The sequence below is a fragment of the Netta rufina genome, assembly GCF_964035555.1.
Source record: "Netta rufina genome assembly, chromosome: 16".
Classification (NCBI taxonomy): domain Eukaryota; kingdom Metazoa; phylum Chordata; class Aves; order Anseriformes; family Anatidae; genus Netta; species Netta rufina.
The window spans coordinates 6,750,397-6,809,212 of record NC_140140.1 but is presented as its reverse complement, the minus strand read 5'-3'; the positions used below and the strand labels follow the sequence as shown (position 1 = coordinate 6,809,212).

Genomic DNA, 58,816 nt, shown 5'->3' with positions numbered 1-58,816 from the left:
CTTCGGGGCTTTCTGGAGAGAAGAGCTGCCTTTTGTGGAAGCAGCGCAGAGCCACTGCAGCCTTGCTCCCAGGGCAGCCGACCCCAGGGAGGCTGGAGCAGCCCTGCTCCTACCTCAAGGTCTGCATCAGTCAAACAGAGCTGGCTTCAAACTTGGTCAGGCGAGGCTCCGTGCACCTTGCTCTACACCTGCGGGCATGGGCACGTCCTGCTGTCACCAGGGGACAGGCCCAAGCCTGCCTTCACCTCCCTCTGGCCCTTCTGGCTACAGCCCTCCAAGTCCCATCACAGAAATGGGACAGCAGAGGGGACGGACTCACCTCCCCGTGCCATGCTAGGTGTGCTTTGCCTGCCTGGAAGAGCTTCAGTACCAGGGAGCTCCACAAAGCCAAACATGCTGGTCCTACAGGAGTCCCTCGGGGGTCAGATGCTGCAGAGGGTGTGGGGGCAGCTGACAAAGCCCCTGGGAGCTGCAGGCCACCCCCGGGCCAGCTCCCCGCATGCCCTCCCTTTGGTAAACCAAGGAGTTACACAAACATGAGGTCCCAGCTACCCAGTTCCCAAAAGCAATCCTAGATCAGAAACAGTCCAAAAAGCCAGTTTTATAAAGTACCAGTTTATTTAAGGGGAAAAAAAATAATAAAATGTAACAGTGGAAAATCCAAGAGCAATTAGACAAGAGAATCCAAGTACCCAGCGGAGCAGACACCTCTCCTGCCTTCCGCGTAGTGCTGCCCATAGGCACCGCACGTCCTCCCCCTCCTTCCCAGTAAACACAGAACTGTGCCTGGCTCTTAGAGCACCCCAGAGCCTGCAGTTTTCAAGAACACACACGTACTGGGACCAGGGGAGCCAGCCTGGAGGAGAAGCCTCGGGGAAGTCCTCTCGACCTCACATCTCAGTGCATCACCCCCTCTGCGCTGCTGCACCAGCCCTGCACTGAGAAGCAGCTGCCACCAGCTGAAGCCAAATTTCTTTGTGCTATTGCCTCTACAGATTTGGCCTCAGGCCTACAACAAAGTCCCCGTAAGGAGGCTTGAGAAGCTGGTGAGATTCCTAAAGAATATTCACAACAGTCTGCTTCTGGGCTGCCAACCCTGTTGCTCAGTTTGAGGACCCCACAGTGAAGGGGCCTCGAGCCAGAGCAGGTTCAGGGAGCTGCAACGGGTCAGGACCTGCACGGGGTGCTCCTGCACCACCCTCCTCCATCGGAGGCCTGGGACCTGCAGCCACCCGTTGCTCTAGGGGGACTGGTGTGACTCAGAAGAGGTAGGAGCTATGTACACAACACCTTACAGAGGACCACCACAGGAGGTCAGAGCGAGCCACCTGTGGCTCTGTGGCGACCACAGGCAGCCTTCTGCAGGAGGTCAGTGCTTGGCCCAGGACTGCCTGGGCTCCGCAGCACAGACATGCACCAAAAATCAGATTATTTTCCCTGTACTGTGAGCTCTCAATGCCTGCATCAAAGAGCAACCCCAGAACGGAGACTGGGACCTCAGCTGCACCTTAGAGGATCCAGCCTGACATCCCCTAACACTGCCAGCCCCCAGGCACAGCAGGGATGGGGTGGCACAGCCCTGGGCACGGCTACTAGCCCCCCAGCTGCCTTCACCAGCCCACCTGCACTCCAGAGCAGACACTGGACAAAGAGCAGTACAAACTAGACCCAGCCGCACAGCGAGGCTGCTGAAGAATTAACTCCAGCCTTTTCACTCTCAACTGTGTATTTCTCAGTAAAATATAATATATAGCTCTATAGGACTGATTATAATATATTACAGACTAGAAGTACTCTCATCTTTTCCCTACTTCAATCATATATAATGAATCCAATTTTGCATACAGATTAATTCTAGAAGTTATTGCCTTGAATTTATAATTAAAATTCACAGAATAAAGCTTAAATAGTTTTCACAGAGACTCATTATATTAGCGTTTTACATAAAAAGGATAAAAGTTACCAGAAGAGAAGAGCAGCCATTTCAGAAACTATAAATAATTCTATTTTAAAAAGTTTTTTTTTTTAAATCAAAACCTAAGTTACAAGAAAACCATAAATATCTTTACCCTCTCCAGTAGCTGCTATAGAACTAAAAAGAAATCTGTAACACACTGTAGCTAACTCTGCTGCAGTTCAGAATATGAATCATACAAAACATCTCTAGAGAAATGCCCAGCCAAAGGAAACACAAAGGGATTGAAAAAATAAATCTGAGGAAATTAAAAAAGTAGATTTTTTTTATTTCAAAAACAATTTCTACAAACTTTATATAAACATTAGTCTATTTTCTTTAAAATTTTGTTATAAAAACCCTACAGGCAATCCTAAAAAAAAAAAAAAAAAAAGGTAAGAGAGTAAAGGCAAGGAAAGGGTGTCACCATAGCCAAGAGAAACAGGGCTGTCCTGATTTCATGGACTAACGACCCTTGCCTGGGGCCAGCAGGAAGAGACAGAAGTCTCCAGGGGAAGACATTCCCAGAGGCCCGTTATGGCATTCATGGATTTTGAGCCCTATGGGCCTTTTACTCCCCGATAAGGCAACATTATCTGTAGTGTAAGAGATTCATAAATAGTTCTCCACAAAAATGCTTCACATCAACAGCCTGCTGCAAGACGTCTGTTAGCAAGGTTAATAAAAAAGTCATCTTCTGTAGAAGCCGCCAATCTGAACACCACACACTGGATGCAAACACATAGTGTTTACTTCCATACAGTCTGTTTTGTGTTTACATACCCTCTATAAAAACAAGCAGAAAGTTTGGCTTTTTTTTTTCTTTTTTTTTTTTTTTTATACTAGCTTTAGATAAAGTACACTGAGGTTTGTTGTTTTGTTTTTTCAGACTCTTTGTATTTCATTGGGCCCTTGTTAGCTGAGTGGGGTGGAAAGGGTCATATAGAAATTTTTTCCCCCTCAAAGTCACTTTGAAATTCAATCCAAAAAGAACGTTTGTTCAGCACGTCTCATTGGAGGGCACAGTGTTTCCATACAGTCCATTTGTCCCTTGATGGGCACAAAGTGCTGCTGAGCTTTAGGCGTAGAACTCGTTTGTAGGGGCTTTCTTGTAGATCGGTTTCTTTCCAAGGTCGTAACTGCCTTCGTCCTTTTTCTTCATGCGATAGACTAAGAGAAGGATCAGGAAGACAGCAAACAGGAGGCCAACTGCCCCTCCTGCAATGAGGGCTGGGGAAAGAAAATAAACACAAAATTAAGTCTAAACTCCTGGCCAAACTGTCAGCTAAATTTTGAGATCTGCTTCATCAGTACAAGTTCCCAGAACTGCCTCCGGAATCAGTTCTGCCCATGTGCCTATCACCATATGTACTGACATTTTCAGCAACAGCAGATGTTACTGGAAAAAGCCACAAACTGATTTTCATCCAACCATAGAATAATCACATGTTCCACATTAACCAGTTGTGCTAATCTTCCAGCTAAGTGCAAGAAGGAACTTTTATCAAAAGGACAGCCTCCCTGCTTTGGTATGGTTCCCTTTTTTCTTAGTCTCCAAGAGAGCCCTCCCACAACCCACAGTATCAACTCCAGGAAAATGGTACAGCTTTGATTGAATGCTTTATTGTTTATATATACTCACATTTATGTGTGAGCACACATAATTGAGTATTTCAATTAAACAGCAACAACTCCCCACACACACCCAAAAGATTTTTCCCTCTCCTCACGCCAAGGGTGGCCATAAGACTTAAATCAAGTTTATCTTTTGCTGTGACACCTTCTCACTGCACTAATTCAGCTTCTTTGTTAGGTGGCTTTGCAATCCAGTCTCCAGTCCCTCCTCCAGGTGGAAGGATGGCTGCACATGGGCACAACTCGCTGAGGTCTGCACTCGGACATCAGGCTAAGTGCTGGATGAAGTTTGCCTTAATATAGATCTGTCCCACAAGCTGAGGGGAAGCCAGCTGCTTGGTTCTGCTCTAGACAGAGCCACTTAGATTTGTAACAGCTGAGTAGGTGCTCAAACCCCTTAGAGGAGTTGTTGGACTCCTGGCAAGGCTCAGAAAAAGCAGGTCTTGGGCAGAGGTTAGAAGGAAAATGCCTGCATTTGATTTAGAAGTTTATGACATTGCTGATTTATGGCTAGATATGCCTCTGGCTGAGAAGGCAGGTGCAGAGCAGCTGCCACATGACTTGTTTAAGCCAGCAGTCAGGTGACACGCTCAAAAACAAGCAATTTACCCCCAGCAAGGCAAGCCCTAGGCTCTTCTGCCATGTAAGGACTAGAAAGCAGAAGAGATCCTGGTAGAGGCAGGCACAAAGGTAATGCAATTCAGTTCCCTTGTCAGAAGGGAACTACTCCTCAGAGAACAATACAAGCCATTTTGATGTACAATGTTAATAATTTGTCATTAAACTTTAAGAACAATGTGGACTACTACCTGTAAGAACTTCTGTTCTTTCAAAGATGCTGCTGTTGGCTGTGCTTGCCATGGAGATCTTGTTGGACAGGTTCTCTTCAACAGGTAAAGCTTTGTCTGGAATGATTTCATTGTCCAGCATCGTGTTTTTCTTCTCACCTTCAATCTTTCTCTCCATATCTCCAGGGATATAGTTGTCAGGTATCTACAGAGAATAGACAAACCACACCCGTCAGTAAGCAGCACCCAGCCTACCTACGATTGAAAGTAGGAGGGTGTGCAGGGAAAGGAAAGTTTGCTTAGTGCACTGCAAGCATGCTGTTCCTGCTCATGCAGGTAGATTCCTCTCAATACCACGTCTTGCAGGTGGAAGGGTATTCAGAAAGTTTCAGAGATGGGCCAGAGTAGCTACATGTTGTTTAAAAAAATATATATGCAAAGGCAATACCTACCAGAGGAGTATCCATGGTGGTCAGATATATAGCATCTTCAGAATCTGGGTAGTCTGCAGGGGGGAAAGAAGAGGACGCTAAGTTTTCCTCTAATTACAGGCTGGTTTTCCACAATTCGGACACTTCAGCAACTACAGTCTAAATAGCACTCTTGCTCTCTCCTGAATACAGTTCCCTCTTATCTACTCATACATTCACCACTTGGTGGCTTTGATTGCACAAGACCATGAGATGTAATCTCCAGACCAACACCTCTTGCTTGGGAGGGATCTTCAGCTGCATCTATTGGCCCCTGCTGCAGATTATCAGGAGCTGCTCTGCAAAGCAGGTCTGCCATAGCTTGCTAAACTAATGCCAAGGGAGGGCAAAGCTCTCACCACCCATCCCTAAAGGATAGTTTGCTAACCCTCTAGTCACCAGATCTGCCCAAACATGTCAGGTACTGATTTCAGTACTTGTTCTTTTCCATTTAGAGAACAAGTGTTCACATAAAGGGGACAAGGAGCTGCTGAAACTGGTTTGGGCAGGGAGCTTTGCATGTCACTGAGAGTTCACTTCAACATCAGTTAGTCCATTACCTTGTTTGGCCTCGGCTAAGACACCAAACTTTAAGCCCTTTAACACTACCTCAAGATTAGAATTTAAAAAAAATCTGCCAGAAGTTCTTTGGAGTTCAGTGGGACAGAGACCCAGCTAGCACAATGCCTTTTTGCTGGCAGTAAGGCAAGTTAGGGAGGACAGATGGAGTCCAGCCAGAGTGATTCAGCATCACGGTACAACCACTTTCACTGTTCTCATCTCCGAGTGCCTACAGTCCACACGGCTTTCTCATCTTCACCTGACACTCTGTAGTTCCCTCTGGAGCTCAAGCTGTACCCTTAGCCCATCATTCATGACTGCTGGCACTAGGAAGAATTTCAGTATCAGCCAAGAGAGATCCATTCACCCCCTTCCCTGCTTACCTCCAGAACCAGACGTCTCATCTGTATCCAACCCATCAGAAGGTGAGGGAGGTTTGAATTTGCCAATGTCTTCATCATCTGGCAGGTCTCCAGAACCAGGGTAGTCGAGCCATCGTGCATCCATGGTCTCGGTTTCTCTCACCTTAAGACAGGGGAAGAGAAGTGTTAAGTCTCAGGCAACTACTCTGAAGGGTTTTACAAAAGGTCAGCAGTTCAGGGCTGAGCACATCGATTCCATCACAAGAACATTAAATGCTGAACTTCCTCTCCACCAAGAGCATTATCTTCATTGGCCTGGAAACAGCTGAATTCCCCTAGAATTTCTCAGAACAGAAGTGAGAGCCAGTCTGGGATGGGAATTTCCTGAGGGCTGCACATTCAGGCGGTTCACCAAACAACCACACGGTGCAAATAACACAACACGATCTTGGTCAGGAGTTCAGAGCAAGAGCACGTGGGGAAAGACAATGCCTTCAGTTTGTCAGAAAGGGGCGTATGGAGGAACGTGCTATTCTCAGAGAAAGCCTGGCACCTATACGTCGGTCTTTTTTTTTTTTTTTTGCATGGCACAGAAGCTTCACATCAAGGCAGCTCATTGCTTCTTGCATTGAGAACAAATCTAGTTTATCACCCAAGGGTTAAAAACAGATCTGCCAGTTCAGCTGATTTGCCGTGCAATGCTGCGATGTTCAGGAGCATTCGCTATCAGCAATGACTCGCCTGAAGGAAGAGCTTCCCCTGCCTCACCTATTAAATCACACGTAAACAAACAAGTTATAAAATCAAGCCCAGGATCCCAAGGTTTGGCAACTGCAGCTGCAGACGCTTGGGAGCGGAGCAGCAGCGCAGAAGGGCAGGCTGCCCAGCCTGCAGAGCAGCTAGGCCAGGAGAGCCTCGCAGGGGATCAGCTGCGTGGCCACAGTGGCAATTCCTACACCAGAGCTCATTTGCACTTGGCCGGAGCCGGAGCCACAGGCACAAACCTCCTGCCCTCACCGAGGTTGTGCAATTCCCCCAGGAGCTCTCCCAGCAGCCTGGGGCCGGGTGAGGGTGCCGCGCAGGCAGCTCGCAGTTGCCCCACAGCAGCCCGCAGATTCCAGCGCTCCCTGCCTCTGATTCCACAGCCATGAAGTCATCGGCGTGGTGGGGGGACTTCACCCCTTCCCCCAGGGCAAGGAGCGCAATGCAGACAGATGGATCTCATAGCTAGGCTGTCACGTTTCTCCATGCTGTCCCCTCACAAATACTGGATGCACACTTCCTGGGCATCACCGTGGTTTGAGCCCTGAAGGCTTACCTACCCAGGAGTGTCTTTGTAAATAGCTGCAGCAGAACACAGGCTTTTAGTCCACAGCCCTGCACATCTGAGGGCTCTTCTATCATGCAAGTTTATCATGAGTGTAACTATGGCATTACTGGAGGTGGAAGAGCAGAGACCCATGGGGCAATTAGCCCTGGGTCTCACCACCCAAGCCCGGCTGCTTTATCAGGATAGCAGCGAGCACAGGGCAGGGGGCTCTGCGCCTCCTGTGGCCCCCATTAGCCCCCCCGGTAGCCCAGGTGTGACCCTTCCCAAAGCCCTGCAGTGCCACAGCCTGACGAGTTATCCCCACCTCTGCCCCTCCAGGTGAACGCTAACAACCCCTCATAAGCCATGTGTCAGCTTCCTCTCGGCCCTGCTCGCCGCCCGGATTGCCCTACCATTAGAGTACTGGTTTCGCCACAAACAATACCTTGTGGTCAGAGCAGGATGCTTCTCATTTTGCATGAGGAGCGGTGGCTACTTGATGTGCTTTTCATTAGCTTATTGAGGCATCTTTGGTTTCCCCTGCAGCTCCGCTGGAGGATAAGCAAATGAATAGCCACGGGGCACGGAGCACTGAGGCCAGCTCCCCTCCCAGACCCATCTCTCTGCCCGAGCTGGCACAGAGCAATGGGAAGGGGGCTGGGGAGGAAGGACAGCTGGGAAGAAATCCCCTCGCCTCCTGGAACCCAGCGTTCCTAACATTACGGATCACTCACTCCAGGGCAAATTCATTTTGAGATATGTGAAACCAAGCCAAAGCCAGACCCGCGATGGGAACTGCTGCCAGCAGGCAGTCGCTGCTCCCACCCCAGCTCACACAGATTCCACTGAGGCGCAGGAAGGGTCGATTCCAGTTTGCCCACACCAGGACAGCGGGGCCGGGCCGCGCACTTGCTGCCATCCCTACAAGCGGGCTGCCAAGCCGGGGCAGACCGATGCTGGCAGGAGCGCCATGCCGAGCCGCACCCCTGTGCCAGCTCATGCTGCACGCTGTTATGACTCACGGCCAGCAAATGTCCCAGCGAGGGAGGCTGAAGGAAAGCCGCCTTTGGGCCACCGAGTGGCTGGACAGCGAGCTGGCCTTATCAGATCAGCCCAGGCATGAGCAGAGCCATGGCAGGCAGCCACGGCGATTAGTACACGCTGTGGAACGCACCAGGTTCAGCTATCAGAAAGCCCTATTTAAATCAGGACAGACAGTGTTTACAAGCCAGAGGACATAACAAGGAAATTACTGACTCACAAGCGTAAATAAGATTATATGGGAGCGTTCCCTGAACTCACTCTTCATCATCATCTTGAGCAAGGACAAGGAAATTCCTGGAAGCCAGGAGAGCTCCTCGAGCCTTGCAGAAAGCTTTTCTTGTGGGCAGCAAGGATCATTTCTTAACAGATTCATCTGCCAGCTTCTCCCCGAAGCACAGGGAAGTTAGAGGGCTGCTGGGCATCTCCATGTCTGCCCTCTAGGTCCCAGGACACGCTCTCCCAGGGAGCAGGCTCCTTCCAAGGGCAGCCAGGAGTGCTCTGGCCGGGAAGAGTTAACAGCCGAGTGCCCTGCTCTCAGGGCAGGTCTGCAGCAGGCACATTCCTAGCATGCACACCTGTGAGAGGGCACTTTCCCAGGCTGAAAAGCAAAGGCTCAAGGCTTCCTGAGTGCCACGGAGAGCTCCCTGCAGAACTGCTCGTCCCAAGGAAGGCTCAGTCCTTGCCACAGCCGTGACAGCAGGCTGAGAGACACCGCAGGCAGGTGCCGCTGCTTCCTCTGGGCTGGCAGGCCACGGCCAAGAGGAAAAAGCTATGAGACAGCAGCACAGCACCAGGCAGCCCTTGCCAAGTCGTCTCTGGCCACGTCCAGCTTAACACCCTCCACAACTGCCAGCTGGAGAAGGGCACCCGCTGCTCAGAGCCTGCTTTCTGCCACCTGTTCTCCCGCGCTGGAGCCGGGCCAGGGACTCGCTGGGAGAGGCAGACCGGACGGCTGCGCCGCCCCACCTTGCCCCGGCAGCTGAAGTCGAGCCCTGCTATTAATATGCTCCTTTCCTGGAGAGGTCTGCACAGAAAACTACCATTTCTGCTGCTTCCAGGGTTTCCTCCTCACGCTAAGCAGCTTTGATCCCCAGCAAGCACCGAGGAGGATTAACCAGTGTGCCGGGGATGGAGCAGAAGCTTTCCCTGCCTGCCAGTGGCAAAAATTAAGAGCTTACTCCCTGCTAGACGAGCAGCACGTCAGGCACGTGAACTATGAGCGCCATTCCTGGAAAAGCTGGGCACAGAGGTCCCATGTGAGCCCTGGACAGGCTGTGGGTGAGGCTGGACACGGCTTGCCCTGCTCCTGCCCTACAGCACAAGAGTCGCAGCCAGCACCCCGAGCAGGGTGCAGGCTCACCCCACTCCATCCCACGCTCCTGGGCCCGGTGTACCACCAGGCTCTTCTGAAAGCAGGAGCATCTGTTCACCACGGCAGCGAGCAAAGGGTCTGGCCGACGTGCGAGTTTCCCCAGCTGCTGGCTAGTGCCGGGAAATACCAGACCCAGGCAGCTCACCTACCCCAGCCCACACATCCTCACCGCAGCTTTTGCAAACCCCATCAGAAAGAAAAACAAATTACGTTCTGGGGAAGGGACAAAGCTTTTCAGATGTGGGATTTGCTTTTGTGGCCACTGCTTCTGATCAGCCAGGCCAAAGTTCTCTAAAGGCTTCTTTCAAGGGCTGCAGCCAGCGAGCAGCAGAGGAGTCAGACCTGCAGCGACTCCGGCACCTGAGTGCAGGGCGCTCTTTATCTCGTTTTACGACTCCGTAATGGGGAGCTGAGCTCTGTGCGTCTCCCTTCCCAGCACTGTGTACACAGGTCTAGGAGTAAACAGGAGCAAGGTGAAAGTCAACCCTTCCTAGACAAAAGCAGGTGGACCTGGGCCAGCCAGGGAGGTGGCAGAAGTGGCAGAGGTGCAGATCTGTTAACTCCTTATAGCCCGCGGGGACAGATAACATAAATAGCTCCTGCAGCTTTTGTTCGGTGCTGTGTACTAGAGGACGGCTGTATAGATCACCTCGTTTCACTGCAGTGACCAGGGTTGAAGGATGGGGTCTCAGACCCCGGAATAAATCCATGACGTGAGCCCAGGTGTGCTGAGGAATGTGCCACAGACAGGACTGGGGCTCCAGTCAAGCAGATCCATGGAAAATTCCTGTGCTGAGGGGAGAGAGCCACAGCAGGAGGGGCACTGGAGTACGTATGTGCTCTTGGGAAGTCTCTAGGCAAAGCTTTGCCCATTCCCTGTCACCTAGGAGCTCACTGGGCACCACAGCGTGACTTGCTGTCTGGTGCTCGGGTGACGTTGTCAGGACTCTCCTGGGTGCCAATTTGGGTGTTTGTTCAGATTGTCCCCTGCCCCATCCAGAGACCCCAGCTGAGCAGCATCACACAGCCACCTCTCCCAGCCCCGTGCTGCTGCCCACCCGGCTTTTCCGCAGTGCTGCTCACATTTTTGGCCAAAGAGCAACAAATCTGGTGGGGCCTTCCCAGTGCAGGGAGACGAAAACTCTGCAAACCACCAGGCCTGAGTCGGGGGATTTCCATACAGCTCACTTCCACCACACTCTTGCAGTAGCTCAGAGACAGAACCAGGAAGGTTTTAAGCCCATGCAAAGCACGCAGAGGAGCAGAGCTCACCCCACAGCCCCAGCACAGCCAAGACAGCCCTCCAAAACCAAGGGGGCTGAGGAGCTGCACGAGTCAGCTCAGCAAACCTGCACCCCGTGGGAGGGAGGCATATAGAGAGGTAACAGGCAAAGACAGCTCTATCCTCCCACCTTGCAGCCCTTCCAAGTAAAGCTACTAGAAGTGACAGGAGCTTCCCGCAGAGCCAGCTCCTGCTGCAGCAGAAAGAGAAGGGGCTACGCTTTCCCCTCAAGCCACCCTTGACTCCCTCCCCACTTCAGTGCAGGGAAAACATAAGCTTCAATCACTTCTGTACTGAGAGCAGAACAAATACCATTATTTCAGCCTGGGTCGCACCTAACTCCTTCAGCACTTGTGCTAACTCCTTGTGCCCGTGCCTGGAGGGTACCCAGTTACCTCTGGTCACGCTGTCCCATGTAGCACAGCACACAGGGCCCACAGTGCCCTCTCTGCCAAGGGACAGAAGTTAAGGCAGAGGCACACATGTGTGGTTTGTTTCACGACAGGCTCACCCCCAGGCTTACAGACACAGTTAAGTACCACTCTGCCTATGCCTCAACTCTTTTGAAGCAGTCCTGGAGCAGGCCCATGGGCTCAGCCCATCTTCCCACTAAGTAACCCTACCCGTGCATGGCGGCAAGCTGTAAAGATAAGCCCACAACACCTCTGAGGAAATCAGAGACATGCATAGGCCAATGCATTCAGAAAAGGCCTTATATTTTACATATATTTTGTATGTATATACATAATTGTGCTTGGTAATAGAGGCCGGGAGCAGCGCCTCGCTCAGTAAGACAGAACAACAGGAACGCAGGGGCTGACGGAGCGCCACTCGCTCAAGGTCATTACGGGAAGCATCCCCAGTCCCTGTCCAAGCAGGTATCCGTCTCCCTGCAGCCACAAAACCAGCCCTGTGCGCTCGAACGCAGCGGGCCACGTGCTCTGTGGGGGCAGGTACAGCGGCACGTGGCCAGCGCTAAGCACAGCCCCGGCGCGGGTCACCCCCCGCCTGCAGGTCCCCCTGGGATCCTGTAAGCCGTGTCGCAGTGAGCAGCTCTGCTGGGGGCTCACGCGGCCGCGGAGTCATAATCCCTGTGACAATGACGCCGTAATCCCAGGCTCGGCGGTGTGACCCGCTCCCACGGGGCGATCCCTCTCCTGCAGCGAGGCTGAATCCTCCCAGGCTCTGCAGGCACTGGGAAGCTTGCTCAAAATAGGCTTCCCTGCACAGCCAAACCTCGTTACCTCTTAACTTACCTCCTAACCCTGTGCCTTTGCCGACACACAGCCTGCTCTCTTCAGGCCGTGCTGGAGCAGCAAACAGGAGGAGGGTGGATAGATTGCAAAGGAATGGATTCTTGTTTAACTGCTCTTGCCTGATTATCAACCGAGAGCGAAGCCGTCAAGATCCCTGTCCTCTGCCAGACAGGCACATGCTGGCATCTGTTTACTGCAAGGGTGGCAAAATAGGTGCTCTAAATAAATACTCAGTGCCCGGCTCCATGCAGCTGAGTGGGGAGGAGATGACTGCTTGCCCCTCCAGCTAGACTAGATAACGCTCAGCAGGCGGTTGCAGATCGCTGTGTGTCAATCACTTGCCCTGGAGCAAATAGAGATAAGGAGGAGAACTGCAGGAGGGGAAAGCAGGAGCTCTCATGTGACTTGAGGAGGAAAACAACCACAGCAGAGCCATGGCAAACCCCTGAAAGGTTCTCCAGGTCAGGGACAGGAATTCAGGGTTCAAAGTTTGTTGTGTTTTGTTTGTTTGTTTTTTAATGCTAGCTACAAATCTTATCATAAGTAGTTCAGATACTTCACTACCAAGGGCTTAGCTCAGAAGTAGGAGAAATCTATTCAAGGTCAGAAGGGGGATTCGGTGTTGAGGGTTAAGACTCACTCTGAGTTGTCCACTCTAACCCCGGAAGCTCCTCTTGTATCTCTGCCTGGGGATGGGGGAATAAATACATTTATTTGTATTCCTTGTAAGGATACAAAGGCCACAGCAAGGCAGCTTGTCCACCAAGGTGACTTCTCATGCTGCTACTTCACGCTTGGGATACTTCATGTATTGCCTTTCTCCCTCACCCAAGGGCAGTGAGGGCACGTCTTGCCCTTCCTAGAAGACGGCGATACCCCGATATTTCCCAACACACACACTAGCAGAATTTCCACTTGGCAAGAAACGCACAACGTGCATTTTCAGGATCTTTATTCTGCCTCATGCCAGAGCGTTAGTGAGATTAAGCCTGGCAGACACCAACTTCAAAGGCTCAGAGGCACGGTGCCTTTTCTAGCCGGCTCGCCGGGCAGCTAATCGCAGCTGATTTGCGCGATCAAGATTCCCAGTGCTGCGCCCTATAAAAGCCTCCCTTCCCACAAACCCTTTTAATCTAATCAGGAGTAGTAGCCCCGCGATTTAGGCTTAGCCCAGGCTGCTGAGCGCTGCCAGCAGTTACACTATGGAGAGCTTTGCTTTTGGCAAAGCTACCAGTGAAAGCTATCAGCATGGAAGCACTCAAGATGAAGTACTTGTGCCACTAACTGTCAGACTATACCCATGTAAGAATTTATATAAACAATAGATTCAACAGAAGGGATTTTCCCCTTAGCTAGCTACCACTGTAAAGAAAGAATTTCTAGTACATGGGATTTTTTTTTAATTATTATTATTATTATTATTTTTTTTTTTTTTTAAGTATTCTTGAATGTGCAGAGCTTGCCCTGGTTTGGGAGCGTCAAGCAGCCCCAGTGTGTGCTATTGCTGTGATCCTGTGATGTTCTGTGATTGCAGACCACGCAGCAGCATTACAGAGTCCTGTCCTTCTCCCAGAGCTCCGGACTCCAGCCCAGATCTCCTCCCCTCTCCGAGCAGAGGGCAGGAAGCTGGCAGCAGTTTTCCAGCACTCCCTGACCCCTTCTCTGCACCCTCGCTGTTGCAGCCAGGAGCAGAGGGACCGAGTTATTGTTTTGCTCTCTCCTTCCTTGGCTCCGCAGAGCCTGCGCTGGGCCAGACTAGCGAGTCATTTAGTAACCACGGCATGGTACCAGCCTCCCGTACTCAGCCTCAGGAAACTCGGAATTAGCGCCAAGAACAGCTCACACATAAACAGACTCCTGCTCCAGTCGGCCCCGCCGCGCGCCGTGGACTTGCAATAAATATTTATCTGGCCGGGAACACAGCCTTCCAAGCAAGAGCTCCTGACATCAGTAAGGACTACATCTATTTCCAGCTGAGGGCAGGATAGCTAGAAGCTGCTCTGTTCTTAGAGGGGGACACCAGCCTCCAAAAGCTCAGCAGCCCTCCTTGTGCCACATGGGTCAGGAGCCATCCGTGCCCCCTGGGAGCCCAGGGCAGCACCCATCACACCAGGCGTGCTCACCTTCAGGAGCAAAGCCAGACCCCAGATCATCGAGACTCCTGGCCTCTGCGCAACTGGGACTGTTTTGCTGCAAGTCCAAGGCAGGCACTTTCCCAGTGCGGCCATTAATGTGCATTAACAGCTCTTTTTATTGCTACAGTTTGACTGTAACTGCAGCTAAAGGGCAGGAGGCAGGGTTAGCCTCCCAGCAAGGTAAACAAGGTACGGCCGTGGTGCTGTCTTCGGGGTTTTAGAAGAGACAGGTAGCACAGTTTTAGTTGCACTGGGACGGAGACACCTTTTCCCCCTCAGCAGCTAAGGCACAGCAACATGAAAAGAAAGAAATCCTTCCCAAGGCACGACTTGCTTCGACCGACAGATTGCAATTTGTTTAAGCAAGAAGAAACCTTGTTTTTGCTACACAACGTGAGCTGCTTGGGTAACAGGACTACGTGCCTAGCAGTCTCCTTCCCACCCCAAGGAGTGTCTCACCAAGGTTTTAATTAACTGCTTTGATTTTTAAGTTATCCCAGTAATTTGTCTAACAAGCGCCACTTGGTGTTTTGTGAGCAGTCTCAGCCTCAAAGGACTCAAGGATAAAACTGACAAGAGCAGATATTTCCAGCAAAACAAAATAAGACTTTTACAAGAAGGGTATTTTTGAAGTCAGCCAACCTTTAGAAATTGAGAGGGACTTCGCTGTGTCTTGCGTGTTTCCCCCTCCTACGCTGACATTTTCTCCAATTTCAGGATTAAGCATTTAGCCTCCTCTTTATGACTTTCCACTCCTTTGCCCTGCTACGCACACTTTCAATTGCTCCAGATAACGCTGCTCTTTTCCCCTGTCCCCATGCAATTCTCATTTCCAGCTGTATCTGTCTGAAGAGGCAGCACCCACAGAGCTGCCAGAGCAAGTTAGCTGCTGCTCGAGACGAGGCAGTTTTCTCACAAACCTCTGCCAACACCACCTCAGCGCAAGGCAGTGGCAGCTACCAACAGCTTTTTACCCACCATGGACACAAACCGGGACGGACGAGACCAGCGGCAGCAACTAAGGCACAGCCTGCTGAGGAGCAGCACTGGCTCCGCAGTCGCCCCTTTCTTTCCCCCGGTAAGGAGGAACCCGGTGCTGCAGCTGTGCCAAGCACATCTGAGTCACTGAGTCCGGGGGCAGAGCCGTTACTCAGACGGTGACAGCAGTCCCGGGGAGCTGCTACGCCAGGCGAGTGCCAGGAACCCTGAGTCAGAGTGCTGCTGCGGGGCTGACGGCCACGCACTGCAGGGCTGGTCGGACTGAAGCCTTGCCTGGACAACCAAGTGCTTGCTCAGAGACAAGAAGTCCCACGTAACCCAAAAGCACACCCCTAACAGCTCATTAACGCAGGATTTCCTACAGCCCCTCAGTGCAGTAGCTTGTTACAACCCTTTAAGCAGGCTGCCCTGTCTGTTTGGAGCCAGCAAGCCGAGTCTCATCGCAAGAGTCTCACTCCAGTGCAAATCATTTGAATCCTTAATCTGAAGCGTTTGCATTCCACCCAGTCTCAACAAACAGCCACACACGCTCCACAACAGGTGCCCAGAGGTCAAACATGCGCCGGGTTCATCCAGTTTTGTAGTGCTGCAGCTACACCAGCTTCGGCTTGAGGCTGCGAAAGCAGCAGGACCCCTCCTGTTGTTATAGGGCATAGAGGAACAAGCTGTGCCGAGCAGGGAATGCGGCTGCGAGGATTTAAGAGCAAGCTGAAGAGGCTAAATGTTAACTTAAGAGCAAAGAAGTGTTTTGGAGGATGGATGCTCCATGTTGCCTAGCTGAAGCGGTGACCGGGGCGCTGGGATGAGCGAGCCGGCACGTTTTCAGAGGATTTACCAGCAACAGCCTGAAGGGAAGGGAAAAATAGCTGCGGGAACTGTGCTGAAGTTTGCATGCTGAGCAACCAGCCAGACTCCCTCCTTCCTCTCCATAATCGCCCAAAGGCAGGCGAGCAGCCTCCAGCCTCGTGGTGGAAGCAGGACAAGTGTGCCAGGAAGGCAACAGCCACCCAGGAGCACCAAGGCAAAGGGGACGTCAGGCTCCACTTCAGGCATGTTGAGGAGAGCAGGGGCTGGTCTGCTGAGCCCAAACATCCAGGCAGCACAAGGCAACAGCAAAGTGCTTAACACGGGCTTAGAGAGGAGGGGAGAGGTGAAGACATATAGGAAAAAACATTTCCACTGTTGTTGGACTGCATACAGGCATTTGCAGGACCTTGAAGTGCCAAGGCCTTGGAGACAACAGCAGGAGGGGCAGGAAAGAGAGCAATCACGTTGGCTAACAGCCTTAACTTCCTAGAACGAACGAGCCTCTGGTATCATCACGCCTCTGAGAGTCCCAAGTTCAGCCCTAAGCTGCCTCTTGGGAAAACTGTTTGGAAACCAGAACCCTAAGGAAGATCTCCCCGGCATGGGAGCCAGCAGGCACTTGGGGCAGGGGCAGCAGCACCCCACATTCTGCGGGGTCACTGCTCCCACCCACATGCACCCCTCCTGCCTGCTTTGCTCAGCGGGGTATGAGGTGCTGGAGAGGCCACTGCTTCCCCTGCGTTACAGGCATTGCACCGTGACAGCCAGCTCCGGGGTCAGGTACCAAAAGCCTCTTCAGGAGCACGGGCCATCTCCTCAGCCTTGCTGCTTGGTGTTTTAGGGAGGCTGGGATCTCTCGCAGACGTTCAGCTGCCCCCTGGGTTTGCCAAGTCGGGAGGCAGAGGAAGATGCAGATCGCCGCGTCTTGATTTGATTGGGAGGGACAGCTGAGAAACTGGGCAAAGAGCAGAAAGAACAGGCCTCGGGGATCGATGGCAGCAGGACGAGCCCGACCGGTTCTGGCATTAATAATGCTGCACTACTTTCCTCACACGGGCTATCATCGGCCAGACACCGGCTTTGCCAATCAGGCAGCCTCCAAGCGTGATTGCTGCTAACGAGCCGGCAGAGCCCACGGAGCTCAGGGCCTCCCCCCTCTCCCCGGCTTTGGGGGTGGATTACTGCTTGCCTGCACTGCTGGGGATGCACAAACACAATGCGGTGCTGGGGAGGAACCTTCTGCTTACTGCAGGGCAGCAAAGCAGGACTGCTGCACCCAGCTCGCAGCCCATTAGCGCTGCTGGGGACCTGCTGAGCTCGGGGCAGTCACAGCCAGGAGCAGCCCAAGCCCCCAGCAGGCAGAGACATCCCCCGAGGAATACCTGCTGCCTACCTCCTGTGCTGCCAGAGGCCAGCGAGATGCTAGAAGTGCAGGCAGAGCTCTACAGCCCCACACTGCCCCTCCTCAACTCCACTGATCCCACATTTTAGCCATACTGGGGGCTTTCTGTGCATCCCCAGCCCCTACAGCACCTCCTGTGGGACCCCCTTCCTGGCCCCACACAACCTTTGCTTCCTGCAGCACTGGATGGAGAGGGCTGGGGACCACCGGGGGACAGCAGGCTCCAGACCCAGCCGTCCCCAGGGCATGGGGACGAGGCGGTGCCCTCGCACCCAGCCACGCCACGGGTGTAACGCCAGCCACCCCCAGCCCAGGCGCAGACGTCACGCATCGGCACCCCGCTGCTAGCCCCCACCCTCCTACACACCCCGGATTGCTTCACGCGGAGAAATCCCGTCCACGCCGACGAGGGGAAAGAAGCCAAGGCGTTTCTGTTTGTACAGGCTCGGGGAAATATTCGAGCACCGAATCGCTCCCCAAAGCCACGCTCTTACATAAGCACAAGCAACACAATCCCCGTCTTGTGAAGAAACAGCTACCTGTCTTCACCCTGCCCGCACGGAGGAGCTGGGAGCCGCGTGCTGTGCAGCCCTGCACGTTTTGGCAGGGCTATAAAAAATAAAGAAAAAAAAAATAAGGGGAGGAGCACGCACAGAGCGCTCCCAGATACTGTGTCATCCCATCTCCTCCTCGGCAGTCCGTAGCCTGATTTGTTTGGATACGGCTCTGCGGTAGGTTCGTATGACCGCTCGGGCACACGGCTCGCCTTGCGTAGCAGGGAGGACACCGCCAAACACTCCGCATGGGCTGCGTGTGGGGATTTACAGAATCCATCTGTTGCAAAGCCGTTGTCTTTGCCGAAATCCGATGCTTGCAGTCCACTCGGCTCCCCAGGGACACCAAGTCGCGTTTCATACCAAACATGGTCAGCGCAACTTCCAGATGCTGGCTGCCCCAAAGGTCTGCCCCGCCAGCCCCGCCACTTCTCGGACGAGCAAGTCACAAATTTAACAGCGGGGAGAGGGACGCTGGGCTAGAGAGGATCTGGGCTTGCTGGTGTGGGCAGAGGGGGGCAGACGAGCTCTACAGACGCCCTCTGCGGGAGTTTCCCACCCCACAGCCCCCTGCCCCTGTTGGGGAGCGGTGCCCGGTGCTGAGCACAGCAGCAGCAGCACTGCCCTGCCCACACGGACAGCCTGCTGCCCGAAACATCCGATGTGGATAACCCGACCTAGCTTTGGGATCCTCGCAGCCATCTCACGCTCAGCAGCTCCCTCAGACCAGCAGAGGAACCTGCCCTGACCGCGCTACCAGCGAGACGTCCCCAACACCCAAACCCAAACGCCGGGGAGGCAGAACCCCAAAACCACCGCCTCACCGGGGAGATCACACACGTGCCTGACTCGAAGCATCCCGATTCCTTCACCTCGTTGCATTTAAACGAGTCCTAAATCAGTCGGGCACCCTTTTTCCTCTCCGGTTGGAGGCGAGGAGGGTTTGACACCCAGGCGAGGCAGGAAAGCGCGCCCAGGCACCGCAACGCGCTGCGTGCCTCCAACCCACCACCAAAACCCGGCGATAAAAGAGGGCTCCGAGGGCTCGGCCCCGCAGCCAGCAGCCCACCGCTGCCCTGAGCGTGCCGGAGGGCAGAGAGAGAGAGAGAAAGAAGCGGCTGAACGGAGCGGGGAGGGCAGGCAGAAGGCACCGGGCTGCGCCCCGGGGCCGGCACTCACCGACTCGGCGGCGGCGGAGGCCAGGAGGAGGGCGAGCAGGAGGAGGGCGACGCGGAGCTGCGGCATGGCGAGGCTGGGATGGGATGAAATGGGGCTGAATCGGAGCTGGGATGACGCTGACGTTGACGCTGGGCTGAGCAGCGAGGCTCTGGGCGATCCCCGGCGCCGCGCCGCTTATAGCGGCCGGCAGCGGGGCGGAGCGCACCCGGGGACAGCCCCCGGCCATGAGCCACCGAGGGGAACGGGGAAGGGAAAGGGAAAAGGGGGGAAGGGAAAGAGAAAAGGGAAAAGGAAAAAGAAAAGGGAATGAAGGGAAAAGGGGGGAGAAATGGAAAGGGAAAGGGGGGAGAAATGGAAAGGGAAAAGGAAAAGGGGGAAGGAAAAAAGAAAAGGGGGAAAAGGGAAAAAGAAAAGGGGGAAGGGAAAAGGGGGGAGAAATGGAAAGGGAAAAGGAAAAGGGGGGAGAAATGGAAATGAAGTGGAGAGTGAAAAAAGGAGGGGAGAAAAAGGAAAGAAGGGGGAGGGGAAAAAACGGGGAAGGGAAAAGGAAAAGGGGGAGGGGAGAAAGGGGAAAAGAAAATGGGGGGAGTGAAAGGGAAAAGGAGGGGGAAGCAAACACACGGTATTTGTTCTCGTTTTCACAGCATTCCACAAGTGACAGTGTTACGTTTCCAGAAAGCCGAGCGGGACTTTCTGTTTGAGTCTCTGCCACCGCTGCGGTTACGGGGCGGCGCGTTACATCACGCAGTTCTTTTTGGAGACAGAAAATGAAACCGCTCCATCTGTTTTCTGTGCAAGCAGCGTGTGCAAAAAAAACCCCAGGTAGTCAAAAAAAAAAAAAAAAAAAAAAAACACCACGACAGCAGAGTTTAACTATTTCAGGTTTTTCTTGCCATTGATTACTTTGCCTGATCGTGGGTATTTGGTTGTGTTTGTTGACAGCGTCAGTTCCTGCCCTGAAATAGCCTGGGGTGCACCTGAACTAGCACACTGGCATGCCCTGTGTCCCTTGTTCACACTGCAGGCCACACTGGATTGCACTTCTTTTTTTTTTTTTTTATTTTATTATTTTATAGAGAGTACAATATATTCTTAATGAGGAAGCAATGCCCGGACTACAAAGCGCGTGCGTGTGCCATGCCCTCATTGGCCCGTTATGGATCCAGACTCTGCTAGAGCTGGTTCTCAGCCCGCTCCACCACTCCTGTGCTGCGCCACGAGACCTCGCAGCCTCCCTGCCCCACCTTTACGTGCTGACCCTCAAAGCAAAGACGTCTCTCGGGTGAAGCAGCCTTCCCAACTGTATATTTGGGATGATACATGGGGGTGTGAGCTGAGGCCACGAGGTCTCGTTGTGTTGTGTTAGGACTGTACCTGCGTGGGGACTCTGCTGGCAGGAGACCCTCCTTGCAGCACTGTCCCGAGCTGGCTGTGGAGCTGGTCCCGTATGACCTGACAAGGGGCGCTGCTCTGAGCTTGCAAACATAAAATCTGAAGACGGCACACAGCCAGGTGGGGGTAGGAACCGGCCTGGAGGCTGGGATGGAGTTTCCTGTAGTAACTGCCCCCCTGTGCTCAGGACAGCGATTTATCAGTAAACCTCTGGTTCACCTCAGCATCCAAGGCCGTTGAGGACGTCAGGGAGGGCTCTGCGCTGTGGGCTGGATCACTCCCCTTCCTTATTGCCCTCGTTTCATCACGCAGGGTAGCTGATCAAAGAGGCACTTCTGGCGCGGCAGGGCAGCCCAGCTCTCATCAGTCTCCAGCTCTGGACACCCCACCGAGGTGGGCAGCAGCAGGCAGGAAGGAACAAGAGCAGATGGGATGGGGTGAACGTGCAAAGGCTGGCCCCTGTCAGGCAGGGACAGCCTCAGCAGCATGAGGTGGACAGAAGCAGTGTGCTCCTCCCTAACCCTCTGCATGAGGCCCACGTTTGTGCGCTGTGATCCCTCTACACCTCTTTCCAGGTAAAGCAGCAACCACAAAAGTGCTTTCGAAGACGGCTGCCTGTATTGTGGCTACAAACCGTGCTGACTTTCCTGTTAACTTCCTCTTGCAACAAGCACAATACACCTCCGGGCTTTTATACCCCTCAACTCACATCCGTCCACTACAAAATCCCTCTGCGTGGCACCGGACCTCATTTTCCCTCTTAGGGAAGTTCTGATCACGGTGAGTGTTCCTGCTCTGACAGAGTGGACAGGAGCCAGACTGCCTCCCTGGCCCTGGGACCACGCCATCGTCTGTCACAGCCACATCTGTGTGCACAGTCCTGCAAATAACCTGAAAGAAATCTTGGGCTTCTGGAAAACAGAAGAGAAAATTAAACATGTATTTTCCAACCTCGAGAACAAATTGATATAACTCTACCGACGACATTTTTCAAAGTTCATCCTGTAGTTCCACCTCCCTACCACACACACACAACTTGCAGTGTCTCAAAAACAATCATATGAGAGGAAACGCAGCCACAAAAATTGTAACACGGTTCTTTAAAACCATGGCATAAAGTAGCCTGCTTCATTTTGCCCTTCATATGTCTCTTCTTAAAACACTGCCGTTCTCCTCTCTCTGGAACAATGCAGAAAAATCGTGGGTATATGACATTCACCGAGAGTGACAGGACAAATGGACCCTGATAGAAAAATGCTCAGCTGAACTGTACTCTCCTGAAGCCTCACTAAAAGTGAGGGAAGCAGAAGGAAAAAAGAAAAAAAAAGAAAAAAAAAAAAAAGAAATAAAAAACCACACACGCCAAGTCTCATATTTGTTCCAGTCAGTGAATGCTCACATTCAAGGTGTATCAGTTCCCTTCTCCATTTAAAATTAGTTGGCAGAGAAATAACGTAGGCGGGCCACGATTGTTCCTAACCCCGTGTTCCTCAGTGAGCAGTTAACTAACTCTTACATTGAAAATAAACATAAATGCCTGCCAGTTCCCAATACATGACACAAACACTCTGGAAGTAGAATGCAGTGTCTGACTGCATTTGGAGAGAGGGGAATTGCATTTTTATATGGCATATGAAGAAATGTCTAGATAATCCTGAGGCCATATGCTGAGCCATCTTAGACAATTCTAGATCACAAATGCTACTGCATTGGGCAGGAAAAAGATATTTTCTCAAGCACTGAGAAACCTTAGGTAGAGTTTTAAAAACATCTGACCTTCCAAGGGGTAAATGAACCCCAACAAGGATCAGTTCAGATAGCAGCACTGCCCTTTGTCCGTCAGTTAGTAAAATGTAGATGATCTAAACAAATAACTTCCTGTTTTAGGAAATGATTCCTGAGGAGGCAAAACAATACTGTCCTACACAGCCGTTTCTTATGGAAAGAATCCCTGGCTAAATAGGGCATTCTTATTCCATCCCCCCGATAGAGAAGTTACATGTGATCTGGGTACACTCTCAGGGCATCTGCTGTGTCCTGGGCATATCGCCATTTCTTCTTCCACCTGCTGCTCTCCGTGACACGCAGGTGTCACGCAGAAAACAGTCAGCTGGTTAGCAAAGGGCATCCTAATCAGAAGCCAGACAAGCAACATGTGCTGTGGTAAGCTAGAAAGCATAACGTCTGTGCTTCGACATCCCTTTCCCCCTTAACACATCTTTCCTCCACAGCTGTGTATGACTTTCGTTTCATCTAAGAAGAAGAAAATGAAAATTGAAAACGCACTTATTTCCCCAAAACTTTTCCTTTCCACGTCCACTTTAACCCTTCCCGCAGAGAAGAGGCATGAAGCGAGGCTCCCCTTGGTGAGATCTCCTCTTCCAGGCAGAGGACATGGCCCTGTAAGCAGGGGCAGCTTGGGGAGGAGGAAGAGCTGGACTCGGGAGATGAGCAAACACAACCTCGTAGCGTGTCATCCAGGATCTTGTGAGATGGGCTGCAGCTGACCCCCAGGACAGAGCACAGAGCTTTGTGCCGTGGGACTGTTCCCGCTGCAGGGCAGGAGGAAATCTGAACGCACGGGTCTGACGTGCCTGCTGCCACACTGACAGCTTCAATTATGGGGCAGCAACCAAGCAGGGAGGACACTCAAATCTGGAAGGAATTCAAGCAGGTACCTCCCAAAACACTATCTCGTATCGTGTGCTCCCAGGGGCTATCGTATAAAGCTGAAATATTTTTGCTGATGACTGAGGCTGTGGAAAGATACCCAGCAATTACACCAACAGCCCTGCCAGGACTTCTATTACACAAGCATGAAGTTTTAGTCAGCTCTGACTAAACAACCAGAATTTTTGCTGGCAAAGGAAATTTAGTTCTAAAAAGCTTAAAAAGGAACCAGGGAAGTGAAAGTTAGTATCTATGTGACGGCTTGCACATCTCAGAGAGGCCAGCGCAGCAGACTTCAGGAAAGGAAACCAATTTCTACCAAGAAGTACCAGAGGATGTGTTGAGTCTCACAATTCATGCTCAGCAATGTGCTGCCAGCAGGCAGCTTTGATAAGGCCTGGGATTTTCCCGTGTTCACTTTTACACTCACTAAGGTTGGCACGTTTCAGCAGAGACAAATTCTCTGAAGGCCCCTGTGAAAACTCAGCAGTCACAGCCCACGTCCATGGCGTGCAGCCTTGCACAATCCTTCCTAGGAGCAACAGGTCCGGGAACAGGGAGGGAAGCATGTCAAACGTGCATCGGCACAGCGACATCCACAGAACAAGGAGAAACACGCGGCAAAGCAGCGTGTGGAACTTCCCTTACTGGGAAGTGGAAAAAACGTCACAAGAGAATACCAGAGATCGTAATCTGAGTTCCCATAGCCAGAAATATTCCACGCCCATGACTGATGCTCGCCCACCGCCTCCCATGAAGCTGCCTTCCTCCTTCAGCCTCCTCCTCGCGTTTGCAGCCACCGGGAGCTCTGCAGCTGCCTCTCGCCTTTCTCCACCGAAATCTTACCCCTGGACGGCTCTGCTGTCCCGAAGCCTTGGGGACAAGGGCGTGCGGGCAGCGATGGCTCTCACGCCAGGAGCCATGTGGGCAGGGCAGCGCCCTTCAGACCCCCAAAATGAGCTTTGGCAGCCAGAAGCGGGTGACAGAGCGGGCACAGCAGAGCAGGAGGGACTCCTTGTGTGAGGCATACAAAGAAGAAAACACCGATTAAGGGTGGAAACCCTCCCAAAAAACAAGCCTACACGAGCAGCCTTGAGACACAAAGGTGTTGCCAGCGCACGCATCTACTGCTCCAGGGCCACATGCTGACATAGGGACGGGCGGGCAGCGGGCTGGGGGAAAGAGACGGCAACGCTCGCTGCTGGGCAGCTCCTCCCGTGCCTCAGAGCCCCTCGAGCAGACCCCACGAGGCGTAGCAGACCCCATGAAGGCCGGGCAAGGAGCAGCCCCCCCCTGAGCCCCCACCCCGGGTCCTCCCGCCCGCTGCGGGGCGCTGCCGGCCGCCGCCCCGCGGCCCCATCCGCCGTGAGATGGCGGCGCAGTTCCGCAGCTACGTGTGGGACCCGGCGCTGATCGTGGCGCAGATGGTGCTGCTGCAGGCCGCCTACTACAGCTCGCTCGGCCTCTGGCTCGCCCTCCTCGGCGCCCTGGGCAGCACCCGGCCCTCCCTGCACCAGGTCTTCAGCGACGAGGTGAGGAAGGGGCTGCCCCGTCCCGTCCCCCCCCACCTCCTCGGGGGACACCGAGCTCCGTGCGGGGGTCCCGGTCCCGGGGGTGCTTCGTGGGAGCCCCCCGAGGGGATCCGGAGCCGCCGGGGCTGTGGGAGGCATCGGGTCCCTGTGGGGTACCCCCGGCAGGGCTGCTGCAGCCCCGGCCCCTCGTATGGGGTGTAGCGGGCGCAGGGCAGTGCCCGTGGGGTGAGGCTGGCAGCGATGGGCACTGTGGTCTCTTACTAACGATGCTGTGCAGATTTTAGGCTTCTCAACCCCACCCGGGAGGCTCTCCATGATGGCTTTCATCCTCAACGCACTCACCTGGTAAGTCAGCGAGTCGCTGGGACAGGCGTAGCGCTCCTGTTACGCCAGCGGTCCCGGTGTCTTGTGCTTACTCCTTTATAACATTGAACTCTGTGAGAATTCAGCGTGACCACCGCCGCTCTCACACCTCCTGGAAGCCCAGTGCACATCCCTTGAGGTCAGGTTATTCCCCGTGCCTCTGGTCTGGAGAGGAGGCCAGCTGGGAGCTGCTGGCTCTGAAGGTGACTTATCCTGATCCCCAATAAGTCATCTCACTTTACTGCCTCAGTTTCCCAGTCCAAAAATGAGTCTTGCCTCCCATGAGAGATTTTACTGAACGTTAAAATTAATGAGTCTCAGCAAACACTGATCTGTAAGCTGTACTGTACTTTGTGCCTGCCACTAGGCAGAGATTACTGGGGGAGATAGCACAGAGAGCCAGGCAGGAATCTTTAAACTAAAAGCTCATTTGCCTGCTGTCATATAATTAAAATGCTGTAAGCCATTTAAATCTTGCTATAGCATCCGTGAGCAATGTGAAGAACAACCTATCCTTAAAACAGTTAAGAAGTCCTAAACCATCTTGATAACTAGCACCAACAATTCCTACTAGATCTTGCCATATCCCCTTTTCCACGGGCACAGTGCAGCATGATGTTTATTCATCTGTCTTTACTTTGCAGTGCTCTGGGGTTGCTGTACTTCATCCGAAGAGGAAAGCAGTGCCTGGATTTCACGGTCACAGTTCACTTCTTCCATCTTCTGGGCTGCTGGATTTATAACTCGCACTTTCCCTCAACTCTGACGTGGTGGCTGGTGCACATTGTGTGCACAGCGCTCATGGCTGCAATTGGGGAGTACCTCTGCATGAGGATAGAACTCAGAGAAATCCCACTGAATTCTGCTCCCAAATCCAACGTATAAACTTGCTCTGGCAACAACGTGCCGCATTGCATCATTGTTTCCAGCACAAGTACATCTAATGCCTGAAAGTCATCACTGAAGAAGCACAGCAGGTCTGTTTAGACTTTTTTTTTTTTTTTTTTTAAGATCTTGGTGACTGCGTGAGTGTGAGCATCTCCTCTGTCATCATCAGACAACAGGGAGGAGCAGATGTTTATTTTATTAACACAAAGCATTAATGACTGTATGGCAAGTGTGCTCTTAAGCTCTTCGTTCATGAGACTGTTAAAAAGCAAGTAGCAAATCTTCGTGCGTGAGGAGCACCTGGAATTAAGCAAATGTGAGAGGTCCCTGTATGGGTATTACAGTGGTGAGCTCATCTTGCAGGAGCTGGCACAGTGAGAGCGGGGCCAGGAGCTGCTGCTACCAGGTTGTAATTCGCATGTGCTTTCCTTGGAAAGAAGTGAATGGATGGGGGAAAGAGAACATAATTGTACTTAATGTGAATCACCAGCTGAGACCCTAAATAACCTATAATCTTAGATGGGTTTGTTTGCTGTTTCCATGTTTAATACATAGAGATGTCAGACAGCAGTTTGCTGAAGAAATCTTTTGTAATAATAAAGGTATTATGTTGCTGCGAGCGTGTTACTGGGAAGCTAAGCACTTCAAGAAATACCATGAACGTCTGTATTGTGGCAACAGAAGTATCTGGGCAAATCAGGCAGCATAATAATGCTTGCTTCAGAAAGCGTGTCAGCAGCCCAGGGCCTCCACATGCGTAGTCCTGAGCTGGGGCTGTTTTGGGGGAAATCTGCAGAAGTTTCTATAGCCACACTACCCTTCCTGGTTGCCTGGGTCTTTCTGTCAGGCCTCAAAAATCTAGCAGCTTAGGCAGTCTGGTTGAGGTACCATGTATTCAGGTAAGAAACCTCTACTTGGTTCTCAAAGTGTTAGGATGCACGGTCAGTTAGAGATGCTTCCAAAAATCTCACCTGTTGGGCTACCACAAACAAAAACCTCACAGCCAAAGGGCAGACCCGCATCTTGTGTGCTGCCTGCTAAGGGCTGTTTTGCTTGTGAGATCCCAAAGAGGGCAAAGCAAGTCCTAAAGAAAGATTGTTCTCCTGTGCAGCTTCTTGCTGCAGTAACTTTCCTTTGTATGTCCATGTTTGTAAATGCCAATTTGTGTAAATTATTTGCTAATTTAGTTTGTTGAGAGTTGATGGGATGATTTGAGGTTGATAAACTCTCTTCGAAGTTGCTCTTTTGACTTTTATTACTGGTGAGAAACTGTTTCTATTTGTGCTCTATCCAGATACTATGGATTCAGGCAGGGTAAAATTCTGACATTTTAACTATTTTGGGGGGTTGCAGCAGAGAAGGAAGGATTGATGGCTGCATGTGTTTAGACAGAACTTTTTGTAGTCTGCGATTTCACCAGTACCTATTGCTAACTAAACCCCATTTAAGCTCAGTCTTAGTCCCCCTGTTGCTAACCAAACCCCCTTTAAGCCCAGTTTTAGTCCCATCATGAGTATAGCAGCAGTTTTTCAGAGGAAAAAGTTTACAGAAGTTTTTCTGTACAGGAGCCAAAACTTTCTGGAGGGCCCCCCTGAGGTAGTTTCCTATTACTTCCCCTCTAACTCTGCCGTGAGCCCAGCAAGACACTTTATCCCTTCTTAAAACCTGCTGGGTTCTCCCGTATGAGGATCCTTGCCTTCCTTCCAGTCCCATTCAGCCCAGACATGAACAAACTGGTGCTTGGTCTTCCAGTAGGTGCCAGTATCTCCTTCAGAAACGAGATCCATGCGAACGGTCACGGCACACAGCACAGAGCATGTTCTGCCTTGGGGCTGCCAAACACTGGCTCGCTACCATCAGTTGTATTTTCAGACTCTTTCAGGGTCATTTTGTCCTCTCCTGCTTTTTGTTGTTAGTATTGAGAAGGAACGTCCCAGCCCTGTGCAGGGAAGGTTTGCAGGTTGAATTCAAGGCTGAATACCACACCAAATCCCAGTGCTCCTTAGGAATGATCTCCAGGTGACTGTGGAGCAGAGGACTGGGTGAGTGAATATAAGTGAGCATACATGAAGGAGAGAAGTCACACTAGTCCCATTCCTTAAAGGAGAACAGACAGCAGATCCCAGGGTTGCTGTGAGATCGCGTTAAAGAGGTGCTAGCTTTGTTCCCCTGGAGGAACAGGGATGAAGACTCTGGACCAAGGAACACTTACCTCCTTACTTTCTGTGTGCATAAGATATACTTCAACTGCTCTTCACAGACATCCTTGCAGGGGGATCCAAAGTTTCAGTGCAGCTTTGTGTCTGGGGACACTTGGGCAGAGCAAGGACACAAGATGACTTGACAAACCTGGGTCCAACACCAAGGCCGTGGGACATCCAAGCACGCTGCACGAGCATGAAGCATGCTGCAGGGTTAGAGGTGCTTGCTTTAAGCAGGCTCCCTTTGAGGGAACAATCTGTACAGTGCTTTTTATTTTTATAAAGGAAATACACCATAGCTGTCCTAATCATAGGGGAAGTTCTGCAAAAAATTATGTACTAATTAAGGAGAAAACCTCTGAAATTAGTCACTCCCATATTGTGAAACCTAATTATCACTTGTGTGCATTGTCAGGTCTCCACAGCACCTTCGGCTTTAAAAAATTCTGCTGCTCCATACCTGAATGGTGGCAGATGGTCTTTGTTTCTTAATGATTTTTTTTTGTGTGTGCGCAATGGAGTTGATTTTGCTTTCAGGGAAGATTTTCCCCAACACCTGCTCTTCTTAGAGACAGTGGTAGTATCAGCTAGCTATCTGCACCCAAGGTTTGCAAAAAGCTCTCTGGGTTCTTGGAGATCTCTGCTGCAACTTCTACATTTTTCCCCCTCCAAAGCCATTTAAAAGTACAAAATTTTAAGAGAAGATGCCAAAATCAAAGAGAAGTTAAGGAAGGGTAATTCTGACGGGCTTATTTGTTTCCCTAAAGGCATTTAACACCTACCCTAAAGATGAATAAGGTGCAGTTTCTGGATTCAAAAGACTCCAGCCTTGGCTGCACACAATACTCACCACCTCAGCTTTCCCCCGATGCAAACAACAGGCTGGAAAAAAGGTGATGAGGGAAAGGGAGAGCAGATCAAGCAACACACACTGTTGGAGCAGAATAGAAAGGAAACCGAAACAGCCAAGTGGTTCAGTCCAGGCTCTGCAGTGCTCTGGTTTAGCCTTTCTCCCCTGTGTATCATCAGGCTCTGTGCCAGTGATGCTGAGTCCATAAGTGGTGGCTGCAGACAGCCTGTTTAACCTTGCGCTGAAGTGCTGTCTGAACACCAGCTGCTCCTCACCAACTTACTGCTTGGAATGTGCCTCCATCCATTCCTTCCCTCCTGGAGGGGAAGGAGGGGTGATAGAGCAGGTAAGAGAGCCCAGGAGTGCCCGGAGAGGAATGTGAGCTGTCGTTAAGGAGCCCTGAACCACTGTTCCCTTACAGAAAACACCACAACACCACAAGTGCCTTGGTAAGTGGCCAGTCCGTGCAAACAGCCAAAGTGATGTGCTTAGGGGAGTCAGACCAAAACATCCTCTTAGTCAAACATGGACAATTCAGGTCTGATGAAAGACGCAGCTGGGTCCCTTAATTAGGGCATGTAGTTCACAGCCACATCCAGCTGTTGAGCCCTAATTTAGGGCATGATGAAACCAGCCCTTTCCCCATTCAGGAGCAGCAGCACCACATGGGGAGCACAATGGAGCAGCAGGAAGACCCAGCAAGGCTCACGGTGCTCTTCTTAGCGAGGGGCTGGCCCCAGACCTCCACAGGGACAGGTAACAGCCCCGTGCTGTGCCTCCAGCTCCCATGGCCCTGTGCAGTAGGGCAGGGCAGAGCTTCATCAGCATCCTTAAAGCACAGCTGCCTCACACTGCCCCATATCTGAGCTTTCACAGCACACCCAGGAGTCACACGCAAGCACCCCTCTGTCGAAAACACTTTTTATGCTTGTAGCACAGTTGCAAAGGAAGCTGGAAGGGACTGCTTTCAAACAAGACACAGGACAAATAGCCTCAGCCTGTACAAGAAGATTTAATTCTCTGGAATTACACACAGTTACCCACAGAGCTGCTTACAGGTACCATTGGGAAAAGCTGTAAAGCAAGAATTGCCATATTTTTTTTTTTAAAGGTAGTTTCTCCTCACAAGTATTTTTGCCTTTCCATTTCCTTAGAAAAGGGATTTACACATAACACAGGAATTACTCAGGAGTCCAGATGTGTGCTAGTGAAGAAGTCATGCACCTGTGGTTATTCTTTAGTGGGTGTTCAAAGTGTCCTCAGAGACAGACGGCCAGTACCTCTATGCTGTTGGCAGGACATACACCATCCCCAGCACCTCACAAATACCGGTGTGAAAATTCCCGATCTAATTTTCAGTGCCTAAGTCAAAAATCTGAGGAGTTGATCTGGTGGAAACAGGCAGCTACACAAACAGGTTTCCATCCAATAACCATAGAAGAGTGCAAAAAGAATTCAGCGTTCACAAGTGATTTGCCATTTTCCCCAAATCCTCCATCCCACGTGTACAGTCCACAATTTCTGCAGGCAGCCAGAGCCACACCTGTGCCTTGAGGCAAAAGGGGGACAAGCATTATCCCAAATTACAGAGGAACAAAAACCCACAAGACACTGCCGAGCTCTTCCATGTCTCGGATATGGAACAGTGCTGAGCGTTCACTGAGCACCCCACATCGCAGTCCTCAAGGATTTGGAGAAGAAAATGATCAGAAAGGTGCCACGACACGCTGCCCCCACCTCTGCTGCGGTACTTACAGAGCTGCGGGTCCTGAGTTCAGCCAAGTGACGATGAGGGGGATGCCGAGGACAGAAAGTTTGGGAACCTGGGTCCAGGCAGAGCTCTGGGTCATGCTGGGGCTGCAGAGGTCAAACAAGCTGCCTCGAAACTTGACCTTCTGGGACTCCCTCCTCAGCATCTCCCAGACAGCCACTGCTTCCTTCTGGCACTCCCAGAGCACCGTCAGGGCACAGATGTGAAATTCATCCCAGTACCTGCAGCCCGGAGACATCACCGTCAGTCCCTCTGTGTGGTGAGGCCAAGGAGCCAGGCAGAGCCTCGCTGCCCTGTGCCGGCCCTGCAAGCTGCAGCCTCAGATCTCTGACCAAGTTGTGGAGCTGTTCTCACCCCACAGCTGGGCAGGAGCCACGTGAGGAGCCTGGCCCTACAGCCCTTCACTGCTCTTTCTCCTTCCCCACACCATCACCCATCCCCTCCGCAGTCCCTCAGAGCATCCTGGCTAAAATTCCAAACATCACTGATGTTATTTTTTTCTCTTGCAAGTCAGTAAAACACGTTATTTTTCATCAACGTGTTTCCTTTCAGCACTGAGCACCCTGAACATCTGAAACTGCGGTCAAAGGCCCAGCACACTTCATTTATGGCTTTCTTCAGGCTGACGCGGGGCAAAACACAGGCACGGAGAGGAGAACAACGGCTCCTGCAGCCTCTCGCAGATTTATAAATAACATATCAGCAGAGGCTGGGGAATCGTGTTCTCATTAGAAACCTCTATTTATCTCAGTATTGTCCTGCACAAACAGAAGCCGTTCAATGGCAAGAGACTTCTGAGGAGCTCCAGAAACACAAAATAGGCACGGGTCTAGAAAAGGTGCAGCGGGTGCCAGCAGCCTGCAGGCCCGACCCCGCTGCTTCTGCCCAGACCTCTCCGGGCTTTCTCCTTTCCCAGATCTCCTTCTTATCTTCTCCTTCTGAATCAGGTTTGTTAGCGAAGGCGATCGCAGCCCCCAGGGACCCACAGCACCTGCAATCAAGACCCCAGTGCTGCCGACCTGGCACAGGTCACCCAGCGTGGTTTGAAGTCGCAGCTTCCCTCCTAAACAAGGATTTTGCCAAGGGACAGACAAGGCTCTGAGCCTGCTTGCTGCTAACCTTCCCCCGGGACTTCTTCCAATGAGGAGAGCAATTGCTCTGCCCCCACGGGGCCACCAGCTCGCTGCGGGGTCCCTCGGGATGGACAGGAGCCAAACGCACCCTGCACGGGAAGGGGCAGCTTGTTTCGGTCTCAGCACCCCGTGCTGGAGATGACAGCTTTGTCCAGGCAGGCAGGAGCACTTCCTTTATTTAGTTTTCTTACCAGGCTTACGTCAAAATGCCAGCTGTGATCGAGTTCATTAAACAGAGTCACTGTGGCAGAATAAATATCCTGAGATAATGAGAGCCCGGTGCCAACCCAGGCAACCCCTCGCGTTCACCCCCAAGCTGCTGCCGCTGCCCCAGGCAGCTCTGCCAGGAGCGGGTTTAGCCTGGCTGAAATATTTGGGCAAAACGTGGCTGGGGGAAGCAGCTCCAGCCAGCTTCTGCTTTCAGCAGGGATCACAGTCCCTGGTCCTTCACCCTTCACAGCCTCCATCTGTTCAGGCTGCAGTTGGGCACAGAAGCACCGTGCACGCAGAGGAAGGTGCCATCCCGAGCCCCGATTCCCAGGTCCTGTTCTTTCCTATTTAGTGCCCCAGAGCCTCTTGAAAGCCTCCTCTTACACTTCATTTCAGCGGGAGCTGGGAGTTTCAGCAGAGAGCGATCATGCCTCCGGCAGCCCCCCAAGCACGTGCTGAGCCACACACGGCTGTTTTCTGATACCAAGGAGCCACTCACACCACAGCCTAGGAAAAGCAGTTCCCATTTCAGCCCCCGCTCCCACTGCATCCCAGGGAGGCATTTCATCCTAAGCTAGGTGGTCTGGTGGAGAGGGAGGCAAGGAGGAGCAGGACACAGCCAGCTCCCCATCAGCAGGGTTTCTGTCTGGGGAACGCATTCCCAAAGCGAATAATTAGAAATGAAAGCACTGAGGGTAGCTAATTCTCGGTTCTTTTACCTCTTTCATCACTATTCTGGATCTCCTACAGTTAACATCCTCCCAGCACTGCAGTCATGCAAAATACCAGGGGCAGGTGGCAATTCCAGCCCAAAAGATGATGGGTTGGGAAGGGAGGGAGGCAGCGAGCCCGCCGGGGGCTGCAGCACCTAGCTGGAGGCAGCCTGCCTCCCGCAGCCAGGTCCTGGCGCCTCCATCCCAACACTTGGGGGTCCAGGTCGAGCCCTGCCAGCCCCACACCTGCAGGGGGTCACGGTGCAAGTCCTGGGGGCTGGAGCTATTTGTAAGGGCTGGGGATGCAGACTCTGCCCGGAGGTGGGTGGATGCAGGGAGCTCTCCCCGTGTTTGGGGTCGGAGGGAGGCAGGGTGCATGCACGGAGGGATCCAGGCCCACAGCAGCACGGAGGGGTGCTGGATGTGTGCCCCCAGTCACCCAGCCCCTGCACTCCCAGCGCTGCTGGGGAGCCCGTGAGGGTCCAGGGCCCCATCCCACCCCCCCAGAGACCATCCCCACAGGGTGGGACACACAGGGGGTCCTGGCACGGGGCCGTACTCACCCACAGACCCGGTGCAGCCCTTGGGGCTCGATGTTCTCCTCCTCCTTGTACGTGGCCATGTTCTCCCCCAGCTTCAGGACGCAGTCCGAGAAGCCTCGGTAGACATCCGTGCACGCCGTGCCCAGCGCCCGGTGCCCTGCCAGCACCCGAGGGGACAGAGCAAGCTCAGAGACCTTTGGGAACGGTGCCCACCTCCCTCCTGGGGCCACCAGGGCAGAGCAGGCTCCCCTTTCTGAGCAGGGCGCATGCAAACCATGCACCCATCGCTTGTTTCCCAGCCCTGCCTGTTTTGGGGGTGCTCAGAGAGATGATGTGGGGGGCAGCCTAGGTGCCTCCCTCCCTGCCTGCCCTGCTCAAACTGAGGACAGGAACAGGGGGGTGCAGGCAGCAAGGAACCCCCAGAGAAAAGCCACAGGGCAACGACACGGAGAAGAAGCAGAGGACCCCAACCAGCATCCCCCCGCACACCAGCACGGGACCCTGCCCCTGCCCAGAGTCCCCAAACCCAGCCCGGGCAGCACCCCCCCGGCTCCAGCACCCACACCCCAGCCGGGGCAGCCCCCACCACCCGCCGGGGGTCGCAGCCTTACCCAGGGCGCCGAGCAGGACGAGCAGGACGAGCAGCACGGCCGTGCCCCGCCGCTGCCCCATCCCGCAACCCCAATCCTAATCCTAATCTTAATCCCGTGCCGGTGCCCCCCATGGCCGCCAGCGCTCCCCGCCCCAGCTCCGGCCGCAGCTAATTAGCGGCTTTGACCACGGTTAATTAATGAGGGGGCCGGACCGCCGCTAATGAGCACCTGGGGGGGGGGCAGCCCGGCTCCTCGGAGCACCCCTGGGGCAGCGCCCCCCGGATCTGCGCGGCTGCCGGGGCAGAGCCTGGGGAGGGGGCGAAGGCATCCCCCAGCCCCCAGCCCGGCCCTTTCGGACCTCCCCCCTCCGGTTTCGCACAGCCCCCGGCTGGGGTCGCCCTGCCCCTTTCCTGGATCCCGAAACCCGTCCCCTCCTTCTCTCCATCCCTCCCTCCATCCTTCTCTCCTCCCTCCTCCCCTCTCTCCATCCCTCCCCAGCCGCACTCCGCGCCCCCGCCCCGTGCGCTCCGGGTGCCCCCTGCTGGGCTCGCTCCCCTCGCTGCCGAGGCAGCCCCCAAAATCCCCCCCAGCCCCGTGCCCCCCGGGGGCTGCAGCTCCCGGTTCTCGGCCCCAGGGCATGAGGAGGACGCCGCCGCCCTGCAGCAGCCGCAATCCGGGCAGCCCCCTGTAATTTCGCAGGGCAAACCAAGGCCAAACGTTAAACAGAGACCTGAGTGCGTGTGGGTTCAAAGCCCGAAATTTCGGCACCTGCAGCTATAAAGTTTTCTCTGCTGATCCTGGCACCGGCAGTTCCCGTCGTGGCAATGTCCTGGAGGGGATCGTGCTGCTGTTTGCATCCTTACAGCCCGGCCCTGGCTCCTGGCCAGTGAGTGGCTTTTCTTTACCCCAGCCGTACTGGGAGCAGTTTCCTGGCTGCTTTGGATCCCCCATCGCTCTGGGGGCCGGGCACGTCCCAGCTCACAGCCCGGTGGCAGCTCTGCCCCTCCATTAATCCTGCCGGAGGATCAGCCCACCACCTCCTCGCACAGGAGATGGGTGACGATTTTCTCTCCTTTTCCAGGCTGGAGAGATGGGGATAGCTGGGCTTTGAGCTGCGAGGCTGGTGGGAAAATGCTGCCGTGCTCCCCAGAAGGAAACCCAGGGGAGCAGAGCCCTGCAGCTGGTACCTCTGACTGTGTGAGGCTCCTGACCCCAGCCAGGCATCCTGGGGACTGCTGGTTCCTGAGCCCAGCAGGGGCATTGCTTTTCCAGGTGCCTGGTGATGGGGTGCACGGAGGGAAGATTTCCAGCCCCTCTGTACGCAGGCATCACCCCCGATGTCTCCATCCCCTCGAATCCAAAGTGGAACCCACCAAGCTGCAAACACAGTGGGATGCCAAACCAAACACAACTCCCAGGCAGAAAGTCTGGGTCAGGGAGACGCAGCTCACTCCCTTTATTCACAGCACAAGGGCTCGCTGCGTCGCCCCACAGATCTCCTCTTGGGAGCTCACCTCCTGCTCCTCCCAGCCCCGAACCTCCGGCAGCCCTGGAAGGAAAGCCAGCAGCACGGCCACCTCGCTAACGAGCTGGGCCTTAACGGGGGTCCCCGAGGCGGAAAGACCCCCGCCCAGCCAGCAGGGCATGCTGCACCCTGGGGTTCGTACCGATGGCAGCGGCGCCTCGCCCTCACTGCGGGTAGCGGATGGTGAGCGCGTGCTCCAGGCTCTCGCTGCAGGAGCGGGTGCAGCAGGGTTTGACCCAGCGCTGGGCCGACGGCCGGCAGAGCACTTTGGGGGCCGGCAAGTGGAAGCGCTGGGGCAGGGTCCCCAGCACGTCCTTCTTGGCCTCGCCAGCCCCCTGGTTCTTGGCGAGTGGCTGGGGGTCTCCCGGTGGGGTCCCCGTCTCGGGGTCCATGGGCACATCCTTGCTGCTGGTGCTGTTGGTCGCCGGGCTGCCGACGGCCTCCTCCGTGACCTCCTGTGGCTTTGGTGTGAGGTGGCACATCCTGCGCCCAAATCCCAGAAGAAGAAGGGCGCGTTTGTCCTGCCCTGGGCAGCCCAGACAGCCCCAGGGCATGGCTCAGCACGGCCCCATCAAACAGCCCACAGGGAGGGAGCACAGAGGGAGAGGCTCTGGAGCACAGGGAAATGCCTGTGCCAGGCCACTATGGCCTGCAGTGCCCATGGGGTGCAGGGAACGGGGTGGTTTGGTGCACCCCAGGCTGGCCCTGAGCCCAGACCTCCAGTACAGCTGAACCTGGCACCCTCCCAGCCCACCCCAAACCCACCTCTGATTCACATCCCCGCAGTTCATCCCCCTTTAGCTCTTCCTCACCCCTCCAAATCTGTGCCTTCGCATGGCAGCCAAGCAGGGCTGGGGGCGCGGGGCCCCCTCTGCCCCCCCGACCTACCTGGGAGGGAGCGGCAGGAGGCCGGGCAGCCCCTGCGCCGCCAGCGAGTGCCAGCACTGCACGGCCACGGCGTGCAGCCGCAGGATCCTGCGGTTCGTGCGCTTCAGCAGCCTGAGCAGCGACAGCTCCTTCAGCACCTGCGGAGCGGGGCGGGCAGGGTGAGCACCCCCCCCCGAGCACCCCAGCCCCCCGCGCAGCCCCGCCGCGGGGACCCTCACCTTGCGGAGGTGGCTTTTTGGATCCCTGCTGCCCAGGGGACGGGGCTGGTCCCCCATGTCTCCAGCCTGGGGGAGGGAAAGACGAGGACAAGACAAGGTTAGGGTTAAGGCTAGGGGTTAGGGTTAGGACTGGGGTTAGGGTTAGGGTGGTATCGAGCTCGTCCCGGCAAGCAGCACCGCAGGCTTGGACTCCCTGGGGACGCGGGGACGTGTCCCCACAAGGCAGAGGTGTGTAATTTGGGTAACCCAGCAGGGGCTTCTCCCAGCCCATGACATTGCCCAGGAATGTCCCCATGATGGTGGCCGGGGGGGCACAGTGCCATGCCATGGGGCTGTACCTCCTGAGGGGCAGCTGGCTCCTTTTTGGGGGCCTCGGATGGCAGTGTAGGGCCGCAGGGTGAGGGGCTGGGGCAGTGGCAGTGGGGGACGAGGGCTGGGTTGTGCTTGGAGCTGGTGGTGGCGGCGAGGACAAGGGCTGTGACCTCACGCTTCTGTGACACCAGAGCCCCGGTCTCAGCGCCCAGCTGCACAAAGGGGACCGGGGACAATCCTGTAATGGGGGACACAGCTTAATGGGGAGTCAGCTCGGGTGACACAGCTCAAGACGTGGCTGGGAGTGGGGCTCCCCTTCCCTTCACGGGGTATGGGAAAGCTGCAGGACCCCCCTGCTCCAGCTGGGCCCAGGGAATTGGGCAGGGACAGCCCGGGACACCGGGGTGGGGACAGGGGAGCTGCCAACCTGCCCGTGGATGTCCTCGAGCAGATCCAGGGGACAGCGTGGGTGCACGGAGCGGCTCCAAAGGGCAGAAGGGACAGGGCACAGGGCCGGGTCTGCAGGTCGAGGGTCATCCCGGTCCTTCTCCCGTCATCCCACAAGCAAGAGAACCCGAGTAGGGCCAATGCCAGCAGTCCGGGTACAGCGCTGGGGGGGATTTGCCCACATTTACCTGTGCCCCACTGCTGGGTGTGGGCAGCAGCAGGACACGGCTGCACCGCCACGGGCTTCATCCAGCTGGGGGGAGACCAGGCGGGGAGCTGAGCCCAGTGCACCCAGGGACCTGCCGAGGAGAGCACAACACCGCTGCCACCAGCAGCTCTGGAGGGCTGCCTTGTGGGGGGGTGAGCTATAAAACCTTGCTGTGGCTGAACTGAGGCCTCATCGCATTTGTGTCCATACGTGAGCACGCGTGCACGCTTCACGCACTTCAATCCCCGATGGCATCTTCCCATTTGAAGCTCTCCCTTCCTCCCCTCCTGCCTAGAGAGGGGGAAACCAAGCCGTGCAGGGACCAAGAGGCTGGTGAGAAGCAGCAGGGCAGAAGCAAGCAGCCGTCCCTACCTCGCACAGCGGGCAGGCAGCTCCTCTCCTCTGCAGTCCCGGCTGCGAGCATCCCTCCCAGCCCCACGGTGCTCTCAGCACCGCGCTGAGCACCCCTCAGCTCCTTGGGGCCGGGGCTGCCTGACCCCACTGCGGTGACAGGGCAGGCACCCACGGTGAGCCCCGCTTCCCCCCGGCCCTGCCGCCCGCCCAAAATCAGCATCTCTGCGTGCTTCCCCGCCGCCGTCCCCGGCTCTCGGTACCCAGATGAGTGTGAGCAGCGCCTTGCCAGGCCGGGGAAGGTGTTTTCACCCAGCCGTGTGTAACCACAACACAGCGACAGAGAAGGTGGCTTAAATGTCACTGCTGGAGGAGGCTGTTTCGGCTGCTCCTCCTCCCACTTTCCCTGCCGGCTGAGCAGGGCCCGGGTGGGTGTCGGGACCCCAAGCTGCCGGGATGGTTTTGGGAACGAGGACGCACCCCAGGATGCCCAGCCCTCATGCAGCACCAGCTCCACGGGCTGTGTGCAAGAGTCCCCAGGGCCACCTCCTCTCCCCAAGGGTCCCCACGTGGCAGCACCCACGGGGTCACCATACCACAGGTGCAGCCCACCAGCGTCCCCATCCGCCTCCATCCCTGGCCCCTTTCCCACCCTGAGGGCTCAGCTCGGGGGGGCCACGGCCCCGCAGCCCATACCTGGAGGGTCCCACGTCCCCTCCTGTGGCTGCCTCGGGAGGAGGCGCTGAGAGCAGGAGCGCTGCACGAGGCAGCCTCCCACGCGGCCCGCGGTGACCTTCTCCGCCGCACGCAGTGCGCCCCGGTGCCCCGGCAGACAGGGCGGCTCGTGCACCCTCTGGCTCCCACTGGGCTCCCCCCAGCAGGTAACGGCTGCTCCGGCTCCTGGCCAAGGCGGGGGGCTCTGGTTTGGGGCAGGGAATGGGGAGCGGGGGGCTCCAGGCAGGAGGTGATGGGTTGTCGGAGCTGTTTGGGGGAGCAAAGTGCTTTGGGGGAGAGCCTGGAGCTCAGCAGTGCCGTGCTGGGGTGAGCAGGAGGGTGAGGGAGCATCGCCTGGTTTGGGGGGGTGGTTTTGCACCCATGTGAGCACCCGGGGTGGCTGTCCCTGCCAAGCTCCTGTCCTCCCCCAGCCCCACAGACAGCAGGGAGGTTGCAGACCCCTTCCCATTTTGCCCACCCTTCATGGTGCTATGGCACAGCTCTGCTCCGAGGGATAAGGGGACTGGTCCCAGGCACCAGGGCAGAGATCCCGCTCCCCCCAGCCCCCTCGCAGCCCCTGTCCAGGCCGTGCCCTCAGCCTGCAGCGGTGCAGAGCAGCTGCGGAGGGCACAGCACCCACCCGGTGCTGGCTGGGGGCTGCCGCAGGCACGTCCAGCTCAGAGATGTCACCCGCCTGGGGCCAGCTGGGCTGCGTTTCTATTAAGCCAGCTGAGTTTTGAAGCCGATGTTGTGCAGGGAAAAAAAAAATAATTAAAAAAATCATGATTATGGCAGAAAAGAGCACCCCTGAGTGGCCGGGCTCTGTCACTAACCCTTGCTGCTTGTGTAGCCCTCGTGAAAGTGAAAAAAGCCGGGGTGGTTTCCCTGGCGTGGGAAGCCAGCCAGGGCTGGGAGCCGAGCGCAAGGGGAGAGCCGTGGGGGCGGTGGGGCTGTGGGGCTGCGGCTGGTGTTCAGAAAGCCAGAGAAATAACTCAGCACCAGCTGAACCTGCTGCTTTTTGGCAGCCCCTGCCCAGCTTCAAAGGGGCTCAGCCTTGCTCTTGCATCTGTTCTGCCTCCCGGTGCCGCTGCCTGACCCACTAGGGGTCACATCAGCCCCAAGCCCTACGAGGGGCTTCCCTTGCCCCTGCCACCCCTCCCCAAGCCCCCCACGGGAGCCCCAAGCTGTCACGGTGAGATGGGGACAGAGCCAGCCCAGCCCAGCCCCAGGGCCTGATGCTCCCCTGCTATGGGACCGATGTCCCCAGTGGGGGATTATTGCCAGCCTCCTGGATGCTGCGCCACTTCCCAGCCCTGTAACCCCGCTCCTGGTGCTCTCCTAGATGCTCCTGCTCTCCGAGCCCCACGGGTGACGCGGTGCCTCCGGGACCTGCCCGCAGCAGCCCCACAAAATGCCCCAAGAATCGGAGCTGCCGGAGGGTGCTGAAAGCAGGACCGTCACAGGGGGGCTCAGCCTGCCCCCGAAGAAGAGGGAGATGACGGCGAGGAAGGCGCTGCCGGCCCCGGGCAACCCCAGGCCCTGGGGCTCCACAGCAGCTCCGGGTGCTTGGGTGCTGCTGGGGGGGCCCAGGGCTGCCTGCCCCTCGCCCCAGCATCCACCCCGCTGCATGAGGCCGGTGGTTCCTGCGGGCACCCAGCAGCCGTGGGCACGATGCGCCCCCCCTGGGCACAGGAGGGACCCTGGTTCCATGATGGTCATGGCTGATGGGGCAGCAGGGGGCTGCCCGCAGCCCCTGGGCATCGCCACCGCCTGCGGAAGGGGCTGGGGCACCCCCCAAGGCTGTCCCGGGGCCAGGAGCTGCCTGCACGCCCCAGCCTGGATGTCCCCGAGCAGGCAGCACGGGGACAGGCAGGACACGGGGATGGGGACGGTGGGGGCCCTGCCAGGGCTCTGGTCTGCTGCTGGCCTGGTGGCACCAGCTGGGGGCACAGAGCCGGGCGGGGGGCTCCCCTCGGTAACCCCATTGCCCACAGGCAGTATCCCCAGGGCACGGCTGTATTACGGACTGGCAGTGGGCACGGGCGAGCCGAGCAGGGCAGCTGCCAACCTGCACGATGCCAGCATCCCCCCCAACACCCCAAACCCCTCGGAGCCCCCCAACCCCTCACCTCCACCTTCCACCAGCACTGCCCCTCTGCAGCCCCCTCCAGGGGTGACTTCCCCACAGGGGACAGGCGAGGAGCAGCCGCCTGCTGGCACGGGGACCGTCCCCGTGACACCCACCCCACTCCCTGCCCACATTCCCACCTCCCCAGGGCTGCCCCCCACGGCACCGTCCCACGCGTTGCTCTACTCCCGGCCGCTCTGCCCCGCGGTCTCGTACCGGCGCTGCCGAGCCCCGGCCGGCACCGGGGGGCTCTGGGCCATGCTGCTGCCCACCGCCAGCACGCCCGCGGTGCTGCCCCACTTCCAGAGGGGCTCCCTGGCGGTGCTGCCCGGCGGCGAGCAGAGGAAGGTGGAGGAGCTGCGGGAGGAGGATTTCCTGCGGTGCGCGGCGGCCGGCAGCGAGCTGCGCATCAGCTCGTGCGTGGTGCGGGGCATCCAGAGGAGCTCGCACGCCGGCTTCGCCTCCCTGCGGGTCTGCCTCGGGGAGCAGGATGGGCAGGTGCGTGAGGGGCTGTCCCCTGGGACGGGGATCCCCGCGTCCCCAAACTCACGGGGCCATTCCCTGTGCTCATCACCCAAAGGAGCCGCCTGGGCTTTGCAAATATTTTTCCCCAAAAGCTCTGCGCCTCCAGGGGCTGGCAGTGAGGGCTGCCAGGTGCAGGGAAGCGGGCAAGGCCATCAGTCCTGCTCTGCGTGGAGGGAGCGGGGGCACAGGGAGAGGCAGGCCAGGCTGCCTGGTGCCACCTACATGTCCCCAGCCTCATCCTTAGGGGGTCTTTCCAAGCATCAGCCCCAGAGAGCTGAGAGCAGAGAGAGGGACCAGCCGGCCCTGGCACCCTAAGCCCGGAATCGGTGGCTTTCCTCGATGCCAGGCTGGCCCCGGCCCTACAGAGGAGAGGGTCAGAGGCCAGGGAGGGCTGAAACGGGTGAACTGCAGCTCCACCACCAAGCTTCTGCATGGCTTTGGTCACCTCTCCTGTTGTGGGAGGGCAAGAAGGAGCTTCAGGGTGTGGTGGGGCTGTGGGGTTTGTGGAGGGCAGCTTGGGGAGGAGGCGGCCAGCCTCGCAGCCTCAGGAGGCTGCCCTTCAGCTGTGGGGCAAGCAGGGGGTGCCGGTGGCATTGGGGCTGCTCCTGACGTGGGCCCTCTCCTCGCCCTGCCCAGGTCTCCGTGGAGGTGCTCCAGGAGTTCCCCTTCTTCTCCCGGCAGCGGGGCTGGGTGTCCTGCTGCCCGCACAGGACCTGCCAGCTCTACCAGCTCCCGTGCCAGCAGCTGGCCGTCGGGGACATCTGCATGGTGTGGAGCCCCAGGAGGCAGGGACACGACACCCACGGGGCTCAGCGAGAGCCTCCTGGGGACCGCTAGCCCTGGTGGCCACCGCGTGCCCCCGGGGGCACAGGCAAGGAGCCTGCAGGGCCAGGCGGTGCAGCCCCACTCCCCCCGCCGAGCTGGCCCCCGCGCTGCGGGGATGCTCGATTCTCAGCAGCCACATTCCTTCACGGGTGTTTATGGCTTTGCTGTCTCCCCGCTGTCCTGGGCTCAAATCTCCCCTTTTAAGGGAGCCTCGGGAACTCGGTCGCTGGAGTTTCACAGGCTGCTCCCTCGCAATTCATTGCCTCGGGGAAAAAAAATAAATAATAAAAAAAAAAAGCCTTGTTTTTCTCTTTGCTCCACGATGTACTGAGCGAGTCAAGCTGCGTCTCATTCCCAGCGCTGCGTGTAACAAATAAGATCTATTTTCACCTCCCAGTGATTCACCTGCCTGGCACTAGCTCACCTTTCCCTTAGCAGCTGTCTCCCCGCGCAGCTCCATCCTCACCTCCCGCCCCGCAGCACCCTGACTCACCTCCTGTTTTCTCCAGCCCTGTAATCGAAGGGAGGAACCTGACCGGGAGCGGCAGGAGGAACGAGTCACGTTGCGTTTTCTCCTGATGACGGCCACGCTTTGATGCTGGCTTCCCCGGGGACCTTTGGCAGGAGCCAAAAGTGTCCTGGAAAGAAGATGTGTCATTTCCTACCTGTGCTGGTGACCCGCATCTCCAGGGGACACCTCCCAGGGGCCTGGGGATTGCAGTGAGGGCAAGTGCTGGTGACACACGGCAATGCCATGAGCCTGCACCCGCGGCACAAGCGAGGCAGGATGCTGCTGCGGGTAGGGGCAGACCCTGCGGGTATCTCCCTGGGGCCGGCGAGGCTCGTAGCAGGGAGCCCGGGGAACAAGTGGAGACTCTCCACCACCTTCAGCGTCCCCTCCGTCCCCTCCTGCCTTTTGGCCGGGGGCAGGCACGCCTGGCCGGGAGCAACACTCGTTACGTGGGGCTGGCTTGGCTGCGTGCGTATAATGGGACTAAAATGGGTGCCCCGCTGCGCAGCACGGCTTGTGCTGAAGAGCTGGGATGAGTCAGTCTCCGTGCGGGTGATATCAGAGCTTCTCCAGCCCCCTCCCCGCCCGGCGGGACGGAGGGGATGCAGCAGCGGGGTGCCCGTGTGCGGGGTCTCTCGGCGCTGCCGGTGCCGTCACCACCGTGGGGATTTGGGGAGCCGCAGGGAGCTGGCGAGCACAGAAACGGCCTCAACGCCTCGCAGGGGAAAGCGGTGCCAATCGGCGCAGACATCTCACATAGCAGAGACCTGAGCTAATTCCCTGGCCCTGCCTCTCGCCTCCCCGCCAGCAGGGCCGGGCAGGGCCGAGGGGTCAGCAGCAGGGACGGCTGATGCTGGAGCGCCCTGCCCGGACGCGTGCCAGGGTTCGGAGCTGGGGCAAGGGAGGGCCAGCAGCTGCCCCGAGAGCCTCCCCCTTCCTGCCACCGTCCTGTGAGCAAAGCTCGCCCCTCGCACCCAGCAGCACCCAGGGGAGCTGAAGCCAGCAGCTGTGGGCAAGAGCAGGGGGTGCGGGAGCAGGTCCCCAGCTCAAAGCCGCTTTCAGCAGCAGGAGGCAATTTGGGGACAGCAAAGGGACGGTAGCCAAAGCAGGGCTGGGATGCAAACAATACCCAGTTATCTCCAGCCATGCAGACAGCGAGATAAACAGGCTGAGAGGGGCCGGCAGGACATGCCACAGACACTGGGAACTCCCCTGGAGCCAGAGGAAAGGACGCAGAGGCCCGGAGCAGCCTGAGAGCAGGGCTGGCACTGGGCACTGAGTCACCCTGCAGGGAGCAGCCCGGCTGGAAGTGGGCAAAACACCCCAAAAGGGGATTTTGGGGGTGCTGCTGAGGGAAGTCAGGGAGAGCTGCGGAAGGAGTCCACGGCCCGGCCACAGAGTGAGCTGCCTGAGCTGCGTCAGCTGGCTGTTTGGGGAAGAAAAGCGAAAAAAAAAAAAAACAAAACACAGGGAGCGTGAATCACAGGCACGCTCCCTGCCCTGCCACAGAGGCCGCCGTCCCCGCCACGCGTGGGGCAGAGCCCCCAGCTCCCCGGCCGGCTGCCAGCGGGCTGCAGAGGGGCTGACACTGCCCAGCCGTGCCCCCCACCCCACCCCGGGGACCAGCGACCCTCCGGGGGCACCGGCACCGCGGATCCCCCTTCCCACCGCCCAGGACCTCTCCTCTCCATGAGCACCGGCTGCTGCGCGCAGCCCCCCTTTTTCCCCTCGCCCCTCCACCCCGGAGTCCCCATCCTCATTTCGGGGGTCCCGGGGGGGGTCTCCCCGTTGCCGGTCCCCGCCCGCCGGGGCCGGGCTCGGCGGCGCCGCCCCGCGCAGCGCCCAGCACCGCCCCGCAGCGCGGCATGGGCGAGCGGCGACCCGCGGCGGCCCCGATCTGAGGCGGCCCGGCAGCAGCAGCACAAGCCGCATGTCGGGCTCCGGGGCTCGCAGCCGCAACCGGCGGCTGCCCGGTAAGTACCGGCCGCTAAACGGCGGGGGGAGCTCGGAGGGGTCGGATGGGAGAGGACGGGCAACGCGGTCCCCCCCTCCCCCGCTTGTCCCCGTCTCCTCGTCCCGCAGCGCAGCCCGTGGGTGCTCCTTGCCCCGCAGCGCTGCTCGCCTCGAAGCCTGGCCCTAAAAACGCCGCCCCACAGCCCCCGAGCCCCGGTGCTGATCCCCCTGCAGCCCGGCTGGTTGGTGAGGGGCTGCCCGGAAAGCTCCGTGCCCAGGAGGGGGATGCGCTGCGGGGGCACCTGCACGGAGAGAGCCCGAGCTCGGGCACCTGTTGGGCCACGGGTTTGGGGCACCCCCCGGGTCCCCCCCGAGCACCTGGAGGAGCGGGTGCCCCCCCTGCGGTAAGGGTTGGGGCCAGAGGAGGCCGAGCAGGGCGACAGCAAGTGCGAAGGTGTCAGGGGACGGGGTGCTGTAGCCCTGCCTTGTGTCCGGTCCCTCCTGGTTCCCCGTCCTCCTTCGGCAGGAATTGAATCAGGGCCCCGTAAATAGCAGGGTCTTATGACACAGCCTCTGCTGGGGAAAGAGCTCTGGGCGGCAGGGATATTTTTAGTGCCGAGACGCAGGGGATTTGGAGATGGCTCGGAGGAGCGCAGGCGATGAGACCGCTGCTCAGGCAGGGGCTGTGCGGTGCCGTGTCCTCCCCGGCTCCTCGCCCCCTGCTTTTCCTAGAGCATGGCTCTGCCAAAACCGCCGCCTCCCTCGCGCTCGCCCGCTGCGTTTCCTCTCACCGGGGCCGGGGTTATTTTTTGCTCGGCTGTGGCACGAGGTCAGGCGTGCCGCTTGGGAAGGGCCCGCGCAGGGAATTCACGCTCGGGCATCCCCTCCCCACCGCCGTTCCCAGCTCTCCCCTCCGGCTGCTTCTCCCGAGGCCGAGGGAGCTGAGAGCCCTTGGGACTCCCTCGTGCCACCGTGGTTTTGCTGGGGCTGGGCTGATAGGGAAACACTTGTGAGCTCTGCGGGGCGTCCCAGGGGATGCTGTGGTGGCCGAGGAGCTGCCTCTTGCTCTGCTCCCCTCTCCTTGCAGAGGCAGGGAGCGCGAGGTGCACCCCAGCCAGCGGCAGCGGGGTGCCCCTGACCGCTCCGGAGGTGCACGGACATGGGGTTGGCTCCGGGAAAGTGCAGGGAGAGGGGCAAAGGAGGCTGAGCGAGGCTGCCCCAGCTCTGTAGGGAACGAGCCCACGCTGGGCACAGCCTCTTGCTTAAACTGCACCCCTCGCCATCGCCCCTCTTCAAAGAAGGTCCTGAAAAACAAACCTCAACTGCCTTGAAATTTCCACGAGGTATCAAAGAGCTGCGGGCTGAAGAAAAGGCCGTCCCCATCCCCTCTTGGCCTGGTGCCTCCGCTAACGAGGCTTCTCCCACCCCCAAGCACACCCCTCCCATTCACCAGCACAGAGGGGGGTTTGTGCTGGGATCCCGGGGACAAGGAGGAATGGAAAACACAAAACACGTCTCCTCCCCGGGGAAACGCAGCCAGACAAGTGAAACGCGCTCAGCTCCCAGCGTGAGCGCCGCCTGAACACCTTTCCACCGGTGCTCCCTCGAGCTCCATTCTGCCCTCGCCCCACGCCAGCCCCATCCCAGGAGCTGCTCCCCTTCCCTCCCACGGCAGGGAGGATGAGGACGGGGCAGTTGGCAGCCCCTCGCTGCCCAGCCAGCCGTGAGAGCCGGAAGGATCTGCAGGCAGCGGGGTGCTCGGGGCCGGCCCAGGCGCGCGGGAGGTTCAGCCACCAGCGGGGAGGGCCTGGCTCTGAATGCAGATAAGCCTCCGGCCCCTTGGCTGAGCTGGCTGGAGTAATAACCATGACAATAGTAAGAAAAGGCAGGCCACCAGCAGGTACTGACAAATCCCCCGCGGTGCACAGGGGCCGCATTGTGCGGGCGAACGTGTCCCTCGGTGGGAACATGCCAGCCGGATGAGACAATCCCCGCCGCTGACAGGCAGGGAGCGTGACCGGCCGTCACATGGGGAAGGGCAGCGGCAGGGAACGCCGCTCTCCTTTATGTCCCCGGCCAGGGTTGCTGAGTAGCAGCCAGACACTAGCGGGGCTGTTTGCTCCTCCTGTGCCCGGAAAGGCCCGGGAGGAGGGGGAAGGCTCCGTCCCCGACCCTCACCACGGTCACGGGTCTCAGGCCGAGCCCAGCGGCGCAGCTGCCAGTGTGACGGCCACAATGGCATCTCAGTGCTCGTGCCCGGCGCCCCGGCCGGAGCTCACAAACAAGTTCACAAACAGGTCCTGCTAATTTCTCCCGCGAGAGGAATCCCGGCCTGCCCTCCCCGTGCACCCACAGGAATGCTGCCACCAGCGCTGGCTCTGGCTGTCCCCATCGCGCCCTTCCGATGGGGATGGACGGTGAGAACGCGAATGGCGAGGGTCAGCCACGCTCACAGCACTACAGGCAGCACCTGCCAGTGTTTTAGTTTATTTTGCATAATTTGGAGACTCTCCACCTCACCTTGAGATTAGGGCCCCTTTGGGAAGAGGCTGCACAGAGAGCTGCTCCATAACCCCAAATCCGGGAGCCTGAGCTGAGACAAGGCAGACAGGCAAGAGGTCACGTCCTCCTGCTGATAAAAAGCCGGCACAGTGCGCTCTGAGCCCAGCCCGATGAGCTCTCCTCAGCCCTGAGGAGCGTGATGAAGCGTGGGCTGTTTGCCACAGATTTGGCACAGCTGGGCTGGGGGGCAGAGCTCTGACGGGACAGGGCTGGCTCCAGCAGCAGCAAAGCGCCAGCTCTGCAATCAGTGCCCTGGTCACCTCCGTCCCTGTCCCAGTGCAGCCCCTCCTTGTCCCTGGCTGAGCCCTGCTGCAGGTGGCAAGGCAAAACCCTCCCCTGCGCCCCGTGCTGGGGGGCAGCAGCCCCCGTCAGCTGCTGGTTAGGCAAAGCTTATCCTGGACCGTGCTTTGAACACCACAGCTCCCAGCTCGGGCTCTGCTCAGCACCGCAAGCCTCTGCGGGTGCCCAGTGCTCAGGTCAGACACGCCAAAGCCGAGGCCCCTCCAGGCAGCCAGGGTTGCTGCCCCGGCCATCCTAGGAACACGCTGAGATGTCAACGAGGAGCAGAGCCACTGCCAGAAAGAGCTCCTGGGGTTCAGCTGAAGGATGTCCCAGAGGACGGGGTGCAGAGGGCAGAAGAGCACCGAAGGGGCTCTCGGGATGTGACATTTACCTCCAGGACATCTCCCCAGGCCCGCCGCCTCTCTCCCGTTGGGGTCCTACCCCACCGAATGTTGCTGACAGCCCCCCGCTGCCCTCGCCCCTGCTCCTGCCAGACAGGGTGGGGATGCTGAGCGCTGGCTGCTGCTCGGCTCCCTCCCTAGCTCGGAGGAGTGGAAGGTTTGGGCTGTGCTCAGGCAAAGCAGGGGATGTTTGTTTGGTTCCCTTGGTTACTGCACTGCCTGCTCCAGTAATCACATTTTCCTTGTGCCGGCCGGGCCAAGAGCTGCAGAGAGGAAATGTGGAACAACTGAGGCCAAACACCAGCCTGGGAACAGCCCGGGTCACCAGCCACGGCCCCTCCGTGGCGGCTGGGTCCTACCTGCTGCGCGTACCCAGCCCCCGAGGGATGCACCAGCCCCTGGGATGCAGCAGCAGGCTCACTCCTGCTTTCCTTCAGCTACTGCCCAAGGGCTCCGTCGTTCCCGTGCGAGCCAGGGACTCAAGCACCGGCCCTGAACTGCAGGAGGAATTACAGGAATGAAAATGTTTGTGCAGGCAGAAGCCAAGCTGGCTGTGCAAGCAGGGGATGTGAGCGCGGGAGCCTGTGAGCGTGGGTGCGGCTGTATTTATAGCGCCGGTGGCGGCAGGGGTGGCAGCAGGGGTGAGCGTGTGCAGGGCTAACGAGGTTCCTAATCCCTTTTGTTCCTTATGCATTCCTCAGCCCAGCAAGCCTGGAGCACTAACGCCAATTCTTGTTCCAGGGAGTTTCCCCTGCCTGTTGATGTTCACAGGCAGCCCTCTGTTTTGTTGCAAGGAAGATGAATTCCGAACATGTGCAAACCGTGGCTGATCTCACACCAACACCCTTTCCCCCCTCGATAATTTACTTCAGCAGCAGTGCAAGCAGCACGTGGCCCCCCAGCTCCTAGCTGCCCTGAATCTCAGAAGGGAGGTCTGAGGCTCCGGCACAGCAAGTGCTGGTGGTGCTGCCACTCCAGCCTGTCACATCCACTCAGGGCGACCGGATCACTGTGCTCTGAAAAAAAAGCAAAGCAGAGCAGAGGGGAATCACCCAAGCTCCAGCACAGCAGCGCCGTGTGAGCTGGGGCGGGCAGGAGGGCTCGGACAGCCCCTCCTGGCCTGACCCACCTCGCCTTCCTCCCCAGCCGACATGGAGCAGGGGCAGCGCAGCCTGGACACGGAGCAGATGCAGCAGCAGCAGCTGAAGCTCCGGGAGCGGCAGAAGTTCTTTGAGGAGGTTTTCCAGCACGACGTAGATTTCTTCTTCCCCGTGTCTCACCTGCAGATAGAGCACCGGAGACGTGAGTGCTGTGGGCACCGGCACGGGGCTGGGGGTGTTTCAGGGAACTGGCACCGCCGTTAGACAGGGGTCGGGTGTCCCCAGTCCAAAGGCAGCTGGGGACGTGCCTGTCCCGCACGGACACAGGACCACACACGCTGCGTGGGGGTGTACGTGCGGATTACTCACACCACTTCACCAAAGGCACTGAACTTGGGTACCCTGTACCCTGGCTGGCTCCCTGCGTAGTTACTGCTTGAGACAGGCTCCTCCAGACAGCAGCTTGGGACAGGAGCAGGGGGCGCAGCGAAACAGCAAGGTTTTCCAGAGGGATGTTTTAAGGAAAAAGGATTCTCCCGGGGACCTCTTACCAGCAGGTGGAATTCAGTTTCCCACTGCAAGGCTGCCCTCCCACTTTGGGGTCCTGCCTGGCGTCTGTGGGACAGACAGACCTCGCCCCACAGGCTATCGGTGCCCTTTGCCTGGCACTTGCACTCACCTTTTTGCTGGCCTCTCTCTCCGCAGCCCCCTTGGGCAGCATCTCCTCCATGGAGGTGAACGTGGACGTGCTGGAGCAGATGGACATGATGGACCTGACAGACCAGGACACCGTGGACGTGTTTCTGGGCTGCGGGACGGAGGAGAGCAGCAGTTCTGGGCCAGGTACAGGCAGCCGGAGCGTTTTGTGGTGCAGCACGGGAGCTGTTCCTGCCCCCAGCATCCCCCCAGCAGCTCATTCTTCAGCCCTGGCCGCCCTGCTCTGTCAGTCGCCCGTCCCAGCGCTCAGCGTGCCTGTGTACATGCACACCCCCTGTACAAAGACAGCCCCGTGGTGTCTGGCCAACTGTGAGGCTGGCCAGACTTCACCCTGGGCTGGTCCCTGCCTCTACCCACCTCCACAGCCCAGAGGTACAGAGCCCGTAAATGTATTTCACTGCAGAAGACCAGAGAGCTCAGACGCTTCCCAGAGTCTGCGGGGCAAATTCTCTTGTCCTGAAGCTCCTCCAGAGCAGCCCGCGTCTTGCCATGATTTTCTAGGTCCCCACCACGCTGCAGAGCTCGCTGCACTCAGCAGGGAGGCTGCAGGAGCCCTCCCCTCCCCAGCCAGTTCCCATACTCCAGCAGCAGAGCTGTGCTGAGGTCCCACAAGCAAAGCCTGGGGTGCCAGCACCCCACGCACAGGCGCTGCAGTGAGCCACCGAGGCCAACCCGAACATCTCCCGGCACATCCTGCCGACAGCCTCACGCAGCACGGCTCCGAGCCGCGCCTCACGCGAGACAGAAACGGCTCCGCTGCCAAAAATGGGGAAGGAATGCGAGGCACAGCCTCGCGCCAAGCCGGGGGGGTGAGATGGGGAACGGCCAACGCGTGGCTCCCGCTGCACCTGAAAGTGGGGTGTGGGAGGGCAGTGCAGCCCACAAAGGAGCAAGGTGCTTTTGTGGGGATACCCGTGAAGTTTGGGGGGCAAGAAGCCTCCAGAAGCCTTTTTCTTCCTTCTCTTACCTCTTTCTGCTCCAGGGGCAGATGCCAGCCAGTGCCCAGAGGAAATCACCCTGCCGGTGCCCAGCGCAGCCGAGACCAAGTCACGCATCTCCTCCACGTCGTCCGTCTCCACGGATCCCAACAGCTTGGACACCAGCGAGGAGGGGGCCGAGACCCCCGTGGTGCAGTCGGACGAGGAGGACCTGCAGGAGGACAGTCCTAAAGAGCAGGCGGCCAGGAGCTAGCAGCCAGCTCTGCCCCGCTCCCAGCCTCCTCGGTACGGACCTGCCAGCCTGGAGGAAGGAAGGCTGCTGGCACTCTAAGCCCCATCCTGGACTGCTGCCCTGCAGGAGAGGGGAGATGTTTCCCCCCCTCTCCCTCCACAGGTTCTCCTGGCAGCCAAGGGAGAAGGAAAGGGGTGTTGTTAGGCTCCCAGAATTAACTCTTCAGGCTTTGCTGCTAACACTCCCTGCTTCATTCCCCCCCCCCGAACGCTCAGTATCCCACAGTCCCTCCCACACCGTTCCCAGAAAGCCATCCCTTGGGATCCCAGCTCCCCAGGTCGCACTGACAAGGATCCTTTCCGGACAAGCATTTAACAACAGCAGACACAACAATAACACTCCTGTCTAACCCAGCAGCGGGTGTGTGTGTTATTGGGAGAAAAGAGCGCTGGGGATGAGGGTTAGGTGGGGGCTGCAGGAGGGAAGATGGGGATAAAGCAAGCGTGCTGAGGGTACAGCTGAGAACAGATGACCACATTTCTCCTGCTAGATATCACAGGGTGGGAGCAGGCAGCAGGGACCTCTGCTTGCTCTGCAAAGGATGGGCGATAGTGGAGCTGGTACCATCCCGTGCTGCCTGCCTCATGGAGGCTGCTGTGTGGGCACAGCTGTCCCAAAGAGGGCTGCCAGTGACCTGTAACTGCCCCCAGCAGAGAGCTATCCCGTGCCAACCAGCTGAGAGGAGTACTTCAGCACACGCAGCACCAGCAGCTGTTGCTCCCCAAACCCAGTGCAGGGAGCATTGTCCCGGTTGGAGGCTGCTTTGAGGAGCGCAGGAAGAACCATCGCAGAGCTGCTGCCTCTATCAGTGGCTGCAGGCCAGGAAAGTGCTGTCGCTGCTCCGGCTGTGTCAGCACAACCGCAGTCACCCCGAGGGGGGAAGGAGCCTGCGAGATAAGCAACTGGATCCCGGCAGTGCCATGCACCCCAGCTGCTTCCCAGGGGAGCTCTGAGCTGCTTGCCATGATCCCTCCTGCACCAGGCAGCCATGCGTGGAGGCTGCTGGGTCTTTGGGGTGAGAGGAGCGGTGAGCTCGATGGTGTCCTCGTCCCAACGCTGTCCTGGTGTGACCTTCCTTGGGGTGCCCCCATTTGCTGGTGGCTGGTGAAGGCAGCGTGCATCCAGCCGGGTCCCTGCCTGAAGACAGCCGCTGCCTCTGGAAGGAGCTCGTCAAGGGGTGAGGGGGACCGGGAAATGGAGGGGCAGGCTGGGAGGAGGAGGATGATGTGGGCAGGCCTGGAACACGGGGACAGGACTGGGACGTGGGGACAGAGCTGAGCCATGCGGGCAATATGAGACATGAGGATGAGGATGGTGTTAGGGCACAGAATCACCCAGGCTGTGGGAGACCCCCGAGATGACCCTGTCCAGCCCCTGACCTAACCCTACCCATTCCTCCACTGACCCCCAGCACTCGGCTCTACACCCACACGTCCTTTAAAGACCCCCAGGGACGGTGACTCCACCACCCCCCTGTGTGGCACAGCCGTGACGGGGACAGGCTCTGTGACACGAGGCCATCCCTGTCACACAGCACGGCCCCATCCCTCGCCCCTCAGGGGCCTGCCCCGGCCCCCCCCTCCCCCAGGCCCGAGGCCGCCATGGCCCCGCCGCGTCTCCATGGCAACGGACCGGAAGCGGAAGCGCTGAGGCCGGGGCCGCCATGATGGCGGCGGGGCCGCTGCTGCTGCTGCTGCTGGGGGCGGCGGGGCCGGGGCTGGGGGCGCCGGGGCCGGGCTCGGGCTCGGGCTCGGGCTCGGGGGCGGCGCTGCGGGAGGAGCTGCTGCTGAGGCCGCTGCCCGCGGGGGACGTGGCCGCCGCCTTCCAGTTCCGCACGCGGTGGGACGCCGACCTGCGGCGGGGGGCAGGTAGGGGCCGTGACGTCACGGGAGAGAGGGGGAAGGTCGGGGGGGGGCGGGATGACGTCATCGCGGGGGAGGCCGCGTGACGTCACGGCGCCAGGCGGGGACAGCGCCGGGGGTTGGGCACGGTAGGGGGGGGCTGGTGGGGACAGGGAGGGGGCACTGTGAGGCCTGGGGACACGGGGATGTGAGGGGGATGGGGACGGTGACATAAGCAGGCCGGGGATGATGACGCAAACAGGCCAAGCCACAATGATGTGAGCAGGCTGGGGGCGATGACGTGAGCAGGAGTAGCTGTGATGACATAAACAGGACGAGCCGCAATGATGTAAGCAGAGCAGGGGACGGTGACATAAGCAGGCCGGGTACAATGACACAAACAGGCTGAGCCACGATGATGCAAGCAGGCTGGGGATGATGACGTGAGCAGGACTAGCAGTGATGACATAAGCAGGACGAGCCGCAATGATGTAAGCAGGCCAAGCCACGATGATGTGAGCAGGCTGGGGACGATGACGTGATCAGGATGGGCCATGATGACATAAGCAGGACGAGCCACGATGATGTGAGCAGGCTGGGGACGATGACATAAGCAAGATGAGCCACGATGACGCGAGCAGGCCAGGGATGATGACGCGAGCAGGCCGGGTTGCGCTGGCCGGCACTGACGCTGCGCGCAGTCTCTCACTACAGGCTCTTCCCGAAGGCGCTGGGGCAGCTGGTGGCAGCGCAGGGCGTGCGGGAGCTGCACCTCGCCCTGACGCAGGGCTTCTGGCGCACGCAGAGCTGGGGGCAGCCGCCCCTGGGCGCCCCCGCAGGCGCCGAGCTCTGGGTCTGGTTCCAGGACTCCGTCCCCGAGTAGGTACCCGCACGGCGACACCACAACCATGGCACCGCCGGGTGTTTGGGGTTGCAGCCCATGCCGGGTGGGAAGTGGGGGCTGCAGGAGGCAGGGCAGGGTGGGTGGCAGCACTGCTGTCCTCTCCCCGGGGCCTTTCTCACCAAAGGCCTCGTGATCTGGGGCTTGCCTGGAGCTGGAAGGGGTTTGGCAGTGTCTTGGTGGAATAATGAGCCTGTAACAGCAGGGGCCGTGGCAGAAAGGGCACAAAGGGCAGAGTGGTGCGGAGAGATAAAGCTCTAGTTCGCTAAAGGAACAAGCAATTCCCTCACAGGGCTCTGTGCTGACAACCCCCTTGCTGTGCTGTGGGGTTATGCCTTGAGCTCTCATCCGTGACTCGCTTCCTTTGACTCCCGTCCCATATCTGCCACCGTTCCCTGTCGCACGTTTCCTCTGGCTGAGCCCAGCAGCTCGCTGTGGGTTTGCAGAGCTGCCTCCACCCCACAAGGGCCCTGCCCCCGCCCTGCTGCCCGGTCAGCGCTCAGAGCACCACAAAGGTGCCCCATTGCCCCCCGCCTGCTCCCCCAGCCCGCCTCCTCGCTGCCCAGCTGTGCCCAGGGACTGCCCCTGCATTAAACGTCACCCAGATGCCACGTGTTAGAATAAAACATGAAGAGGGGCGGAGAGTGAGTGACCAGCAGCCTCTGGCTGTGAGCTGGAAGCCAGCACGGTGACCGCAGTGTAGCTGTTGAGCGGTGCTGTTTTACCACCCGTTATCCCGAGCTGCTGAGTAAACCGTGGTGTCTGTTCTCACAGCGTTGACAAAGCCTGGAAAGAGCTGAGTAACGTCCTCTCGGGAATCTTCTGCGCTTCTCTCAACTTCATCGACTCCACCAACACGGTCACGCCGACGGCGTCCTTCAAACCCCTGGGCTTAGCCAACGGTGAGCCCGACCCGCGCGTGCCTGGGGGCCGGCTTCGTGCTCTTTGTCCCCGGCTTGAGTTCTGCCCCGTGGCCCTGGGGGAGCCCGTGTGCGGGCCCTGCTCTGGCAGCGTTTGTTCCCGAGCTCACAAGTCACTGCGATGAGGTAGCCCTAGAAGGGGAAATCCGGTGTCCCAGAATAAACACCGCAGAGGCTGCTGCTCTGCTAGCTCGCCCAGGAGGGGTGGGAGAGCAAGCGTTTCCATTTGGTTCCCTGCCAGCTAGCACTGCTGCCAGCTGCAGCAGCAGGTAGCGGAGCACGAGGGCACGGACAGCAGGGGTTAACCTGTTGGAAGCGTTTCCTCTCCCTGCTGATGAGGCTTACGCTTGAACAGAGGAAAGCCACAAGCAGCACGTGGCTCCCAGCCCCTCGGCTGTCTCTCTGAAAAGCGTTTTACAAAACAGAGAGTGAGAACCGCAGGGTTTAAGGCCCTCAGAAAAAAAAAAAACCTGCCAAGAGATACCCTCACCTAGTCTGTCCGAATCACCCTGAACAGAGTAGGATCTCTTCCTGAAAGAGTTTGTGGCATTTTGGGCATATTCAGAGCGTGTCGTGCCTGATGCTCTCGTGCCTGCTGTTAACCCCCTGCCTGCCCGCCCAGGGACGGATCACCGCCTGCTGCGCTACGCTGTCCTGCCCCGGGAGGTCGTCTGCACAGAGAACCTCACGCCCTGGAAGAAGCTGCTGCCGTGTGGCTCAAAGGTAACGGCGAGTTCTGCTCCGGGGAGCTGGGGGCAGTCCAGCAGCGTACACCGGGAAGTCTCCTGGCCTTGCAGGGAGCAATTTGCAACCAAAGTTTTGCTTCCTCTCCCCGCAGGCCGGTCTGGCCGTGCTGCTGAAGGCTGAGCGGCTGTTCCACAGCAGCTACCACTCGCAGGCCGTGCACATCCGCCCCATCTGCCGGGTGAGTGTCGGGCTCAGTGGCTCCCTCCTGTGCCTCCCTCCTGCAGCAGCCGGGCCTCTCCTGGCAGCCCGGGGCTTTAGGCACTGAGGAGAGGCTCGATGTTTGGGAGCTTTCCCCAGGGCTCTGTTCTAGACAGATTTAACGCCCCCAAGAGAACACCAGAACCCTCCTTGCTGTGACTTCAAGATGACCCTGCTTTGCCCAGCTCCCGTGCAGTGGGTTCAGTGGCTCACCTTGTGCCCCGCTGGGACTCTTGCAGTCCTTGCTGTAGCTCGAGCTCTCTCCTGCTGCCCTGCCCTTCTGGAAGGTGCGATCAGAGCCACCTCTTTCTCTTCCCCAGGATGCTTCCTGCCTGGCTGTTTCCTGGGAGCTCAGGCAGACCCTCACTGTGGTCTTTGACAGCTTTACCAGTGGCCAAGGGAAGAAAGGTAAGCTCAGCACCAGCGCGCTGTGCCCCCAACCTGCCCCGAGCCTGCCTCACGCTGCTCTCACTGACTTTCCTTCCCGCAGACTGGTCCTTGTTTAAGATGTTCTCTCGCACCCTTACTGACGCGTGTCCTCTGGCATCGGAGAGCAAGGTCTACGTTGACATCTCCCCTAAGAACAAGGTAACGCTCCTGGACTTACAGGCACCCTGCTCTCTGCTCAGCCGCTTCACGTGGCCGTGGAGCATCATTGCCTCTACGCTCCGCACAGGCTGGAGACCTCCAGGGCTGCTGAAGGGCTGCAGTGCTCTCCTGCCTCTGAGCTGGGCTGCTCAGAAGCGCTCAGGAGGAGGGTGGCGGTGTCAGCAAGCGTGCTGAGCCGGCCACTTCTGAGAGGGGCTTTGCCAGTTACTACAAGAGGCACGGCCCTCTTCATGGCCAACTTGCTTTCTCAGGAAAAAGAGCTACTGGAAGTGACCCCCACTCCAACGTCTGTACATGAAGCTGTTGTGCAGGGAGACAAGAGAACCTACGCGGTCTACGACCTGCTCAGCCCCTCGCTCTTCAATTCATCCCGCAGCCTCAACGTGCAGCTGAAGTGGAAGCGGCCCCAAGACAGCCGTGAGTGACCGGAGCGCTGTTCCCTCTGCGCTGTCACTCCAAGCTCTGGGCCCAAAAGCACCTGGTGTCAGCCCCTGATTGCTGTTTCTTTTTCCCTTTTGCAGAGGAGCTGTCAACACCCGTGCTCCACGCTCAGCGCTACGTGAGTGGGTACGGGCTGCAGACTGGTGAAATCAGCACTCTGATCCACAACACTCACCCCTACCGGGCCTTCCCCGTCATCCTGCTGGAGACTGTGCCGTGGTATCTGCGGCTCTACGTGCACACCCTGACTATCATCACGAAGGGGAAGGAAAACAAGCCAAGTGAGTCGATGCTCCCAGCAGCACGTGGCATCCGAGGCCCTTGGCACCAGCAGCTCATTCCAGAGATGGTTTAGCCCCTCCCTTGAGCCCCAGCTATAACTGGGGAACAGGACTGGGAAATAAAACATCTTAGGATGTTTTCCCAGCCTTCAGTTCAGCACTTGCCACAGATGAGGCTTTATTAAGTCCATTCTCTAAGAGTCCCTTGGGCAGTGTTTCATAACCCAGCAAGAATCTAAAGCAAAGGGCATTGATTTTTTTTGCAGTTAAAGGAACCTCGATGTAAAACTGATGAGTGGATGACGTTTTACATTTTTAACCTTTTCTTACGAACACCTAACTTTTGTGGGTCATCAGCACTAAAGATCAGCCAGATTTAGCTTTAACCCATGCTTTTTGTTACTTGTTACGTCTTCACTTGCCCCGAAAACTTCTCCCGGGACAGTAAAAGCGAGATCACGCACCTAGTGAGATCTCTAGGCAACGTGAGGCTGCACAAGTGCCACTCCAGTGCCACTGACGGGTGTCTTTGGGGCTAGGTTATATCCACTACCAGCCAGCGCAGGACCGCAAACGGCCTCACCTGCTGGAAATGCTGATCCAGCTTCCAGCCAACTCTGTCACCAAGGTCACAATCCAGTTTGAGAGAGCCTTGCTGAAGTGGACAGAGTACACACCTGACCCGAATCACGGATTTTACGTCAGGTAAAGGCATCGCTCAGCTCCTTGTCCCCTTCTGGGCTTTGTGTAGGGCTGGCTGCCCAGGTCTCTGGGGCTGGGAAGAACTCGTGCTGTCCCTTTGCTGGCAGGACTGACACTAGTGCGTCCTTTGTCTCCTTAGTCCCTCCGTGCTTAGTGCCCTGGTGCCCAGCGTCATTGCAATGAAGGACGTGGACGTGGAGGAGAGCCCGCTCTTCGCCTCGCTGTGAGTGTTCCTGTCCCCAGGAGAGGGGCAGTGTTGCAGCACGTGGGCTGGTTGCAGTTACCCTATGTGGTCTTCACCAGCCTACAAAGACTCGTGGCTCCTTGGGGAGCTGCTGTGGGACGTTCTTGGTGTGTCAGAACAGCAGCCCAGGAGCCCTTCCGAGGGGGGCTGCTGGCAGGGGGGTGACTACAAGGGACAGCTGGTGGTGTGAGGCCTCGCAGCCTCTTCTGCGGTCTCCCCTGAGATTTGGAGGTCCCGAGGAGAGCCTGGCCCCTAATGGGCTGTGAGCACCTCCAGGGGCCACCCAGCTCCAGCGCTGGTCAGCACGAAGTGTTGGTCCTGTGCAGGGTGGTGCTAACCTTCCTGCTCCCCCTCTCCAGCTTCCCTTCCTCCGATGGCTCCAGCTATTTCGTCCGCCTCTACACGGAGCCGCTGCTGGTCAACTTGCCGACGCCGGACTTCAGCATGCCCTATAACGTCATCTGCCTGACCTGCACCGTGGTGGCGGTGTGCTACGGCTCCTTCTACAACCTGCTGACCAGAACCTTTCACGTGGAAGAGCCGAGCCGGGGAGGGCTGGCCAAGCGGCTGGCGAACGTCATCCGTAAGTTCAGGGGCGTGCCGCCCCTCTGAGAGCAGCCAGGGCCGCCGGAGCAGGGCACAGCAGCGACGTGCTGCTGCCTCCTGTCTCTGCTGCCTGCATCTCTCCTGGGTCCTACAAGCTGAGCTTGCTTCCAGAGTTAAGATGGAAAAGGGCTCAGAGCACAGTAACCACTGAGCTGCATTCACACTGGATTAGGAAATGTGCAAGCCGTCTGTTTGGGTGGGGAGTAACTTATTCACCAGGAACAATGCTGGAAGTAAACTTGAGCTGTTTTGTACATTTGTGCTGCTTGTTGTTTTTGCTTTCCTGACCCCACAGGCAGAGCTGACCCCAGAAGACACTGCTAAGTGTCCAGCTGACTGCTGTGGTCGGCTAGGGGAAGATGCAGATGGTCTGGGAGTCAGGGGCATGACCTGCCCTGCAGGAACGGCTCCATCTGCTCTGCCAGCACAGTTCTGGTTGCCACATTTCACTGCCCTCCTTCC

The 58,816-nt window shown here is 57.4% G+C and overlaps 5 protein-coding genes across 5 annotated transcripts; 3 read left to right on the top strand and 2 right to left on the bottom strand.

The window, feature by feature from the left end:
• Positions 1-599: 599 nt before the first annotated feature.
• Positions 600-19,247, bottom strand: SDC4 (syndecan 4). The gene is made up of 5 exons (XM_084296766.1): positions 19,110-19,247; positions 5,792-5,933; positions 4,830-4,882; positions 4,399-4,582; positions 600-3,184 (listed from the first exon to the last, which is right to left on the bottom strand). Exons 1-5 carry the CDS (start codon positions 19,173-19,175, stop codon positions 3,033-3,035), a joined length of 597 nt encoding a protein of 198 aa, XP_084152892.1. The 5' UTR covers positions 19,176-19,247; the 3' UTR covers positions 600-3,032.
• A 5,292-nt stretch (positions 19,248-24,539) lies between these two features.
• SYS1 (SYS1 golgi trafficking protein) lies at positions 24,540-27,195 on the top strand. The gene is made up of 3 exons (XM_084296594.1): positions 24,540-24,703; positions 24,981-25,048; positions 25,711-27,195. Exons 1-3 carry the CDS (start codon positions 24,542-24,544, stop codon positions 25,949-25,951), a joined length of 471 nt encoding a protein of 156 aa, XP_084152720.1. The 5' UTR covers positions 24,540-24,541; the 3' UTR covers positions 25,952-27,195.
• A 3,561-nt stretch (positions 27,196-30,756) lies between these two features.
• LOC311215649 (neuritin-like) lies at positions 30,757-34,046 on the bottom strand (the record flags this gene model as incomplete). Its single annotated transcript, XM_084296925.1, has 3 exons — positions 30,757-30,997; positions 33,396-33,531; positions 33,986-34,046. 3 exons carry the CDS (start codon positions 34,044-34,046, stop codon positions 30,757-30,759), a joined length of 438 nt encoding a protein of 145 aa, XP_084153051.1.
• Positions 34,047-44,474: 10,428 nt separating this feature from the next.
• Positions 44,475-51,217, top strand: DBNDD2 (dysbindin domain containing 2). Its single transcript, XM_084296532.1, has 4 exons — positions 44,475-44,592; positions 48,964-49,119; positions 49,623-49,760; positions 50,617-51,217. Exons 1-4 carry the CDS (start codon positions 44,550-44,552, stop codon positions 50,823-50,825), a joined length of 546 nt encoding a protein of 181 aa, XP_084152658.1. The 5' UTR covers positions 44,475-44,549; the 3' UTR covers positions 50,826-51,217.
• Positions 51,218-52,530: 1,313 nt separating this feature from the next.
• On the top strand, positions 52,531-58,602 carry PIGT (phosphatidylinositol glycan anchor biosynthesis class T; the record flags this gene model as incomplete). Its single annotated transcript, XM_084296641.1, has 12 exons — positions 52,531-52,732; positions 53,407-53,584; positions 54,381-54,508; positions 55,149-55,249; positions 55,365-55,451; positions 55,792-55,879; positions 55,962-56,059; positions 56,332-56,497; positions 56,602-56,802; positions 57,342-57,507; positions 57,644-57,727; positions 58,108-58,602. The coding sequence occupies 12 exons, from the start codon at positions 52,531-52,533 to the stop codon at positions 58,358-58,360; spliced, it is 1,752 nt and encodes a 583-aa protein (XP_084152767.1). The 3' UTR covers positions 58,361-58,602.
• Between the last annotated feature and the right edge of the window lie 214 nt (positions 58,603-58,816).

Excerpts from the sequence above, each read along its gene's own strand:
- SDC4 (XM_084296766.1), bottom strand. The coding sequence starts at position 19,175 with ATGCCGCAGCTCCGCGTCGCCCTCCTCCTGCTCGCCCTCCTCCTGGCC. Across the intron at positions 5,934-19,109 it reads CCTCCGCCGCCGCCGAGTCG|GTGAGAGAAACCGAGACCAT; the intron begins GTGAGTGCCGGC and ends CCCTGTCTTAAG. Across the intron at positions 4,883-5,791 it reads TGAGACGTCTGGTTCTGGAG|ACTACCCAGATTCTGAAGAT; the intron begins GTAAGCAGGGAA and ends TCCCCCCTGCAG.
- SYS1 (XM_084296594.1), top strand. The coding sequence starts at position 24,542 with ATGGCGGCGCAGTTCCGCAGCTACGTGTGGGACCCGGCGCTGATCGTG. Across the intron at positions 24,704-24,980 it reads ACCAGGTCTTCAGCGACGAG|ATTTTAGGCTTCTCAACCCC; the intron begins GTGAGGAAGGGG and ends GATGCTGTGCAG. Across the intron at positions 25,049-25,710 it reads ATCCTCAACGCACTCACCTG|TGCTCTGGGGTTGCTGTACT; the intron begins GTAAGTCAGCGA and ends TTTACTTTGCAG.
- DBNDD2 (XM_084296532.1), top strand. The coding sequence starts at position 44,550 with ATGTCGGGCTCCGGGGCTCGCAGCCGCAACCGGCGGCTGCCCG. Across the intron at positions 44,593-48,963 it reads CCGCAACCGGCGGCTGCCCG|CCGACATGGAGCAGGGGCAG; the intron begins GTAAGTACCGGC and ends CTTCCTCCCCAG. Across the intron at positions 49,761-50,616 it reads GAGCAGCAGTTCTGGGCCAG|GGGCAGATGCCAGCCAGTGC; the intron begins GTACAGGCAGCC and ends TTTCTGCTCCAG.